The sequence below is a fragment of the Lottia gigantea genome (genome assembly GCF_000327385.1).
Source record: "Lottia gigantea unplaced genomic scaffold LOTGIsca_2, whole genome shotgun sequence".
In the NCBI taxonomy this organism is placed as follows: domain Eukaryota; kingdom Metazoa; phylum Mollusca; class Gastropoda; family Lottiidae; genus Lottia; species Lottia gigantea.
This window is the reverse complement of record NW_008708400.1, coordinates 6,111,349-6,169,591: the sequence shown is the minus strand read 5'-3', so window position 1 is coordinate 6,169,591 and position 58,243 is coordinate 6,111,349. Positions and strand designations below refer to the sequence as shown.

General features: G+C 31.0%; 1 protein-coding gene across 1 annotated transcript; it reads right to left on the bottom strand.

Annotated features, from left to right (window-relative positions):
- Window positions 1-4,861: 4,861 nt before the first annotated feature.
- On the bottom strand, window positions 4,862-18,214 carry LOTGIDRAFT_104050 (hypothetical protein; the record flags this gene model as incomplete). The annotated part of the gene is made up of 14 exons (XM_009053522.1): window positions 4,862-5,002; window positions 6,638-6,766; window positions 7,458-7,545; window positions 8,091-8,164; window positions 8,356-8,409; window positions 9,242-9,267; window positions 9,697-9,796; window positions 10,197-10,270; window positions 10,723-10,811; window positions 15,375-15,396; window positions 15,587-15,748; window positions 15,979-16,030; window positions 16,919-16,972; window positions 18,053-18,214. Coding segments are annotated over 14 exons (1,227 nt in total), but the record flags the coding sequence as incomplete, so codon positions are not given.
- Between the last annotated feature and the right edge of the window lie 40,029 nt (window positions 18,215-58,243).

The window sequence follows — 58,243 nt, the reverse complement described above, 5'->3', positions numbered from 1 at the left end:
ATACTGAACATTATTCACGCTTCATTCATCTAACTTGAGGAAGTAGGAAGTTTAAAGACTGGATATTTACATCGGTGTGATCAATATTTAAGGCTACAATGCTTTCTTTAGTCAGGCGAAGGGAGCCGCTGTGGCTGTGAGTTAGACGCTTGCTCGCTAACCTGAAGGTCCAGGGTTCAAGGAAGGACATGCTACAGACTGTGCACATTAAAGATCCCTCAACAGTTGGAAATCGAAAAAGAGCAGGCTAATGCTGCTGTCCTGACAAAATATCCCTCATTGCTGTCTTCATTAGCCCACATGGTGCAGAAAAGTAGGACGTAAAACTCCATTCATTTCATTTTTTTTTAGTCAGGAGAACAAATTGAGTATACTGAAAAAAGACTACAATAATTCTGGATTCCTAATGGGGTACTTTAACTAAATGTTAAAATCATTGCTATGGTACTCCAGGATACAATAACAACTTTACAGTTGCTACAATAGTTCAGTTAATTAAAAAAAGATGGGCTACAATATTTAAGGACCCTAATAGAAGGGCTAAAATCATCAATAGATGCCAAATATTGGTTCAGTTCATTCTACAAGATGGGCTACAATATTCGTATACTACAATGTTTCACAAAAATATGAAGCCTTAATGGGCTACAAGGTTCCAGGATTAGCCTACATATATCAAACTATACAAATGTCTTCATAATCTATTTAAAGGACATGATTTCTGGCTCTTATTGAAATTACACATCGGAATTCAGTTAAGATTCAATCAAGCCTAGTTTGAGATACTTCTTTGATACATGTAAATTTCATCTTCAATTGCCTACTTGACAAACTGAAGAGTTCTTGACAAATTTGTAGTGTAGCAGATAAAAAATTTAATCAATGGAACATACAGGATAGATGCTGGAAATAGAAACATGGAATCGATGTATAAAAAAGGAATGGAGTTTTACATCCTATTTTTCTGCACTATATGAGAGATTGATGTATAAGGTTGCCCTGGAAGCTAGTCTTTTTAAAGTATTCTGTTTTTACTCATGTGTCCATGTCCAAAAAGGCCTTAGAGAATCTGAACTTCGATGGGATAAGCAAAATGACTGGATATCTGCTTCCATCTGATGCCTCTCTGCAATTGAATTTATCAATTTTGCCATCGTATCGCATAAATGGTTTCGTCAAGGTTGAATGACGAAAGGGGACATGGTTTGGACAGGATGCAATTTTGCATCCCTTTTGGTGAGTCCACTTAGCTCAGTGGGCATGAACATCCATCTGAAACCTCTCTGCAAATGAATTTTGTTAATTTATTGAATCTTTATGAGAGTATCAGAGAGTACTATACAGGAAAATGTCCAGATGTGATATGATATAAGTCCTTTAAAGTTAGGAAAAGTTTATTTGTATAAGAACAATACATTGTATATCAAATAGTCTTAATATTTTCTTAAACTCTTAACAATTCTTTTTAATATGAAAGGAAAAAGGTAAATATTAATATTATGTTCTACTCGATCCATACTAGCCTGTTGACATTTCTACAAATAGATAGCAAAGTTCAAGACAGATTGGCTACCTTGTCAGTCATACTTTTGTTGTGATTTATCCAATACTCAATTTGAAACTGTCATTTTAGGGACTGTGAATTATTAATCACTAACAGCTGTGTATGCACAGTAGCTAATTCAGGTCTAACGCAAGAAATTTAAAGAATCTTTCTAGCTTTTTTATACGCATCTATTTGCATCATTCTAATTTTCTTTCAGATATCTGTACTCATCAATATGCTAATAGACATGCATAACCCTGTGACATTACAGTGGCAAAAGCTGCCTTATAAGATTTAATGGTCTTCGTGAAAGTTAAGAGAACCTTTTAACAATCCCTTTTAGTGCAAATATTTGGAATTAAATAGTTAATATTCTATAAATATCTATGGAAATAATTTTGAGAAATAAGGTCCTGGAATACAAATCATCCTTAAGTTCAATCATATTATATATTTGTATGGGTATCATATACTTAGAAATTGAATATAATTTTAAAATTTGAAAGATAAACTTGTGATTGATTATAATTAAGTAAGCATAAAATACTGGACAACTGTGAGTGAAAATGGAGGTGACCATGTGAAACGGTCAGTGATGGGAGTGTAAAAATAGTTTATTTACAGTCATTTCAGGTATAAAAAGTACAAATATTGCATGGTGTTAAGGTGCAAGAATATTTCAACACCTCGTATAGTCGTATAGTCTGAAACTTGCTGACTCTTACCCAGGCCCTGTTTAACAAAAACTCTCAAGATAAGAAATTGTGTGAAATATAACATTGAAATACCAAACAAGATTTATAGTAAGATTTCTCTGTGAAACAGGACCTAGGACCCTAACCTGTTAATAATAACTATTAGAGGTCAGATGTAGAGTTATCAAATTCCAGACTATTCCTGGTGAAAATAAAGAAAAAGTTGTAGTCTGACGCCTTTTATATACATATTAAATCTGGAATGCTTCAATTATCAACAGCTTAAAATGGCAAAGACAAGGATTTTTAGACAAGATTTGAAAGGAATTTAGACAAAAAACTGTATTCCACGTTAAGGTAACAAACCACCCAATTCAAGACATACTTCATTACTGCCTATAACAACTTAATAACAGTTGTGTTTAATGCATAATATTTTAGGGGTGGGTTTTATAAAGGTATGGCTTGAATACAATTCAAAGAACTATTATTCGTGGGGTATCTACTTAAGTAGATTTTTTGGTTCTAAGGACTTATTCACATAAACCTGAATGATTTTAGTGCTCCAGTCATCTAAATTTTCAACAAATTTAGTTTGATTATGCAATAGGATTTCAGTATGTCTTAAAATTTGGAATTTATAAAAAAACAGACCTCTGTTATTTAATTCTAATAATAATAAAATATCAAAAAGATCAAAACTTGTGCATATTTGAAAAGGTCATTAACAATTATTGTGGACGTATAAAATATATAGACAATCGAAATGGGAAGATATAATGTGATATACTATAATCTTAAACTATACTTAATATTTGAATAACAAACTTATAACTAACAAATCATACAAATAACAAAAATATTATTTTAAATAATTAACAAACTTTTAAATATTCTGACAACTTTTTGCTATACTACAGAATTTGACAGCTTTAAATTGGTAAATCATTTTATGACATAAATTTAAATTTTACTCAGATCAGATCTATTTCGGATGCTTTGCAGGATTCAAACAATTTCTTAAATTTTAAAAATTTCTAGCTGACAATGATCTTTTATAATTTTATTAGGGGGGAAATCTATAAACAAAAAAAAAGTGAAAATAAGTAGAAAACTTGGTAATTTGTCTGATAATGTATTTTTTACAGTTCATAAAACAAGGAATAAATTTTCAAATTGGCAAGCTTCAATCATGATTATATCTTGTCACTTCTAAATCAGTTGCCAGGTCTATTTAAAGGGACAGATGCACCATTCTGGGGGGGTAATCGTATAAATTCTTTAAAAATACTTCAAACTATGAATTTTAGTCACTATTTTGATGTCTTTTCTATATATCACAGAGTATCTTTAAATGACGAGTCGTCATTTTAACATTCAATTTTAGTCTGTAAACTGTGAACACTATTACTGATTGGCTAAGCTAAAAAATTCCCATTTCTGAGACTAATGTATGATTGGTCAAAAAAAAGTGGCATCTATCCCTTAAAGTGTAAAAACAAAATTGATAAAAAAATGAGGTTCTGAATGCTGAAAACTAATCTTATGACATATTGGTGGTGGTGCTTGATTGGAAAGTTCTTAACAGGTTTTTATGTTCCATTTCTGCCCTTAATCAAACAGTATAAAAGCCGATATGTCACATCCAAAATTTTCCCATCTATTTCTTTCTGCACCATTTTGGATTCTGTCTAAACCTACTTTTTTTTTCAGCACAATTTGAATGCATTCTGAACTCTGTTTCAACTTGCTTTATTGAACATTCTGTTGATTCTATAAATCCTGAACGTGCAGAACGCACCAACCGAGCAGCAGAAACAAGGGAATTAAAAAAGAAATGAACGAATTTAACCAAACCAATTCTCAAACATTACCTCCAAAAACATTCATATTAACCAATAGTATCCTATACTTCATAGGCCTACTACATCAAGACACGATAGTAGCAATGTGGAGGCAAAAAATTCACTTTTAAAACAAAGTGTGTTTTTTAAAATCATCAATCCAACTCAGCCCCGCGTCCTTGCCAGACAAGTTTAATGTTCTAGAGTTAAAATGTGCGTGAAGTGGACTGGTGGTGTGCAGGTTCGATTCACAATGTATAAAAGGTAGCTATCACAATAAAAGGATTTGTTTTGTAATAAATGCATGTATAATGTTAAGGCGGCGGCGGGTAGGGATGTAAAATTTCAAAATGGCTGCCTGACAATAATGGGGAATGTCATGAATCTTCTTGAACTGTTTTTTCAATGTGAGCATCTGCAGAAACTTTTCTGAAAAACAAAAAATACGAAATTTTTTCTTCTAAAACAATCATTACAGATAACTAACAAAGCTAACTATAAAAAAAAAGGACATTCATATTTTAGGCCCAATTTGACTTTTGAATATTTTTGAATGAGAACTCAGATTTTCATTAAGACCAACACACGGAATATTTGTGGGAACAACATAATCAAGTAGTACCATGTAAATTTGTAAATGCATCATTCTAATCATAAATGAAATTCACCATGGATTATTTCTGATTTGTTTTCATTTTCAATGTACTAATAGTTCTTGCAAATTATTGGCGCAAATTGAATCAGAAAATTCAATTCAAGTAAAAAATTTGAAATAATTACCTTTTGACAACATGATGAAATGATTCAGGAGCAGAATAAGATCGACCACTGCGTTGAAATTCTTCTTTTGTCATATTTTCTTTATCTCGATATGGATTTCTAAATGAACGTTGTTTTAACACACTCTTCACAAAAATCTGAAAAATATTAGAAACAAAATTTTCAAATGATTTAATAAACTGTCTTGTTCTAGTATCACTAATTAAATTAGAAATCAATGCTATAATTGACAACATATAATCAAAAATACATAATATATACAAGGATATTTTCAAATCTTTAAAGAACAATTTTAAATTAGCTGAGTGCTTCTTCCACTGAGGGAAAAAGCTGGGTTTAAACCAGCTTAAAGCTAGTTTTCCTGTATTTTTTCTGAGCAAATTGCCGAAACCTCTCTTTTAGCATTTTATGGGGGGCTGGCTTTTTTAGTCAGTGGAAACGCAAAAGCCAGATTTAATTCTTTTGGCAATAGGGTGCGTACTGGTGACTTATAGTTAACATCCAATTAAACAGTAGTCTTGTACTCCGCGAGTTGTCAATAATGTGCGACTTTGTGATCGAGTCTAAGCATGGCACATTGGGCAATTAAGCTCGCTTTAAGCTAGCTTGGACCAACTTTTCTTTACAATTCTCAGTGGAAATGTGGTTTTTAGTTTCAACAGCAACTATAAAATAAGCTTTCATTCATCCACTAAGAAATATATTATTATATTAAAGCAACAATTACACTTTTCAAAGTGAATATATAAAGTAATGCGAAGCCAAACTCTGGAAATTACTACTGGTAAAATTAAAAAGGCAGAGAAATTAATAATCAGCATTAAAAAAAACCCACAAAATTAGGTGTCCATTGAAATTTCAATTGTTAATCATTGTAGTATTCTGAATCAAATTCAATTATAATTTTAAGTGTAGAATAAGGCTAAGCATTCCCTTTCAAAGTGAAAAGTAAAGTCAATCAAAATAAAGTGCTTTATCTGTGAAGAAATTTATGACATAACAAGACCACATAAAAATGGTATAGTCCCTTAAAGTGCTTTACCAGTTGACACAAAATGATTAGAGCTACCTGTATCAATTTTTAGAATAAATTCTAAGAACAGATTGTCAACAATCAAAAATAAGGTTATTCTCCCAATTGAGATTTTATTTGATCGTAAACCAACCCAAAGATGGCATTTTATTCTAAATATTGATAATGATAGGTGAAGCTGGTAAAATGAAATATAGATGACTGTAATCTCTTACATCTGATAAGAAAACATGCTTAGAAAAGATCATTACTGTGAAAAAATACAAATTGATATCAAATTTAAACTAAATGGAATCATAATCACAAAATTGACAATAAAATTTGATATATAAGTCGTTTATAAGATGCTAAAAAATAATGCAAAGTGCACATTCCAAATGTAAAATATTATCATTCTCACAATGGTGTTTTACCTTGATAAAATGTTAAATATATCTTCCAATTTGCTAACAGAAATAATATATAGTTTGTATATATTGAATATGAGTAATTGGAATTAATTTTCATGGTTTAGGATCCAAAGTACTTTAAATGTTTAAAAATATCAGCAATATCACAAGAATGGACAAACTTTAATTTTGCTTCAAAAAGTCCCATAGCCTAAACTTCATTTTTGATCAGATTTTGTCACTTTCATATATCTAGGAAGATATCAACAATAAATTTATAAAGTTAGATTAATTTGACTGCAAGATATTTTGTGATCCTTTACTGTCCAAAATAATCAACTCATACTCACAAGTGTATCAAGTTTAGGCACATGTTTAACTACATTCATTATTTCTTCTTCAGTTACAGTGATCAATTCGCAATTTTCTTCTTCTGATGGTAGTGTTATCTCTCCATTGTTGGTTACCCATGGATGTTTCTGCAACAAAAGAGTTTAAATTGCAAGGCGGTGTTTTTCTAGTCTAATAAAATATTTGACTATTTTTTGCCAACAAATGTACAGGCAGTACAAAGGACAGGCTTAAAGGAAGGCCCGTAATAGAGGGCTGTATTTTGCATATATAGTTAAAGTGTGTTATTGTATGATACCCTATAAACTATATTTCAGTAGAAACCAAATAAACTCAGATCAAACTAGATTGATAAGATTTATATCAACTGTAACTGAAGCCTCTTAAATACATTAGTATAGATTCTCATTAATGGTTTTCAGTGCCACAGATATTTTTGAATGATCAGACACAAATGGACAAATATTCATGAAAAATAATCAAGTTTCTGTTCATTCTGAACAATATAAATGACATGACTAAATATGTCTTATTGATGAATACATACCGGTACATTAAACATTAAAATTGTTTTAAACAGACAAAAACATTCCCACAAAACATCAAAATCAAAAATAAAGACAAGTAATTTTGTGCTTCATTGACACATTTATTTAAAACAGACCTAAAATGGCTTCATTTCCAGGATTATATGTAAATTATGCATAGTTTGAAATGAGATCTGTTTCCACGTTAAGAATGATACAGAAATAACCTGTAAGAAATTAGAAATACGAGCTGATCAAGGTAATTCTAAACAATATATATAACAACAATTACCTTTATTTCTGGTAATGTGATCCGTGTTAAGGGATTTTTATCCAACATTCTTAAAATTAGTTTCTTTACAGAATCTGATACATTGACACTGTAAAAAAATAAAAACATTTATTATAAAATATTAGCCTATATCACACTCCAAATTCTCTTCCATGTTGTTGACAAGCGTTTCAGAGACAAGTACAGATATAATGACAAAACTGGGTTAAGAGCTGAAGTAGATTTTTACGATATTTGAAATAAGGATATTTGAAATAAGGATATTTGAAATAAGGATATTTGAAATAAGGATATTTGAAATAAGGATATTTGAAATAAGGATATTTGAAATAAGGATATTTGAAATAAGGATATTTGAAATAAGGATATTTGAAATAAGGATATTTGAAATAATGATATTTGAAATAATGATATTTGAAATAAGGACATAAGCTTAATATGTGAATATATGCAAATGTTATAGGGATGCAAAAGCAAAGTTGGCCACATCAAAATGAAATAAATTCCTTCAAATGACAGAAACATGATGTGTATGTATATGTATTGGAAGATAGTAATATTTAAAGGTAATATACTGGTTATAATAAAAGGAAATATAAAAAAAAAAAAACAATAAATTGAATAGTTACTTACTCATCAGGGAATTTGACTGGATCTTTAAGAATTTTTTTATGAAGACCAAGAATATATTCTTCTTTAAAAGGCACCTAAAAATACAGGTATGAAATTTCTAAACATAATTATAGTGATCATACCTAACTAGTAACCATTTTAACTGGGATTTAAAAAAGTGCCTTTAGATAAGGAATATCCCTGTCTCTGAACATATTGTGATTAAAGAAGATTAATCATTTGGAAGAAATTTAGATGTTTTGATAAAAAAAATTATAGTACTTACATTAGCAAATAAAAAACAATATAAAGTTATCCCTAAAGCCCAAATATCTAAGGCCTGAAATATATAAAATATGTTAAACATAAGAAATAACAAACACAGGGCAATTTTCTTATAGACCACTTGTTTGATTTGATTGTGCACTAACATATACAGTGACAGGGCCCTTGACAGCAAGACTGCAAACAATATGGCTCTAGCATGCACCAAGATATTATTATTAAATCTGACTTGGTCAGGCTTTGTATAGAACCAGGCCCCAGCTGTTACTATTAGATCCACATTAATACATATAAGGCTTAAGGCATTGTGTCAATTATACTAAACAATGTAACTTGCTTTTGGGATTGTCATTAATTTGACCAAGTGTGAGACCAATATAAACATGTACTCAGAAAGTTGGGTACATCCTAAAATCTTGACAGATGTCTTGGTAATACTATTATAAACTATAATAGGATTGTGAGATATAAACTCTCTATTCAATCCTCTTATAGTACAGTAAACTGTTACTAGATAGATCTGAGGTGTCACATTTCAGTGGAATCAGTGGAGGTGACTTTCAAAGCTCCCTTTAACCTTAATTTCAGCACTCCTGTTCTACACCAAATCAGACTGCATAGTCAAAATTAGATATGTTTACTTCCAGATTATTACATCAGGATGTCAGAAAAGGAAATTATAGATTTCCATCTTTCGAGGGTCATTAATGTGCACAGTAGGTTTGAAAAACGAAAGGTTTATCTGAGCCCATTCATGGCTTTAATTCTGGACCTTTAGGTTAGCGCGAAACTATTTAACTTACTGAGCAGCTGCGGGCCCCCCCTATCAATTGAGGAAGACAAAATGTGAACTATATAAGGTTATAGAAAATCAATGGAATATTTACCTTGCCACCATATTTTTCTCTATCCTCTATAAAGAAAATAAGGAATAATTGTATTATTGCATGTTGTAATGGCTATTAATCATGATACTGGTAATCATGTTAGACTTGCATTATACTTTAATACATTTGAATTCTATTGATTTATACCTTCAATAAATCCCAAATCATTCTGTTTCATGTCTAGAACTATACTAAACTTTATGCTTGTCCTAGCCAATTTGAATCTATTTTCAGTCATATTCAATGGAATCTCCACATTATTCAACTTGGTTTTTTTTGTCAATAAGTCATGTTACTTTACTTTTTATGAAAATTAGTATGTTTTTTTCAAATTTTTTTAACAAAATGTTTTATTATTTTCAAGATCAAGGAATGAGAATATCAAAAACTTCTTGTTATGACTGAAATTTATCACACATCAAGTCTATCATCTAATAAAAACCAATAGTATTTACCTCTAAGAGTTTCTGGTGCCATAAAAGCTGGAGTACCAACTGTATTAGAAAGAAAGGCATCACCTCCACTAAATTCATTACTAACTCCAAAATCAGCAATCTGCAATATAAAATAGCAAGAATAAATGTAAAAATTTCCACTTAGTCATATTTCAGCACTAGTAGGATTGTGTAGGATTGAGGGACTACTATGGATGGCCATCTTTTAACATATTTCATTTATCTCATCAAAATTGGAAAGTAAGACAGGTGAAATGACAATTTTGAGTGAAATGACAATTTTTGCATTCATATTGTAATGTTGTCATGTTGACGTATAAACACTATTCTAACTATTATACAATGAAATATTACTGGTAAATCCATACTATAGAGTTTAACCAAGACAAAACATGTACATAAAGAATCATCCAATGAAATCATTAAAACAGCACATTCAACCATTATGTACTGTAACACTGGAAGATCCTAGCTAAAGAGACTAATAAATCAAGACTAACCTTTATATGGCCATCATCAGCCAGAAGTAAATTAGACGGTTTTATATCACGATGAATGATTTTTTGATGATGTACTGGAATGAAAATTATATTCTCATTTATGGCCTACTTAAAGAATCATAAAACATAACATAACAAGAAAATCTTCAATCAATATCATGCTCGGAACTTCACTGAGTCTCCAATATCCAAAAGTTATCTTTGAAGATACAACTCATAAACTGAAATGAATATGAGTTTTTACATCGAGCACCTTAAAGCTATCATGCTTTTGTAAAATTCAAAATTAATTTCGAAAAAAATAAGCCAATGTGGGGCAGGCAGATCAATGACTGCAGTAATATTTTTTTAAAGAATTAATTAATATGTCATTTCGAAGCACAATAATCGTCACATTTGAAATACATGGGGGATTAACTTCTAAGAGTAGTTTTATGCTTCAGTTTTTAGCCCATAAGGTGCAGAACAGTAGGAAGAAAAATTCCAGTCAATTCCTCTCAATTCAATAAATCTAAAGTCTACTTACAATATTCCAAACCAAGTACAACATCTCGGAAGTAGTTTCCTGATTGTTCTTCAGAGAAAGCTTGGGTTGTTCCTACCATCATTACAGCACTGAAAATAAACAATAACCAAATATTTACACTGTTAAAATAGTGCTCAATATAACAATTGTAGAGCGATATAGAAATACCACTGTTAAAATAGTGCTCAATACATCAATTGTAGAGCGATATAGAATACCACTGTTAAAATAGTACTCAATACATCAACTGTAGAGCTATATAGAAATACCACTGTTAAAATAGTACCCAATACATCAACTGTAGAGCTATATAGAAATACCACTGTTAAAATAGTGCTCAATACATCAACTGGGGAGCGATATAGAAATACCACTGTTAAAATAGTGCTCAATACATCAACTGTGGAGCGATATAGAAAGACCACTGTTAAAATAGTTCTCAATACAACAATTGTAAAGTGACATAGAAATACCACTGTTATAATAGTGCTCAATATAACAATTGTAGAGAGATATAGAAATACCACTGTTAAAATAGTACTCAATATATCAATTGTAGAGCGATATAGAAATACCACTGTTAAAATAGTGCTCAATACATCAATTGTAGAGCGATATAGAAATACCACTGTCAAAATAGTGCTCAATACATCAATTGTAGAGCGATATAGAAATACCACTGTTAAAATAGTACTCAATACATCAATTGTAGAGCGATATAGAAATACCACTGTTAAAATAGTGCTCAATATACCAATTGTAGAGCGATATAGAAATACCACTGTTAAAATAGTACTCAATATAACAATTGTAGAGCGATATAGAAATACCACTGTTAAAATAGTGCTCAATACATCAATTGTAGAGCGATATAGAAATATCACTGTTAAAATAGTGCTCAATATATCAATTGTAGAGCGATATAGAAATACCACTGTCAAAATAGTGCTCAATATATCAATTGTAGAGCGATATAGAAATATTAAAATGGAACTGAAAACAATACAAATTTTGCATGATGGGATCCATTCAAGTCAAATGTATTTATGATAGCAATAATCCCTGCAGCATTACAGAAACCACAGAATAGAGATGAGAAATCAGATTATAGGTGTATCTCATTCACAGCCTATATTTCTGCACCTAATTGGGCAGATGGAGTGTTAGCCAACTTTTTCCAACTGTCAAGAGATCTCAAAAGTGCTCAGCCTGTAGCTGGTTTATTGTCCCATCCAGACGAAGCTTTTGCCGCATAAACATTAGAAGTCAACCAATAAGAGATTTTAATAACAGTATATTTATAGACATAGGATGTTTTTTTCATATTATCTCAATTTACCACTTCCTTAATGCTTCATGTTCAACACTTGGATCTAGTTCAATCAGCTCATTAGCCTGGTTTCACAATAGTTATCTATGTATATTACTGGTAGAGATGGTCAATCACCTATAAACCACAGATCCAGCATGTATCAATGGTTAATTGGCTAACATTAAAGGACTTCAGCTGTCAGCCTCAAAGCACTTTGTGAAAGATGGTCAATGTCATTTTATAGTCTGGAATGGAAAGCCTTTTCCTGAATTCTGTTGTCTGCTTTAAAGAACAGTTTTCAGATAATGGTTTAATACCTGATGAAATGAGGCACCAGTCAGAGACTTTACAGAGCAATTCATTCCATTGACAAAACAATTCACAAAAAAGAACAAAAAAAAAAACTCCACTTTTTACAAGGCTAACAACTTAAGTACACAATAATCCTAGCTGTCTACCAGCTGGTCCTTGGCCAAAACTCTTGGCATTGATCACTTGGTTGACTGGAATTATGAATTATGACGACTTTCTTGCTCTGACTGAGATTGGAATCCACAGCTATTATTTGATCCATGTAACCAAGCTCTTACCAACTATACTTTAGAACCTAAAAAATAGGCTAATAAGCCTAATTAGCTCAGTACTGTTGTAATCCTTCTGATAAAGACATCCTATTTCATAATTATAGTTTGGTCTATTATAATGAATGTATAACTGTATATGTATTCTAAACAGTTACAGCTACTGTGTTATTTACCTATCAATTATATGCCCTCCCTCAATCAGTACTGGTCAGTAATTACAGGTACATCAGATCAATGACCCTTGATATATCATTATAAAATATATTGAAAATCACTGTTATACTATTTTAATTAGCAAGTATTTAAGTGAGGTATCAAAAATTTATAGAAAGAGGTCGGCTACATTTTTTAGAGAGTATTTGTGATGAATCTAATAGTCTAGTCAGTCATTGACCTTTAGAATCAATGATATTTGATATTTCATAATAATATTTATTGAAAGATGTGTATTACACTATTCATCAAGTAATGAAGCAAAGTCAAAAACATTTTGGAGTCTTACATATACAACTGAAATTATTAATGAAATCAATCAAAATAGTTTTCCTCAACCTCCAAAACTGAAGAAGTGACAAACAATGCTATGGTCATGGCAATTAGCAAATATTACAACTATAAGTAACTAAGTACAGAATTTCATAACCACCTGTTTCCAGATAAAAACAATTTACACTTGTAATTGAGAAAAACTGATTTATTCCAGAAAAACAAGCTTATTAGTCCTAGTCTGAAACTATTCACGCAACTCTCTATGAATGAAAGTAGAAATAGTATGGTAGTCCAATGAGTTGACTATGTGGTCTCGATACGAGTCTTGAGTAACAACATGAAAGGAACCAACAGTATTTCTTACAATGAAAACAACAAGGTTCTAAAGGATTCTGACTACCAACTGGTCCTTTGCCTTACTCCTTAAACTCTAACCAAGATTAGAACGCAAGACCACCATTCGTTTGTTGTATACAAGCAAATGAGGTCAAGATGCTCTCAGACTCTAACTGAGCTACAGTCAAACATTTGAATCAAATACAAAGTAAACTAGAATCCTGCATTGACTGGTTGATTCATGTTCTCCATTGATTAAATTTATCTAATACAACTAAAACTTCTCCAGAAAATAGTTCCAAACAGTGATCTAAGAATGGACATGCAGAAATACCAAATAGAATATCAGCATATCAAATTTCACAATCAATAAAGTTCAGTTGCCACGTTCTGGTCTCCATTTTGCAAAAATAACTAACAATTCATTTACATCCTAAGTTCGTAATTTCTCCTAGTAAATTTCCATGTCTAATATTTCTCATATGGCCTTCAATTTCAGATAATTTACTTTGAGAATTCAGAGGCACTTTTATGTAAAATGAATATGAAATAATACTAGTCAATAACTCCCTTTTTTGCCAACTGGATTTCAGGTCAAATATTCTTAAATGTTCTTTTACAGAGACACAGGAAATACATTTATATAAATTGAATATGAAAGACTTAAATACAAGGACAAATGTTCTTAATTGAGGACCTGGATCCAGGACAAAATGTCCTTAATAGAGGACTTGGATCCAGGACAAGTATTTTCAATTGATGACTTGGATCCAGAACAAAATGTTCTTAATTGAGGACTTGGATCCAGGACAAATGTTCTTAACTGAGGACTTGGATCCACGACAAATGTTCTTAATTGAGGACTTGGATCCACGACAAATGTTCTTAAGCACTCTTTTACAGAGACACAGGAAATACATTTATGTAAATTGAATATGCAAGATAATAATGGTGTTAAGCCAATTATTGTAAGAGAAATCATGTTTGATTGAATAAAAGATTAGATTAGCTTGAAATACAGTACAGACATTGATCTGTTATTAAATCAAAGACTATTATCTCCAGCAATAGTAAATACATGTCAAATACATCTAATACCCTCATCTCTTCATTATACATGTAGATTTCAATGATGGCTGTCCAGATTGTCACAATTGATTTATCTCTTCTAGATCTTGATTTGATTTAAAGGGATGTAGTAATCTAAAAAAATGTACTTTTCCAAATAATAACGCTTCTTTGCCTGACAATTGACAATTGAAGAACCTTACTTTGTGAAGTTAGAATTCTCACTAACTGACTAACTTTAATAAGTATATATAAAAATCCATTCAATTGATCTAAGCTGTAATTGAGTGTCCCAATGTAACGTCAACAGTTCTATAACTGATAAGACTTATGAATATGAGGTATGAATTCAATAGCCAGATTCCCTCTAGTAATTTATAAGGTGTCTATAAAGTGTCAACCTGTAGTAATATTTACATAGTGTCTACAATATGATTTTATCAATAATAACCCGTCTGGTCATGTCATGAATTAAACATGTACAATTGTTAGTAATATCAACATCATTCACGCTGTGTTTAACAGATCAGTCTTAACACTGTTTTTCAGCTTACCAGCCTTACCTAAAACAGGAGCAAGGATTTAGCAACTATCAAACTATACAGTACAGAACCATCAAATTGATCCTAATAATACTACAATTACTGAGTCTGCGATATCAATGAGCTGGAGAAATGGAACTAAAACTGTCATAGTCCTCTACCAACACCATCAAGGAGCAGAAGATATGATAACATGTTTCATTATGTCTGGGGTCAGTACAACATCATTGGCTAGAGTAAGAACATCCATGACCTTAAAAGAGGAGGATAATAGCTTCTTAGGAGCTGATGTGTGGACACTTTAACAAAAATTCAACTTACCCTTTTTCAACAAGCTCAAAAGCTGTAAAGACAAACATACATCATTTAAATGTTATTCTGAAGAAGATTTTACAGCAATGAGCAACTCTGGATAATAATGATTCAAATATCAGTTTCACTCCTAAAATTTATTTGAAGCAGTTGTTGCTAGATTATGTTCTCATGATGATATAAAGACATGAAAATGAAATTATTCCAGTGAAATGACCTACCCATATAAAGATTATCTTCTTCTGGGTCATCTAAGACTTCTATTAACTTCACCACATTGGGATGGTCTAACTTCTTTAATATAGCTATTTCTCTATATACACGTTCTAGAGGGTTTGGTGGCAAGTGACCTTTTTTACCTTCTCTTACAGGTAATGGACGCTCTGTAAGAAGAAAACGATTAATTCAACTAGATGACAAGGGCTGATCTTATACTGTCATGGTATGTTTCAGATATCAAATCTTCACCAGGAGCAAAAAGTTCAGACTTTTAATAACGAAGTCATCTATGACAGAAACTGGCAATGGCAATGACATATTTTGAAACTTTGGATCAAATATGACTAGCAAATAAGGATTAGTTATGCATTTGTTTATGATGTCAAAAACTTACTAAAAAATCCAGCTTTCTTCATAAGCTTTTTCTTGGACAAGATTTTCATTGCCTGTAACATATATAGCACAATAAATTTGATATAAATAGAATATTACAATGGAATCATATATATTTCAGTGTAGACACTAATATATTAAAATAACAATCTCCTGGTCTTCTATAAATATTAATATATAAATCAACAACATTTTCAACAAATAAAATAGAACAAAGAAGAAATGAAATGAATGGTGTTTTACATCCTACTTTTCTGCACCTTGTTGGCTAATGAAGACGGGCAACGCCATGCAGGGTGCCATGAGGGAAATTTTGCCAGGACAGTGGAATTAGCCTGCTCTTTTTCGATTTCCATGCCTTGACCAATGTCAAACAAAGAGTTCTCTAATAAACAATATGGAACATTATATAGCCTAAGAATAGTGAGGGTTTTTTTTTCGGCTTCTATTGTCAAAAAAACCAGGTCCCAAATGATTTATAAATATATAAAAGATAAATAATAAACAACATAGCTGATAAATAAATAATAAAAGATACATAATAATTGAGGTGAAGATAATCTGGGGTAATTAAAGTAGAGATTAATTAAGACTTGTATTAATTATGAATAATGTAATTAAAATGAACTGGTTTGACGACCTCTAACATGCAAACATCTCGTAGGAAAATGACAAAAAAAAATATTAACAAGGGATATTAACACAGCATTCTAAATTACATTGTAACAAAAAACAGGCCTCAGTAAAAATATATCTTAACTTCTACAGCATCATAAATAATTGAATTTGATAGAATAGAATAACTGTAATGGTTTTATGAAGAGATTGAAATCCAGTTTCCATGGAGGAAATCCAACTTTGAGTTCGCTTACTTTCATAAAAGGTGCTAATAATATCTAAGACATCTTTTTACAATTCTAAAACAAGAAGTGTCAACTTACATAATGTATTTCATCTTCTTCACTATAAGCTAATTTCACAATTCCATAGGAACCCTGGAACAATAACAAGGTTTCCTTAATACATAACCTTCTTAGGCTTTTGACAATATCAAGATAGCTTATACAATCATAGTTCATTGGGTACCATTTCTCAATTGTTGGTTTTTAACATATTATCAGAGTGAAAATTAAATTCTATCACCTGATCAAGATAATTATCAGTGAAGTATATCAGTGTAATCATTTTATAACACTGTAATGTGGTACATATATCAATATATAACTAATCTACTGTCTTCAAACATTAGTTGGTAAATCAAATTTTACAGATTATTAATATGAGATTTTAAATAGCAGCTTTAAAATACAAATAGTACTGATAGTCTAAAAATCAGTAAAAGAATATTTATTGACAAATTCAATTTGCAAAGTGATGTCACTTTGCATGGAAAGTCTAGTGACCTTGAATGAATCACTTTTCCTCTTTTCTATCAGCTGGGAAAAAATGATTGTCAAGTGGTTTGGCCATGGACCAGCTTGTAGAAAGGATACCCATGAAGTTGTTATCCATGTAAAATGTTATTGTCTAATTATTGACAAGACCTGGCCACGACCCTGATTCTTTCAGTAAAGAACTGTCAATATTGACAAGGTTTCCCTAACAAGATATGAAGAGCATGTAAACAGGTGCCATTGGGGTCGTAGAAATCATTAATCAAATCTATTTTCTATGGAATCTGTTTATCAAATGGACCTTGGAATCATACCTAATGAACACATTTAACAGAATTTCTCATAAACTGTGAATTTATATCTTTAAGAATAGACAAATTACAAATTTTGATCTAAAGTATCAATATTGGACACAGAAATTGGACAAATCTTAGAAAAAAAAGGTTGATGATGGATTTTTAAATTATATTCATGTTTAATTTACTCAGATATATTTTATACCCTTTTTTGTCCATAAGTGCAAGAAAATTTGAATAAAATCATTTTCCACAATTATGTATATCATGGAAGTTTATAGGTATAATATATTGAAGATATCCATTTGACATTTTCGTGAATAATACAAAATATTTCACATCTACATCACACTCATGTCCAAATTGTTAAAAAGATTAAACTTACCTTTCCTATTTCATCTTTTAATTTATACTGATTTAACTGTGTATATCCATCTCCATCTGAAACTGAAACACGATGGGTCTCCATTGTTGGTTGTCTTCGTAACCTTGGTGAACCAGTCGGTGATCCGTAAGGCGAATATGGCAAATGAGGAAAAATAGGTCTTTTAGCATTTGAAGTTGTTAATTTGTCTTCAGAGTGACTGTAAACAACTTTGGGTGCACGTTTAACGTTTATCACACTTGAAGAAGTATAGTCAACATTTGGCTCGTAGGGACTTGTACAGTCTGAGCTTAAAATTTCAGATGAACCAGAGGGAGAGTTTTCAGATATACAATGGTTTGTAAAATCTAGAATTGTTGGAACGTTTAAGTGCCCTGTGGAGTCAACACATGCTATGCTATGTCTTCTGAAGGATTCTAAAGGATCCTCACAAAATACACTGCAATCACTTTCTGGCTCACTAATAGTGGAACTACGGCCGGAGTCACTGGTTATATTAGAACTTTTACGTTGTAGCGGATTCTTTTTCTGTACACACACATCGCCATTTTGTAAACTCGATTTTTGATGAATTTTCACATTTTCTTTTCCTGTTTTAACCTCTATAATCTGATTGATGACAGTAGTTTCATAACGTTCATCTGTAGCTTGGTGTTGCAACACAATATTTTTCTGGTTTTCATTTAAATCCGAAACTTTCTGATCTGGTTTTTCGATCATTTCTTCTACGATATCCTGGCCACGATCAAAGTGACAATTCCTGCAAAAAAAAATTAATAACCTTCAAAATATTGTCTGATGAAACATGGAATAAAAAGAAAAGATGAGAGAAGTATATTTTTTCAATAATTCAGGAAACATGTGGTGTTGTCTTTGTAAGGGAGATATTGCCTGGGGATATACAGATATCATCAATATATCACAGACATGATAATATCACTAGTAGGTTTTTCACACCTTCTTTAATTAACTTAAACTGGTTAGCACATTATTATCAATCTGTTTACTGGACATATCAAACAACTGATAGTACCACTATGAATTATACTCATTTATCAAACATGAATTCAATATCTGTTTATCCTACATTTCAAACACCAATATCAAAGTGATAACACCACCTTCAATTATACTTTACAGTTAAAAACATGTATCCCACATGATTTTAAAACATGTTTATCTGACACATCAATATTAATATTAAAGTGAGAGTAATTTTCTGAATTAAACTTTACAGGTTCAATATGTTTATACAACATATCAAACACACTGATATCTAATGAATACCAACAACAGGAATCATACTTTGAGATAAAAATCTGGACCTAAACACCAATATAAAATAGATAGTACCACTAAAATGTTCCGCTGATCTGTGCCACCTAATGTAATGAAAATTTTGAAAAACATACAACAGACACGACCATCAAAACAAAAAGATGAATTTAAGCTTGCATTGTGTTTAAGGTTGTAGGTTTATTGCTACATTGGCTACCATTGATATTGATAAGTTCATAATTTGTACCACATAGTTTAAACTTATTCTCTGAAATCTCAGCACTGGAATGTCAAAATACCTAAGAGATTTTCAACTCCTTTTCACTAGCATCAAGGATAATGTGATGTGTCCTTTAAAGCTAAAAAAAAATTGTGGAATAAATGGAAAGGTCTAAAAAAATAATATGTAAAGTTTTTGAAAACTAAATATTTTTCAGGAAAGAGAAAGGATTAATGTAATATTTTTAAAGGCTTGTCATATCAATTTGTGTTTTGATAGATCACTCAACGAGATGATTCACAAGATTCTATCTTAGCCATTTTTTGCTAACACCTTAAATGACAAGTCTTAATAGCTATAACACACTTATTATTTTCTGTTGTATATTGAATAGTAAATGTTTTTGATAATAAAAGCACATGTTGAATTTGAGTTTCTATGTAAGTGGCAAGTAAAATCTGACTCGCTCTTCAGAACACCTTGTGGCAAGTCGATATGGCAACTCTTTCACAGAATCTACATCCAGTTGGCTTATTCTCGAAATATGATAAAATCCTCATTCTAAATGATACACTATTCTAATGATTGATTTTAGTGATTGACTAATCAAATAACTAGAAAACTATAATCATCAAGTCAAGTCTCAAACATATATGATACATCTCCAGCTACCCTTTTTCATTTCAAAATTATACAGCATAGAGTGAGAGTGCCCTTAGTCAATCCTAATTTTATTTGTCTGTAATGCACAATAATAGTTCAATAATTCATAACTTAACACAATTCTACTGTTAGTAGTAATCTATTTCACACTGTTTACAAATTCCAATTACTTGAAAGTGTGACTTTCAATTATACCTTCACACATAGCTTGAGTGATTTAACACTCTACTTTCACACTGTTAACATGTTTCATTTTGAATTCTCTTATAAATGACAGTACAGTACTCAGGATCTGATCTTAATGCTCATCGATAATGTATGGTCTAAATTTGTACCCTTTTGTAATACAGATAATTTATCTGAAAATGACAATCTCAGTCAAATCATGAGGTAATAGTAAACTACCAATCCCTTACCACAGAGTGTTAGTTGATAGTGATCGTTTGTTCCTCACAAGAAGAAAGATTTTTAGATCCTTAGTCACTGTTTACCAACAGTCTCAGCTGTTTCCACAAATTGATTTCTTAATCTTCAATGTATAACATATCCTTTCTTAAACATTTGAGAAGGACAAAACAGACATGTATTTGTCCAAATCCATCAATCCAAATGTAGATATTGCCAGATTTTAAGCAAAACATTCAAATAAAAATAGAAAGCATCAAGTTAGTAAATGCCAAATATAGAATTGTTACATAAAAAATTGATAAACAACTTCTATGAGAGAAGACAGTCGTTAACAACTTGGGAATTCCCCTAAGCATCAGAAAAATATTTTCCAGGAATAAAAAAACAAATCAAAAGCACTAACATGAATTTCTTACCAGATTTTAAAGACAGAGCACCAAATTGATCTTCGCTTAGAACAGTTCATATCTTAATGTTTCCAAGATCAGTTAGGACAGAGAGAAACCTGTTGTATTCCAACTAACATTATGAGAAATCTTATAAGATCTCCCTATATATTCTTTTCATTGGTTTCCGTAAATCAACATCATCATTAGTGAATGACGAAGATCATTACAAAAGATGCGATATTAATTGTAAATATAGATACATAATGACATTTCAACTCACACCAGCAAATTATATAGATGACATTTCAATTAATATTATTTATATACCAATTAGAAAAGGTCATATTGCTATTTTCTCTTGTCATTCCTTATATGGGCACACCTACTAATTCTATTTTAGTCTATTCCAGTAGGCCAGTCGGTCAGCGCACTGGGCTACTCCTACTATGTACTTCTTATATGACATAAGTATACGTCAGAGCATTGTATCACGAATACAGATTTTGACATTTTCTCATTAACCTAAGCCCACTACACTTTGTTTTGTGGGAGTGGCAATGCGATTAGTGCTATTTGAATCTAGTGATTGGCGGAAATCAGTATTTTACGTAGGCCATTTTGATTGGACAATATTTCACAGTATCTATGAATACGTAATTGCTCTCACCACAGTCTCCCGGAAGCATGACATAAATGGGGGCCTGGTTTGGAAACGATGACGTCAGAGCAGCCAAAGGTTCATAACGTCATTTTGTTTTGTTTTTTTTTAATACTGATTCTCTCCCTTGACAAGATTTAGGTCAACTGGAAGCAACCAATGGAACAAAAATTCTGTCCCTTTTAGGCACCCATGTGATTAAAAAGTTATCAAATATCATCAAGATACCAAGTTGAACAAAGTTAGAATCAAATCGATGATGTCGACATATTTAATTCATCAGACCAGGAGACAGAAACACCCATATCCAATGAGATTTTTATTCCAATTCCACATTATAGGACCCTTGAGACTTCTTACATTTCACAAGTTTCCATATACTATATTAAAACAAGACTTTCACAAAGTGTGAATTCATTATTTAAAGATTCTCAAAATACTGTGAATTCCACAAGACTTCAGAATAGTTTATTACCGAACTATTACCGTAGAGGATTTGTTTCACTTTAAATTCACTCCAAGGTATCTTGAATTTTATATTTACAGTTAACAGGAATTACATTTTAAACAATAAGACATCTGCTCAATGGTTTAATGTCCAATCGAGGTAATCATTCGCTCCTAAAGTTGGTCAATTACCTTTCACAAGTTGAAACTCTTGTTGACAAAAGATTTATTAGCATTTATCGCTCAAAGACAAGATTTAATTTCCTTTACAGAAGAGTTTGATTTGACTACTGGTTGATTAAGGTTGATGGTGGCGACACCAAGATGGTATACGTTACAATTACTGTCTTCATTACCCCCTTCGAAGACAAATTTATCCAGTCATAATTGGGCAATTATGATGGAACTGGGTTCACTTATAGTGTTAATCAAATTGATGAAGTTGAACTTCCTGTTTAGGAAGAACTTGTCGACAATATCATTTCACCTACCCTTTAATACACCATGGTCTTAAAAATCAGAAAGAAATGGCCAAGGCTTGATCTAAAAAATTCAGAAAAAAGTTTAAATGGTGCAATTACATTTCAGAAAACCTTTCTTTACCTAATACACGATGAACCAAGGCATCTGGGCTAACTTGTTTACAATAACAGTTCATCAAATCTGATGACAAACCAAAGAATTGCCTAACAAATCCAAAAACATTTTTAATGTATCAACAATCCAGAAGAATTGTTTTAAATGTATTAAAAATTCAGTTTTATATGTATGAACAATACAGAAATAATGCTAATTAATTTGTTTACAGGTGACAGTTCACCATACTACCTTCAATACACAACAACCCAGAAAATGGTGTAACCAATCCAGAAATGTTTTAAATGTCTCAACACTCCAGAAATAATGTTAACATAAATTTTATAAACCACAAAGCATGCCATGTTCTCAAAAATTAGAAATGAGGTTCAATTTTCCTTGTTTTTCTTTTTTTGTTTTAAAATACCTGTTAACAAAAGAAATAACCTTGTGAGGTTTGAACATGTTTCAGATAAATCATCAAGATACTTGATCTGGTAATAAGAGATAAATTTCCTAGAAATCGAATGTTTCTTCTCAATCAGCAAACAAAGTAAAAACTTGTTTTTGATGGTTATTTCAAAATTTTAACAGGAAACCACTTTTGTCTCAAGATCTTTTTATTGTAAAATAATTAAAGATTATTGTTAAGATTTTAGTATTGAAGTTCGAAGTGACTGGTAAAGTTCAATCAACATCTCCTTTTGATATTTAATAACATTGCTAATTTGAGAGCTGAAAATTGTCCGTTAACATGTTTAATTAAATGACTGAGAGTCTGAAAGGGTCGTGTTGACAGGTCCTACAAGAAACAGACTAATACCTTACTTATGGTGACTTGAAATGAAACATACGGAGAAAGTTAACCTTTCTTCCCTGAACCAACCAGACACCTTAATAAAATAATACTAAGAATTACTTGAAACATATCAATTCAGTTAAATATCTACAAGATTTCTTAACATACAACCTTGTCAAACTGATCTTTTAACATGAAAGAAACGTCTAATGTTACTTAAAATTTCAAGTTTCCCGCCATCTGATACAGTCAACCTAACAGTGAGTATCAGAACTGTAAGAGCAGACCGAGAGTTTGTTGTTCTAGTAACAGAACAGGATTGAGTTTTTAATCTCTTCATATTTCAGTCTTAATACATTGCCTAAGTTGTTTGATTCTTCTCATTCAGTATGTCAAATCATTGTCAAGAAACCTCACTTTCAAGATGATCGCCAACTTACCATGATACCATTTCGGTTCAATGTAGTTCATGAATATTGAAAAACACAGGTAAGTTGGTAAATTGATGCTAATATTCAGCAAAATTCTCTTCATTGTACACTTCACAGTGTTGTCTATCAATTATTGCAAAAATGCAGGATGAATTCTATTGCCTTCTTTAAATGAGATCAGTTCTGTTATCCCCCTATAAAATTGTTTCTTGAGAGGCAGAATTAATTTGCAAGAAAAGGGTATTTTTGGGGTACTGTTACCATTGACATTTTACTTAAATATCACAAGGAGTCTGAAGAGGATATAATTTGAATGGCCAATTAATTCAAATATTCAGCTCTTTCTAATCTTTCTGTGTAATTAAATTAAATCAACCTACACAAAAATCAACTTTAATTTTATGGAGTTGGCAAGTATATTCACCAAATCTCCAGAGAAAGTCTCCATTTTCAAACAGGATCAAATTCCACCTGCTCAGAGTCAGGGAAACAAAAGATCTTCCACAGGGATGTGGGAGTGAAAGTCTGACACAAACCTACACAAACCATAGTTTTTTTATCACTTCAATACAACAGTTATTTTTCATTTCCCTTAAAGGGTTAAATAAAAATTATCTTTGGAAGCGTTTCAGAAACATCCTGTTTGCTGTCTGTGGTTTCTGTGATTTAGACAAACACAACCGGCTAATAATATTCCTATCAAAATAAAGCATCTGGTCTGGTTTTTGTGGAAAAAAGGTTAAATGTATCAACCAGACAGTTGTATCTCTATAGGGGCGATGGGCATGGCCACAAAGAAATATGGCTGGTCATGCTTTGCATAAAAAATGTTTTTACCCCCTTTCAGAAGAATAAAACAAGCTTAATTTGTTTTCTTCTAAAATATATTCACTCATACTGCAACTTGGTGCTCCTCTGCAATTGAATAATAGCCATTTCCAAGAGTTTCCAAGAGAATTTAAATATCTATATTCTCACTATGTCACTAATTGCGAAGGGCCTTATGTGATACAAGCATATTTTGCGATTCGTGACATCAAACACTTACTTCTTGTGGAATTGCAGGAGCCACGTCTGATTGAAAATTGGAATGGTGTCCCTGATACACATAAACAATTTATAAAATCTTGTATATAATTATGTTTGTCTGTTAAGTTTGTATATGAGACAAATATTGTGTCTAGTTCAATGTATTCTATCCAAGTTTAAGTGATGGAATATAGAATTATTATTCATATAACATCTAAATATTGTGTAGGTGCCTGTCATGATTCCTGCTAAATCATCCTGTATTTATGATAGAGTAGAGAGACTTGTAGATTGCTTAATAACTGAAAAGTATTATACACTCTCAAAATATTGGTATTAACCATGAACAGCATTCAAAGTATATGATTATCTATTAATACTGGTACTACAATAAACAATTGTCAAACTTCCTGGAAAATACTCCTAATTTACCTAGTGTAGATGGACTAAGAAGGATTACAGATTGATCTTAAAGATTTATAGATTTTTACAATTTTTTCAGTGTCTAATATCCCTGTTTAAATGAATAGAGAAATATTGACACCTTCTTGATGAGTCAATGCTATAGTTTCAAATCATTCTGATGTCTGCTCCAACAAAACCTCTTCAACTTGACCTGACTTCAATAGTTTTCTTCTTAACAAGCCTCATAAATATATTGTGCACAATAACTATCAATATTATGTAAGTAATTCAATAAACAATTGTGACAATTTGTTACCTGAACTGATTTCAACCAGTTTTAAATCCAAGTGACACAATCAATTCTTTAAAAATAAAGAGTTTAAAATCAGTAATAGCCTTGAGAAAGAATAAGCACTTTCTGAAGCTGACAGACAATTATCAAAACAGTTTTTTCTACAATAAATTTAACAATTTGGTTTGAAAAAAGACTCCCTCAACCAATCAGTATGCCATTCAACTTCAACATGAATGAGAAGTTTCCATGGTTTTTCTAATTTCCACTCCTGCTTCTGGCAACCAATTATAAACTTGTTTTCAAATCAAACTAATAAAGACTCAAGTGGGAGTTTGGCGTTTTAATTCACTTTGGATTAAGTGACGGAAATTTATTAACAATCCTAAATAATATATTACTTCCTTCATTGTCAGTTTTTGTTATTCTTAACTGTCATTTGTTCCCAGTTATTAATGTACGAATATATTTCATTGGCCTTAAAAAAATACAAATTTATTAAAGATTATCACTTGTTCTACGTCATTTCCATAATATTGTCATATTAAATTGACAGCTGAACTCCAATAAATAAAGGATACTACTCAAGAATAACACAACTTGCTAACTGTGGACTCAAAACTATCTTAGCGCTAGGATGTCCTAGGTTCTTATCTTCTAACATTGATTTTTGCACATCCTGGCTCTACGAGAATAAGTGGCCAGGTGTTCTGAAAGTATAGTCATGACCTGCCATGCTTATGACCCTGCTGAAGATGGTCTGGCGCTAGTGATCAGCATCAGCTTGCATGTTTGATATGAGGCAGATTTCCAAAAAGTGGAAATATTTAAAACGTTTAAATCATTGATGCCTATTTGGAATAATATGATTTGGTCTCGTTTTAAATATATAAATTGAATTTAGGCTACACAAAATGACAAATATGATAAAGATTTGTATTGGCATAATAGTTGGCACGTAAAACTCCCTTCATTTCATTTATTTATATTCCTATTTCTATATTAGAACTATATCATTTGATGTTTTCAATGGCAAATTAAATAAAGGTTAAAAAATTATCATTATTATTGATAAAAATTAGTTTTGAAATAATAGTGCACATAGATGCATATAAAACTATATTTCTTTTTTTTTTAAAGGCATTTAACAAAAAATAATTTTTACAAAATTGTAAGTATTGACCAGTATTGTACTGTTTGTAAGACTGATAGAAATAGGCATAGGTGGTATGGTTGTATGCTAAATGCAATGGTATATATCTTGTGCTTCTTTAAAATGATTTGTATTGACATAATGTTGAGTATATAATCTGAGACAGCCTTGGGCATTGTTTTATCATAAGCCTTATATACATCATAGTCTTGTTTAATCTGTTAATGATGTTAATGATATTAATCATAACTTAATAAGCTTTCCTTTCAAAAATGACATTCAAGGTATCTTCCCATTTAGATATTGGAACACAGAATTTTAAAGTTCATTTATTACAGAAATTAAAGAAAAAAGTAGTGAGCTCATCTCATGCTTCTAAAGTGAGTGCATGAAACCTGCAAAAATTATGCCTTTTGAGATATGAGCCACCAACATGAAAAAATGTTAAGTCAATATCTGTAAAAATATTAGCAACAAGGAATAGTCTATCAAGGTGAATCAATCATTCGAGAATAACACATATCATTTCTGGTTGCAAGTAACATATCACTTGCAAAGAACTTATCACTTGCAAAGAACTTATCACTTGCAAAGAACATATCACTTGCAAAGAACATATTACTTGCAAAGAACATATCACTTGCAAAGAACTTATCACTTGCAAAGAACATCTCACTTGCAAAGAACATCTCACTTGCAAAGAACATATCACTTGCAAAGAACATATCACTGTAAATTTACTCTGCATTGCATTTTATAATATTACATAAATAATGAGAAAGCTCTTGCAAGTTGAAATTTTGCAAAAGACCAGCAACTAGGGAGTGAAATTTCTACACTTGCAATTTGAAAGACATAAGTTAGCCAATAAGAACAAATGTAACATTTCCATCAATTATTTCTACCAATTTAATAATTACACCCTGCAAGGTATACTTTAAATTACAACAATAAAACAAAAATTAGTTGTAATCAAGTATAATCGTGTAAAGTTAAATTCAAATCATAAGTACCTTGATTGGCGAAGTCCAGCCATTCCTAATATATGACCATCTTCCTAATGAGTTTTTGATACATGAAATCCTACAGGTGATCTGATTGTGGCTAAGAAATTCATAAAATTAGGTAAAGTATTTAGCTGGTGGCAAGAATGGTATAAACTATTTAGAAATGAGTCCACGTTATAGTACGACCATCTGCTAGAATCAAATAAACAATACCACTTCACAAGCTAGACTGATCTATCCAATACAAACCAATAAATAATTAAATAATAGCCCAGTCATTCCATCTCTCACTTCATCTTAATATCTCCCTACTTTATTTCTCAGTTATATCTCACTAACAATTACTATATACTTAATACAATAATTAATTCAAATTAACATCATCAAATCATGAAAACACCAAGAAAGCCATTTTCATGGTTACAAATTACTGAATATATGCGTGTATAGTGCACTGTTTTTTTTTATATGCTAAGAAGAACTTGTCAAACTGGGGGTGATCATTATAGAAAAATAATTTAAAAGAGTTTGCTTGGGTTTCCCCAGTCAATTATACATGGATGTATTTGGTAACCACTGTAACTCAAGTATGAAACTAAAATCCAGAAGAACAATTGTTAAAAAAATAATGTATCTTTATTGCACTTTATTCAGACAATTAACAGCAATAATTTGTTTACCCCATGTTACAAATTAGTATTCTCTAACGACTATAAATCAAGTGAAAAACTAAACTCCAGAAACCTACTTGCTAACCAAATAATCTTTATTCCACTTCAAAAACAATCTATGTAAATTACCAACTATAAAAACTATTGAAACGTTGAAAACTTTCATTGTTACATATAACCATAGATAAAATTTTCAAGATAAAAAACTCCAAAAAAGGATGAACTGGTTCTTAACCTTAAACAAATCTTATAGCAATTAACTCTGCAGCTTTCATTGTTACAAATTGATATATCATATGACCAACCTTTTGTACTAAAAGCAAACCTTGAAGAAATCCAGAGGAAGAACTTGTCATTTCTCAAACTAACCCACTCATTAATATAAATTGGAAAACCAGATACACATTAGCAAGCAAAAGACCATAAAAACAACAATTTTCATCGTTATAAATTAGCGTATGGTATGACTACTTAACTAATTTTGTATTCATAAAATCAAACACAAAAAATCGGTTAAAAATTTATGCAATGGCAATTATAAATAAGTTTAATATATCACCAGTATTTCCTCCCTTAAAATAATACACAAAAGCAAAAGATGTTACATGGAAGAACCTGTAAATAAACGATCAAAAATGTCCGAACTCAACATTGTTCATTGATATAACTAGATATTGTAAAAGAAATCATATTTTACAGTACAGAGATGTCATATAACATATCTGTTTGCAACAATCAAAGTTGATGTAATTGTAGAATGTGTGGTCAATAGATGTTTGTGTCTCTTCATTGATGCCTACTCAAGTTAAATACAGAGGCCAAATGTAATATTAATATGTAAATTGATGTGATTATAAACAGAATATCCTATTCATGTTCAATATCAAATAGTTTTTATATTTTAATAATATGTTCTAACTATCAATAACCAACAATGTAATATCAAATAGAACTCTGATGTTATTGATATCCTATATTATATTTGAATATAATCGCAATGTGTCGCAACAACGAATCTCCTTTTAAGAAAAAATCAGACACTCATTTATCATGAGTGTAATTTCATCCATTTTCATGATTTTTTTCTGAAGCAATTTTTCGAAAACTTAGTTAAATAGATACTTGTAGAATAGTACAATCTAATCTGAACAATTATAGTTGATTGAACTTTCACAAGGCTTTGGGACATTGTGGAATATCTGGTGCAGTCTTGATGAAAGTTCTCAAAAACAAGCAACCAAAAAACTAAACTTGCCCTAAAACATGGCAATATCCCAGTTGTATATTACCTCCGAGGAATGGGTAGAATAACATTTGTTAGGCTAGGGTTAAACCATTTAAGTTCATTTTCAAAAACTAAAACAGTCCAGTTCTCCAGCTTTTAAACTTCTCAGACTACTTGAGTTTATCAGCAGTCGACACCTTAATGATTTTCTTATAAAAATTCTAGAATGGAAGATTCAATTTCAAATATCATTACTTTTCAAACGGAAAGAACCCACACTGGAAAGAGATTAGATAATCCCTCAGAAACGGACGATTCAATTCATAATCATTTCCCCAGTTATGTCAATCTCCTTTAAAAATTTAAATTCTTCACATAATTTAATCAACAAATGTGTTTTCCATTGTTCCCTTGTTTTAAGCCATTTATTTGATAAATTACATCGATTCAAGTCAGACTGCAACATAAAACTTATTTCACTCTCATCAATCCATATTACTTCAATGTATATAATCAAATTTCACAAGTTTGAATCAGGATTTCGCAAATATAGGACCAGCTGGTAGAAAGGATTCTTGTTAATCCAAGTTGTTTTTCTTATAAAAAATGGTTGTTTCTTCTCTCTAGAAGTTTAAATTCAATAAAAGATGAAGAAAAACACACATTACATAGGAGAGGTGTAGTTGAATTACGAGAGTATTCGATAAAAGTATTAAACCATTACTCAAGTCCTAGCCATTACCTCCATCAATGTGGAATCTCAAGGTCAAACACAAGATAAGTTATTAAAAGTCACTTTGACTTTAAGTTGATCAAAGGACGGATTGTTATAAGTAAGGCGATTACAGATTATTATTAATCTCAAGGTTAGAATTTCTGATGCCATGTCTGGTGCTTTTAACATTTGTTCACTCTCCATCCATAGGTGGAGATATACTTTTGTTTTTTCTGGTTCCCCATTTTGATGCAGTTAAGAGGCTGACTGGAAAAATCTGGTACCTGGTTATTCTTGTAATACAATAAGCCAAGGCGATGTGTATTGCAAGATCCCCTCTGACCTGCATAAATGATAAGGAAACCTGGTTGAAAAATTTGATAATATCATTTTAACCTATGCCAAGATTGAACCCTGGACATTCATGTTATCGAGTAAGGGTCTACTTAACTCACTGAACCATTGCTACACTATGGGATGACTAAATTATTCTGATTAATGTAAGAAGGCTGACAATAATGAGAAGTATATTGTACATCTGGTATGACACACATATTAATATCCCTGAAACTAATGTCATTTAGGTTTGATTTCCGATATGTTGACAGCTGCAAATGGAAAGAAACATTTACTTAATTAATTATTAAATATTGATAAGTTGATTCTTCAGGTGAAGGACAAATGAAATATGTCAGTCATCTGAACTCATTAAATAGCAATAGTACCGAGAATCTTAGTGCTTTAATGTCTGGAACAAAGACACTGCAAAATTCTTAATGAAATATAGTCTCTTCAGAAAGAAATGAATGGTGTTTAATGTACTACTTTTCTGCACCTAATAATGAGTTAATGTAGACGGGCAAAACCATGCATTGTGCACTGAGGGAAACTCTACCTGGATAGTAATATTAGTGATGATTTCCAACTGTCAAGGGATCTTTAACCTATCAGAGTGACTAGAGGATTTTTCCATATTCCCTGTCTGCCCCATCAAACTGCGTCACAGAAACAAAATTAATACGAAATAATAACTTCATTCAAAAACAACTTGCAATTTAAGTAAGAAAATTTCATATAGATTAACATTGGAAGAAAGTGATGAGGATTTTTATGAAACAGACCAGGGACCAGATCAATTCAGATCAGATCAATTCAATCATTTTTCAATGCTTGTAGCATTAGTCAGAAGGACTGTGTATTAACTGACTATCTTAACCTGGTCAAGTGACATTAGATATTGGTTAATCCCCAAAAATCCAAAAACATTTGGTTGACTTGAGATACCACTCACTGAAGCATTAACCAATAAAATATCGCGACAGTGACTGTGACCAGCTTAAGATTGCCAAAGCTTCAATTTGGACACTAAGATCATTCTAGACATTTGCCTATTACATTTTGCTCAACTGAAGTCAGCATGCAGTATAAAGATGGGTTCTTAAGACATTCATGTGCAGCAGTCAACTTTTCACATTATGAAATTTACATTAGTTTATGGGTATTAACTCATGATAAGAAACAAGACATTGACCGATAACATCTTGCCATAGACAGTCATGTCTAAAAGTACATTTCCCATCACAGAATCAACCGAATGTTCCATCAAATTGACATGGAACTGTCATTCTTTAATATAATCTACTTATCATACTTTTGTCAAACACCGAGCATAATTGAACATGACAGAATTTGACACTTAATGTTTTCATTTGATCGGATCATTAGACCACTATGATAAACATAACAATTCTATTGACAGATAAAGCATCAGATCAATATATCTCCAGTATTTATTGATATTTTTACCATATCTCTCAATACATAACCTTTTTTACTAAAGAGTTTTATATTGGATGTTTGATATAACATGAAAAGCAAATATTTATGCAAGTATTCACAGATCTAAAGATATTAATTTTGAAAAAATTGATTATCATCTTTCTTGTTCATTTCAAAGACTTAATTCTGAGGTTATAAAGAATCTGCTTAAAAACACATTGCAACTTATTTCATACAGAGTGAAAGCCAATCACTTAACAAACAGCATTTACTTTCATTTTCAACTCATCGGTGACACATGGTTTAGACTTCCATTGTTAAACTTTATTTAATAGGAAGATTTAAGAATATGACCAATTTTGCCTTGACATGTACTCCATGTGAAAATGTTGTTTGTCTGACTGTAGTATCCAGATCCAAGTGTAGACAATAATACTAATATCAAGCATGAGATTTTCTTGATGCAGATGATTAATGCCGAGGGCAACAAAAAAAATCACTAATCTGATAAGAACACTTTGCTGGATTGAGTTTTTTCTGAAATGCCAATTACAGCTCGGCAGTTGACTTCTGATTTATAAGATAATAACACTATTACTTCAGGTCTATATCCTACACCATGTGACTTCATTAACGGCCAGAAAATGACCAGAAGACGTCGTATGTAAAGTCAGTTACCTTGACAAAATGACACAGTGCTGTCATTGTTAATACATACCACGGACTAAAACACGTCCTAGAGCTTAACGCAGAAATTATGACTTACAAATAGTCATTAACGAACATTAGCAAGATCTTAACTTAGTCTCTGTAATAATTCTAACTTGCGGCAAGTTTCTTCTGGCAAGTGATTTTGACCTAGTATAGCAGCAAACAGGATGTCATCTTTAGAAATCTTTGTCTTTTCTGATCAATACATCTTATGAAATATTGTTCTATTATTTCAAATGTCATCCACATTTTCCGATGTAAGATGGTGGCAGTCACCTTTTGTTTGCATTTCCTACAATTTCTTCACAATGTTATTTCACTTTCATCCACTGGTATTCCCCATGCACCTGCCTTGAAATGTCAACACCTGTTCTCATTCCATTGAAAGAAAGAAAAAATCTGTGACAAAATCACACAAATTTTTAATATTCATTGCTCGTGAAATCATTGTCCTAAGACAAGCCAAAAGTAAAAAAAAAATCATTGTTGCAGCATTGTGCTTCCATCTGTTGCCAACTTGCACTAAAATGCCATTTTGGATTATCACAAAACTAATATTAGGAGAACATGATTGTATTGTAGCTTTGCACAAATGCTATGAGTGAAAAAGGGCAAACCAAAATACTCCTCTGAACACTGCACATTCTGAAACTTAAACAACTTCAACTGTTTATATCCTTACAAGCACCATTTTCATTTCTAATTTTAAGTTAAGAATCATTCTGCTTCATATTATAGGTAGCAAGCTCATAAAAGCATACCTCCTTGAATACAATAGTCACCGACTACTCATCATAACTTAGCTGATAATTTTACCTGAAAAACATCAGGTTTTAATTTTCTTTCAAAGGCTTCTATCATTTTTTATAATAAATTATAGTTTGCTTTCAGACAAGGAAACCAACCCATGTTTAGAGCTTAATTAATTAATGTCAGTCATATCATATTTCAGTAATAAAAATTCTTCTGTATGATTTCATTTGTTAATATTAAAGAAAACATAGAAAGTCACACATCTCAGTGTGGTTAATCTAAAATTGATTAGGTTTATCAACTCTGCATTCTGTGTAAAAGTGCACCTAGTTTATTACTTCTTTTGGCATATTATTCGATTTTCATAAAAAATGTGACTTATTTATAATTCTGATAAAGATTGATCATATTGAACAAATGTTCAAATTATCCAGAATTCAAATAACTCTTTGACAAGTTAGAGTGAAAAAACCAGAGAAATGAGATCATTGAGCTTGTCATACCATACTCCATCATAAGCTTTGCTAAAATCAGTAAACAAAACCCTCGATGTTTGCTGTATGGACCAAAACAATATATACAAAATTTACTTCTTGGGACATTGACATTCATTCTCAAAAATATTTGTTTTCACAAAAAGTACATCATACCAAATCAATTTCAAAATACCAAACCAATTTGATATGATTATATAAAAAGTTTTGCTACAACTGAGCCAGATTTAAGGTGTTGGTTTGTTACAAAATTTGTATAATATCTACAATTTAGGACAAGATAACCTCATCTTCTATAAAAACATAGTCACAAAACCTCATTAAATATAAATAAAGAGGTATATAATTATTTAAACATCAGTTTTTGTTTCCCCCATGTAGACATGGATATTGACAATTTCCTGTATACAAGGAAACATAACATTAAAATCAAATTTATTATCACAACTAGAAATAGAGTTCTATTCCCCACAATCTTATATTCGCAATATATCTAGAAAATTTATGGAGCTACTTTTAAGTCATGGACAAATTCAAACTATAGTTTCTTTTTTTATGGATCAAGACAAAAATTAATTTTATTTTTGAAGAAAATTTTGAAGATGCAGATGCCACTCTTGTTATTATTCTCCAACCACAATGAGCGAAGATTTAATTTTCCAAATAATTATTTTACATTGCATGTTAGCCTAACAAGAATGTCTACAGATCCATAGAAATATATGGTTTTGGAATTATACAAATTTCTATAAAACAAATACATTTCCTTCCAAGAAATTTCAGGTGATAAGGATCCAACTTTTGGACTGAAAAAAATCTTTTTATATGAAGAGTGCAGTTCACATGAAAAGTACCTAATGAAAAGTCATAATATTCTATCAGAAACTAATAAACTGCTATCATACAGTGCAACTACATAACTCCAATATACTATAATCAATTTCAATAAGTCCATAGAGCTAATAATGTTAATAGTATATTTGATGTTAATAATTTGTTATTGATTGTAATTCAAGGCTAATATAATGATCAACGTATTTATTTACTATGATGTTCACTTGGATAAATATAAAGGATATATCTGATGTTGATGTATTGAGCACTATTTTAACAGTGGCATTTTTATATTGCTCTACAATTGATGTATTGAGCACTATTTTAACAGTGTTAATTCTGTATCGCTCTACAATTGATGTATTGAGCACTATTTCAACAGTGGCATTTTTATATTGCTCTACAATTGATGTATTGAGCACTATTTTAACAGTGTTAATTCTGTATCGCTCTACAATTGATGTATTGAGCACTATTTTAACAGTGGCATTTTTATATTGCTCTACAATTGATGTATTGAGCACTATTTTAACAGTGGCATTTTTATATTGCTCTACAATTGATGTATTGAGCACTATTTTAACAGTGGCATTTTTATATTGCTCTACAATTGATGTATTGAGCACTATTTAACAGTGGCATTTTTATATTGCTCTACAATTGATGTATTGAGCACTATTTTAACAGTGGTATTTCTATATTGCTCTACAATTGATATATTGAGCACTATTTTAACAGTGGTATTGGTATTTCTATATCGCTCTACAATTGATGAATTGAGCATTATTATAACAGTGGTATTTCTATATCTCTTTACAATTGATGTGTTGAGCACTATTTTAACAGAGGTATTTCTATATCGCTCTACAATTGATGTATTGAGCACTATTTTAACAGTGGTATTTCAATATTGCTCTACAATTGATGTATTGAGGACTATTTTAACAGTGGTATTTCTATATCGCTCTACAATTGATGTATTGAGCACTATTTTAACAGTGACATTTCTATATCGCTCTACAATTGATGTGTTGAGCACTATTTTAACAGTGGTATTTCTATATCGCTCTACAATTGATGTATTGAGCACTATTTTAACAGTGACATTTCTATATCGCTCTACAATTGATGTATTGAGCACTATTTTAACAGTGGTATTTCTATATCGCTCTACAATTGATGTATTGAGCACTATTTTAACAGTGACATTTCTATATCGCTCTACAATTGATGTGTTGAGCACTATTTAACAGTGGTATTGGTATTTCTATATCGCTCTACAATTGATGAATTGAGCACTATTTTAACAGTGGTATTTCAATATTGCTCTACAATTGATGTATTGAGGACTATTTTAACAGTGGTATTTCTATATCGCTCTACAATTGATGTATTGAGCACTATTTTAACAGTGGTATTTCTATATCGCTCTACAATTGATTAATTGAGCACTATTTTAACAGTGGTATTTCTATATGGCTCTACAATTAATGTATTAAGCACTATCTTAACAGTGGTATTTTTATATAGATCTTCAATTGATGTATTGAGTACTATTTTATCAGTGAAAATATTTTGTTATTATAATCAACCATAATTGACATATATCATAGTAAAATATCAACTGATACATGTAATTTAAATCTCTCAATTAACTAACATATATAATTACATTACAGGTAGTCACTAATAAATATACTATGATGATAACATCATTGTCTGAATTTATATATACAGCAAAGTTATCAATGGAACTTCGTAACTGAAATCTTGAAGTCCCATTTGCAATGACAACCTTTAAAATTTAAAACCAAATCAACATGAGCTAGAAAATTCAAAGGTCAACTGTTATATTGAATTGCCTTTTGAGAAAATAATTAAAGAATTAGTCTCATAATATTGTGACATTTCCCGTTTAGAATAAAAACCTTTAAAAAACTAATAAAAAAATTCAAAGGCAATCACCTGTTAAAATGAATTGCCTTTTTACAATTAGGTAACAGAAGTGATTGCAGGCACAGAAACAACCTTACACCATACAACATTAGACTTTAAGCTGTTAAATAAAATATTTTAAAACCATTATGTAACAGAAATCGGATACAATAAACAGCAAAGATAAATAAAACAGAACTTACCTACATATACCACAGCTTATTTTGGATAAAAAAGTCTTTTGTTTACTGACACTTATCATATTGTCGTTGTTCCACTTTCAAACAGTAAACTAAATAATATGACCTATACACACAATATCAATAAAGCTCATCTCCTAATCGAAGGTTTTTAAACTAAATAAATAATAAGATAGAGTGAATGAAACATGGTAACTAGAAAACATTGAGTATTGTGAAACAGCAGCAATATATAAGTTGTGTGTATACTGTTATACTACACGACACAATGACAATCAGAACATGTCACGACTCCACCTGGTTTCTACCAACATCCAATGGTAGCTTCCTTATCACTACAATTAGTCCACTGACAAATTACCCTTAATGAGCAACACAATAAGTCAGGTAGACATGAGAAGTCAGACATGGAACTTTGACAAAATCGAAAAAGCGTAGGCTAACTTTGCTGTTCTTGCAAAATTTGTCTCTGAATGACGTTAAGATTATTGAACTTAGTATAATGCTCATTACTGCTCTAACGTAAGCATTCAACAGGACTCGCCTCTAGTCTCTATCTACACTGATGATATTATCACTTGGGTCATCATGTAATTAGTAAGATATTAGCCATTTAGCTGATTACTTCGTAATGTTAAAAAGTTCACAAGACAATTATATTTAATCAATCCAATTATCGCTTAGATCATCTAAATTTTATATTATTTATTTAGTCTTAAGATTAAAATTGTGATTATTTCTAAAACAAGATTTAGCATTTACAAAGTTTATATAAATAAATTGGTACGTGCATTTTAAGTTGTCTGGAAGGATTTTTTTACCTTGATAAATAGATATACACAGGCTTTAGTAATTTATGAACTTATCTTAGTTGATATTTAAACAGCTGAACAAAGAGGTTATTGGATTGAAGCTAATATGCACTTAATTATTGTGATATGGTTGTCATGCATCAAGTATTATTCTTGAAAACTTTTATGCTACAAATTTGGTTTACAAACATCAAGTGTAATTTTAGTGTTACAAACTTGGTTGAGAAACAAACAGTGTTAAAAATTTGGTTTACAAACATTTAGTGCAGACTTTAGTGTTTACAAACTAGGTTTACAAACATCAAGTGTAGACTTTAGTGAATTTGAATTTGGTTTATAAACATTAAGCATTAACTGTAGTGTTACAAAATGGTTTACAAACGTCAAGTGTAATTTTAGTGTTACAAACAATAAATGTAAACTTTAATTTCATACACTGGCTTCAAAAGACTGAATTGTAGCCTTACATTTGTAAATTAGATACTATCTATTTAAATTGTTACAATAACCTAATATAGTGTTAAAATAGTGCTCAGTACATCAATTGTAGACCGATAAATAAATACCACTGTTAAAATAGTGCTCAATACATCAATTGTAGAGCTATATAGAAATACCACTGTTACAATAGTGCTCAATACATCAATTGTAGACCGATATAGAAATACCACTGTTAAAATAGTGCTCAATACAACAATTGTTGAGCGATATAGAAATACCACTGTTAAAATAGTTCTCAATACATCAATTGTAAAGCGATATAGAAATACCACTGTTAAAATAGTGCTCAATACATCAATCGTAGAGCGATATAGAAATACCACTGTTAAAATAGTGCTCAATACATCAATCGTAGAGCTATATAGAAATATCACTGTTTAAATAGTGCTCAATACATCAATTGTAAAGCGATATAGAAATACTGAAACAGATCCTGAAACATATTGTTAGTCTAAGTTTGATATAACTTGAAATTTAATCTTTTACCCACATTTGAATGGACATTTGATGATCACATTAGACTGGGTGTAAATGATAGAAACCAGTGTTTAGATTTAAAACAAATTACATTTATGTTTCAAAGTTTATATTCTTTTAATCCAATTGATCTTTGATCACTGAGCCAAACAATGATAAAATTTCAAAATAGATAAAGATGAAATTTAATCTTATAATGGACATCCGGACTAAGTCTATGATTTAAACAATATTTTTTATGCAAAAATTTATTTATGCAAAAATTAACATATAAATTACGTAAAAAAGTTTATATTTCTTTATGCAAATTGATACTTGAAAAAAGATAAACTTGAAAATTAATCTTACACCTAAAATAGAAAGGAAATTTGATGATCATAATGTATTGGGACTATCTGATAGAAACCATAATATAAATCAAAAAAAAATATAAAATATGGTAATGATAATAAATTAGTTTAGTCTCAATTTCAAACACAATTGATTTTCAATCAGAGTTGTCTGAATATTTCAATTATTCAAACTTCCTTCTTATTAATGTTAACAACCCAGTGGTCCGAGTGCTATGGGGGGAAATGTTATATCAGTTAGATGTTGGTACATGTGTAATCCAATATTTGGTCAATTTATCAACCCTGTCCTACCAAATTGGAATATTGTATATATTGTTACTGTCTAGCATTTTCAGACATACCTTACGGGAGTAACTGTTTATCATTTTTCTGTGTTTGCGTGTATGAGGACCATGATGTATAGCATCATTCCAATTTTCTATCAGATGTCTGTAATTATAGAAATTATGACATAAATTTCGTAATAGATGCTAATAACATCTAAGGGTAGTTGTGATATTCAGTTGTAAATAGTTTAAGAAAATTTGAATGTTCCATAGATGTCTTGAGTAAAAATTTGAATTGTGCAAATCCATGTGTCAATGTTACACATGGCAAGGCTAGGAAACCTCTTTATAATACCCATAAATCTTGTTCATTTTCCACAAATAAGCCTGTTTCTGATCAAAGAAAGACCAGATCAGATTAAAAATACACTCCTGAAATAATACATTTTTGTTCTATTGTAAAAAATATCTTATACAATTATGCACAGTGAATCAATTTTCTTCTTCGGGGACTATCAAATTTCAAATGTATTCGAATAATTTAGCTTCTTTGTCTACCAGAAATTGAATATATTAACACTTCATTTAGAAGTCATGTTGTCTATTGTAGATGTTGAAAATAAGTCTGGTGTGAAAATAATATATTTTACATATTATTGAGCATCTAATGTTGAAATTTTGATCTGAATTTACAGCAGTCAAACTAAATTGTAAAAGAATTCACTTTTAATTTGTGGAATTCTAACGGTTGGTTGGTAGATGACAAGTTAACGTTCGCTTCCAGTGGATGCTGATATCGCAAACTAGGTAGTTGTTGGTTGTCGTATTAGTTGGTAGTTGGATTGGTTCAAATTGGATGATTCCGTGTTGTTGGTTGATGATGTTGATTCTTTGTTAGATGTGGCTTGAGTTACTCGATCTCCTTCTTTCTTCCAAACTCGTTCTGATTATGGTATTTCTTGTTGATTGGTAGTCGTTGGTGAAATTCTAATCTGAACTCATCATGTTTATAGGTTTATATATAATGAGTAAATATATAATGTTATTTTATATTAACTCTGTAGATGTATTTATAATAACTCTAGTTACTTACCAATACCTAACCTTCATTGTTCTATACCACTCAACACTAATAGATTTTACAACAACTTCAATTCATTGTTCAAATAATATTATTCATTGCTTTTCAATTGACAACAACTCTATTTCCAATGTGTTACCAATTCTACCTGGTGATTGAACAATGGTCTAATGACCCATTGAACAAGAATTATATTCTTTGAATGACATTCTTAATAAAACTTTTATTGTTAATTGATATAAAACCTATTTTAAGTTTGTTTCTAATTATCATGATTTAAAAAAAAAACATACGTTTCACATGCATATTGCCCATAGAGCAAGGTCAAGTAGCACAAGGCTAAAAATTATTACTTTATCATTGTTTTTTCTGGTACAGAAATATGTCCCTTTTACATTTATGTATAATGTATAAAACAGAGGATAAATTATATCAACTGAGCCAAGTCATGTTCTTTAACAATATCTCGAATATTTTCAAAAACATAGGTGTAAAATGGTGCAACTGCTGTTGGTCAATTATACATAATTTGAAAATAATCACAATTGCCAAGTACCATGTCAAATCATAGCACATATTAAGAATATTGGCAAATGATTCATCACTTAGGATTTGAGCCTGTGATGCACCACTTGTAGTGTTGGGGCATCAACAAACAAGTTTGAATACTGTAGTGGTGTCTGAATTGTGAACTCATTCTAAAATAGTACTTCTGAAATAATTGTTGAGACCAAACACATATCACAACCACATTTACAAGTTGTAAATTGAGAAAAAGGCTTCAAAAGAAAGTTAAAAATGAAGACTGAGAACTTCAATTGAGACTTAACAATTGTTATTGAAAACGATATTAAAACTTCAAAAATACATGAATCTTAAAAAGGGAATGTGCGTCATGTGTGTTATTCTAAACATTAAAAGGTGTTCCAATTTTTACATAGTGTGTCTTTAAAGTTTATAATAAGGACTGACAACGAACAAAAAGTGCTCCCATTTCAGACAGTGTGTCATGAGAACTGTCAACAATATATTATGTCGCGTGTTTTATTTTATAAACAAACTAAAAGTGCTCTCATAAGTGCAAGTGTGCCTTTAAAGTTTAACAACGTCTTAAGACAATGTTACGTCTGTTATTTATAAACAAACAAAACATGCTCCCATTTCAGAAAGTATGACTTTAAAGATTGTCATGAAAACTGTCAACAATATATTATCTGTCATGTGTGTTATTCTAAAAATGGCAAGGAAAATGTACTCTCATAAATGCAAGTATGCCTTTAAAGTTTACAATATGTCAACAATATGTTGTTTGTATTTTAAAAACAAAAAAGTGCTCTCATTTTTGGAAGTGTGACTTTATAGTTTATGAGAACTGTCAACAATATGTCTGTCATGCGTGTTATTAATAAACAATAAAAAGTGCTCTAATTTTCAAAAAGTATGACCTTAAAGATTGTCATTAGAACTTACTGTCAACAATAATATGTCATGTGCAACACATAAACAAAAAATAGCGACTCTCATTTTCAGAAAGTGTGACTTCATAGTTTGTTATGAGAACTGTCAACAATATGTCATGTTTTGTTATTGAGAACAAGACAGATCTCTTTCTTGGTAAAATGATTGTTGTAAAACAAAGAAAGTTTGTTATTGTGTCAGCCAGTTTATAATGACATTGTCAACTTCTTTGTTTTTAGAGCGTTCAAGTGTATAATGAAGCCATTTCTTGGTAATTTCTGGTGGAAAATGGAAGTATAATAGTGTTACAATGCTAGAGGTAATAGAACGTAATAGAAACCCTAGGCATCGAGGTGCCAAAGAGCTGAACCTGAGGCACTAATTAGTTACATGCTCAAAAGGAGTGAATATTTCCTTACTCAAGGTTATCTAATCCAATTAGTGGAGTTTCCACATGGTTTCATTTGATGCTAAAATAAACCCTAGGTTAAAGGTTTGCCTTTAGATGTAATGAAATTAGAGCAAGGAAAATTAACGTAGAGCAACTTGACTGGAAGTAAATCTATCTGTAGCCTTAATGGATTTTTAGACGATGCAACACTTACTGTTGTAACACAGATATGAATATAATATATATGAATGACACAAGCTCGCTTAAAAGGAACCATGTGTAGAATAAAAGGTAACACAGACTAACAGGGCCAAAACTAGGATCTGAGGCCATTTTAAAAGGGTAGCAAGGCTAAAACTACACGAATGGGAACTGCCAAAAGTAACCAACTTTTACATATATTTATACTTTGAATAGATCAAACAAAATTACTTTTTTATTTATTCACTTTTTTTTTAGTAGAATTTGCCACAAGGCATTTGCTTATATGAGTTACAGCCCTGGCTAACTAAATGGTATGGATATCAAAACCATACAAAACAGTTGATAGTACAGTGTTAAGACCATTGACTGAACGATAGATCACTGTTAAAAACCAAATGTAAAATCCGAGCTCATAAATTTGTCTTATCCCCAACATGTCTCCTATGATGTTCTATGTCAATGCAAAGTAAAAGGAAGAACTTGTTATAAAAGACATTCAACATTAAAATAACCATACTAAGACCTCCAATAAATGGACATTTCCTCAATTCTAGTGATTTATTGCTAAAATGATACAGCCCAGAAGTTTCTGACAAAAGGCTTATTTCTAGTTGGCAGTGCAAGAGCTCAATCTGTTGCTTTTTGGATTGTCATCTGTTAGGAGATTAGGTGCCATGGAATGAAAAGGTATCAAAAATTTCTGATGCCATAGCTAGTGCTTTTGAGAATCAAATTGTTAACTTTCTCACGGCTATGACTGACAAGCAGCTTGACAATCCACCATACATGTGTAATCTACCGATGTTGTCTGGTTTCTACCATCCACCACTCTACTGACGGGAGACTCAATTCTACCAACTTTTTGTTTATGCACTGACAAAAATTTTCACGAGATCTAGTTTTCAATGTCCAAATTCTCTACCATAAATCAACAAAATATCTATCATTACTTGTATCATGATTGTTGGTAGCATGCGTTAATCTCATCACGTAATAATTTTATCTGCTAAATATATTCTTAATTTTTTTTTTTTTAATACAATATTTTCATTCAGTCGTCAATCACAATTTTGCAGATTTGAAATGGGATCTGAAAACAAGCTACCAGGTATATATTGATATTTGAGTTATATTGTTAATGTTCTGTTCTATATGTCGTAGAAGATGCATGGAGGAGTTAATGTCTGTTTCAAACAATGCAAATTCTGATCAATTATAAAGACTTATAAAGACAGATGCCACATAATTAAATAAAAATTGGAACTGACCTGATCTCCCCTATTTTAGGGGGACGTCTAGGTGGACGTGTTGTATATTGATGTACTTTATTACCAGTTGTACATATATTACTTGCTCCTGAAATATACAAAATATAATACTATATAAATACAATGATACAGATGTTCAGAATTTTGGCACCAATACTTCAGCTGAAAACAAAAATTGCAAAATGTATCCCCAATTTAAAATCCAATTGTATCGAGAATGTAATGTACATTTGCCAACGATATAAAATTATCAATTGACTTAAATTACAAGAAAATACTGTTTATAAGACATATAGAAAAAGTATACAAGGTTATTCTTTTGGCAGAGATAAAATTCAATGTATAATTTGATAAGGGGAGACATTTCAATTTTGAAAAATTTGAAAAATTCAACGGTAAGCTATGAAAACTATAACCTATTAGCTTAACTGAACAATTCCCGTTTCTGAGACCAATTTACACTTAACCTCCAAAAAAGCTGAACCATATTCTTTAATATTCGTTTCAAAACACTACCAATTGCGTAAAATGTATTTCAACAGGAGTGAACAAGCCTAATCATAACTGAACTATATTGCCTACCTTGCAATCTCCTCATTCTTCAGAAACAATGTTAATAATAACTATTCTCCAAGGACAATATTTATTATATTTGGCTAGATTTATCTCCCATAAAATATGAGGTACTTAAAACACTTCAGGCACTTAAAACTTAACAATAATGGCAACATCTTCAGCTATAAAAACATCACATTGTACCAGTACGTAATATTTCATCATAAACTTGCAAATATTTTTTAAAAAAACTTTCATAGCTATCGTAAATCTTTCTTTATTACTCTATCTAAACTATGTATATTTCATCATAAAGGGATATAGTATAGTCATGTTTGGAAAAATGGAGTATCCCTCATACTGAGAAATTCTTAGTTTTTGTGAATTTGGTGAGTCAGCCAATCTGTAAATTCACTTCCCCACAATATTTCAAATGTTGTATGACAACAATAAGCCATTGAATACAGATAAACAAAATAAAAAATAAGATCGTAAAATCTAGGAAATTATCATGCAAAAAAAAAAAAATGGAAACTACAAATTAACGTCTCCTCAAAAATGTTTCCGAATACAAATCCAAAAAATTCGGTGCCCATGAAATAAATAATTTATTAATAAATTGTATATAATGTTTCTGACACTAAATCAGATGATAATGTCAAAAAAATGACAGTCAGCAATTATCAGTTGAAGTCCTTTTTTTTTCAAACAACATATTTTAGTTACTGAGGTTAATTTCATCACTATCTAGGACTATCTAGAATAGATTTTATCTTTATTTATATATTTATATAGGTCAGTAGTTTATACTATAATCCAGGCTTTCTCTTTTTAAATTCACATAACCTTTAAAGGGATGTGGTCATTTAGTTTTCTAAGAATTTACTTTACCAGCAAGTAATGTTCTATTTCAGCTTTCTATAGTCACTTATCAGAATGCATATCAGAATTGAGGTTCTTCACAATTAAATAAAATGTATTATATAAATATAAACACCTATTGATAACAATCCACATATTCCTTTCTACTTTCAAAAAGATTTTCAATATTTCAATCCAAATTATAATTTTTAACAGTCTATGGACAACAATTGTTTATCTCCACACCATGTTTTATCTCTCATTTTACGCATTTTCAAAAAGACATAGCACATATCAACTGTCAATCTTTATTATTCATACAAACAAACATATAAAAATATTGAATATCATTATGTAGTATATAGTAACTTACATAACTAACTAGTCTATAGAGATAGTGAACAGTGAATTATAACTCTATTTTAATATATTATATAGATATTAACAATAGATTAACAATAGATTAACAGATTAACCCTAATACTATCTTTACCTATATCCTATTTATAGAATTTCTTTTTGTACCCCTGTCATTAACCTTTTAGATCAAAAAATAAAAAAATAAACAAACATTATATATCATACTATTTGTATATAGAGTGCACTTAAAGGAATTATATATGTATGTATAATTTGTAATTTTTGAATACATATTGTTTAAAAAAACAAAATATAGTCGTCTTATAATTTTCATCTCCAGAATGACCTGTATCACTTTCTAAAGTGAATATCTGATGCAAAAAGACAATATGAAACAAATATCGATCAGCTTATAACAAGAATATTTAAAAGACAATATACCTGTTGATATTTAAATCATTTGAATCATTTTTTTACAACATTATTATAATTCAACACACTTCATATTTGAATAATTAAAGTCATAATGAAATAAACCCTTTACCAGCAGCCTCATCGTTAAGGTGGGGTGCGAGGGGACTGGGACCCTGCAAGTGAGAATTAAGCCCTAGCAAAGCCTTCTTCAGTTCAGCAGAGATTGATTTATTTACAGTGTATTTGTACAAAATCAAAAAGATATAGATTTTGATGCGTTTTTGGCAGCTCTAAATAGTCAGAAGTGAGTTTTCTTGGCCATTAATTCTTCAAATTTTAGGAGTACAAAATCTGAGCCCCAGCACCAATTCATTCCTGACGACGGGGCTGTTTACTAGTAGTCAATTCTAGCAATAGCACCAAACCTTTCCAAGTGTTATTCAAACTAATATAAACCTACATCAATAGTCAATACTTACAATGGTATCAAACCTTCACCATCTGTGAATAACAGTAACTTACTGAAAAAAATCTTTATAACATAAAGCCATCATAAATGTTACCTATCCTACTCCAATAAAACACATTCTTCCTTTACTAACCAAACTGTCCTAGTAATAACAGTAATACATTGCTCAATTCAACCCTTTATTTCGTAACTCAGACAAACTTTCCATACATTACCCAATCAAAGAATAAACAAATACATACCTATCCAAACTGACACAATTTATAAAGGTAGATATGAAATTATTCTAAAACTACCTTGGATCAGTCATAGAATATAATATTTTCCAGGCTTATTAATTTGTATGTATTTGCCAGTCACATTGAAGCTCCAAAATGTTTGATCATAACTCAGGTATGGATTGAGGCCATTTTTCACATATTCATGACTACAATTTGCATCAACAACATCCTTACATTATCCATCTTTAAAAAAATATACAATAACTGAACCATATGTATACAATGTAACAGATGATTGTTCTGTATTGATGTGGTATTTTATGTTGATCCTAAAGGACTGTTGTTCTCTAAATTTTTTATTTGAATTCTATTTGAAATGTGTATCATATTTTCTTTCAGTATTCAGAATTGACCAACAATAAGAAAATCATGTTCGGACTATTGATTTTATAAGAAAGGGAACTGACATTGATATCCTTTCCCCAAAATACCAGCCTAATTCCTTTGAAAATGTCTGAATAAGTTTCAAAATATAACTATAAAGAGATATATTGGTTTACATATCTGCTTTACCAGTTGATAAGAGTTCATCTATTCCAGCTATCCAGATTAAAGATCTGGTTCTCTTACAATTAAATATTGTCAATTTAGACTTTGGTCACTCCCAAGGTAATATCTACCTTTACACATACTTTATAAAGCTGAAATTGAGCTCTATCAGATGGTACAAAAATATTCAGATGGCAGTATCCCTTTAAATGTTTATGCCTGAATTAGTTCATAATCATTTACATTATGAAATCAATTTGAGATATAAAAAATTAAACTACAGCAGTTGATTCAACATGACATGATGATTTATAATGGAAATCATTGTCATTGTATTGAGTTATAAACCGTGAAATATATATATATATATATATATATACACCGGAAATTAATATTGACAATAATCATAAGGTAATACATTGATTTAAATTAGGTCACTATGTCATTATGTACTTAATCCATTGATCTCATGCAGAGCATTAATTATGATCTATTTGCATTGATTAAAAAATAGGTCACTCATTTCTTAATTTTTGTGTATCAGGGTCATTAAAAAAGATAGCTTGCCAGGCAGTGTAACATACGCCCACTACCATCTGTCAGAATTGATAACAAAGTCTTTAGTGGCCTAGAAATGACCGTTCATTCAATCATCAAATTCAAACATGTACAAGGTCTTATCAACGTACACACAACAGCAATAACTCTGAAACCGTTCATTCTGGACATTAGATCTCATCAGTATCTACATGCATACCAAGTTTCATCAAGATCGGATGAAAACTGTCTCTATCGTGCCTACAAGACAAATTTGACGCATTTTTACTAAGTCAAGGGCAATAACTCTGAAACCATTCATCCGGTTATTACCAATATTGAACTTGACTGAGATTTCATCAATATATACATGAATACCAAGTTTCTCTATGACTGTAGCCTCTGTCATGTCTGAAAAAAATTGGACAAACATGGACGACGGTAATATACGTGGGCATATAAAAAGTATTTAAAACAAGGATTACTCTGGCCATGGAGAATACTAATATAAATAATGTTTAATACATGATACATGATGATGCAATGAACACTGGCACTGGCAGACAGGTCTTATTCACAATTCCTGATTATACGCATTTTTAAGCCAATAATGATGCTTTAATGATTAAAAGCTAGGTTTCTAATTGTTACCTTATTGTATCTGTATAAGTAGGCCATCACGATTTTCAGATTTTACTTAAACAGCTTAATTTTTATTGCTCATAAAATAAAATGCCATGTGCTTTTAAAATCCTACTCAACAACTACTGCTTAATCGTAAATGGAGGTTAAATCTAAGAGGTTAAAATTTAAGAGGTTTAATCAAAGAGCATAAGCATCATAAAAGTCTCTTGGACAATGTATTTTCAACTTGTATGATCCATAGTCTATATAACTAACTATTTAATGTAGATGGTTAACCATGATGTTCATTGCTAACAAGAAAGAGCACATGCTTTCACACTTGATGGTATATTACAATAAGTCAACTCTGCATTCTTTAAGGAGATTCCATATTTAATATACAAATAATCTTAAAATAAAATGTTTTTTAAGGGTTCACATTTAAGAAGTTGTAAAGAGATTTCGAAAAATTTTAAAAGTGTATTGTAGACACTGATAGCATCCATTTGCACCATTCCAATTTTCAATCAGATGTGTGTTTTTCCTGCAATTCCACTGAAACTAAGTGGAAACTAGAATGATGCAAATTAATGCTATTGGTCTCCATGATACACATATAAATATATACAATCCCCTTAAGCATGCATGTGTCACAAAAGCAAAATAATTATGAACAGTTTCTGCATTAACCTGCAAAGTTTTACATATTTACATGAAAATCAGATAAATTGAAGTGTAGTCTAACCAATAACTAGCAGTTGTAGACCTAAATAATAAAGTTATCACAAATACTAGTAGATGTTACCCTGTTTAGACTCTAGAAACTTTCATACACATAAACAAACCTGGAGGCAAGCGTTATTTTGAAAGTATTTCCGTCAAATTTCTCTTTCCACAAAATAAACAAAATTTTCATAAGAACAAAATGGTGGATAGGCTCAAGTTTGCCAGTTCCAAAGAGAATCAGATACACAACAACATGGCTTCAGGCTACTGATATTTCATTCATCTATAGTATGGTATTTGATAACCTTTATGGATTTTTCTGACCTTACAAATATTGTCATTGGCCAAAGTGAAAGACTGACAACATTTTTGCCTGCAGATACACAAATTCTTTAGACCTCCAAAAACATCAACAAAAGGCATGACATAGTCTGCCTGGTTACATCAGGAAAATGGTGTTTGTTAGTTATATTTTGAATTGGCGTATGAAATATTTGGTGATCTCCAATTATTTCAGATGACACAGCTGCAATGGGTGCAGCTGATAATCTGGGACGGACAGCAATATTCCAGTTACCCTAGGTAAGAATAATCCAGATATTTACATAAAAAGACCCAGCTTCTCTCATTATTTAAGGCAACCCAGCTATAATAGGTACAACTCAGTCTAATTCAAATTTATCTTTCGTTTCATTTTTTTATTAGTTTTTATTTTTAGAATACCCACTTCAGACCTGGCTCTTGAACATTGGTCAAAATAAACCGTAATCTGATGACATCTTCTTTAACCAATCAAATTCCTTCGATCTCTTGAAAAACGCCATCGCTGGAGATTGGTTAAAGCAGGTTCAACTGATAATCTGGGCAAAACCACCATATTCCAGTTGAGATGACCCAGATAATTTTGGAAAGACCACAATATCCAATCTTCTCAGTCAGATAAGGTGAGTAACAAGAATCCATGAAAGATCATAGCCAAAAGTCTAAACCATGGACCAGATGGTAGACAGAATCCAAGAAGACAAATTTCTGGTCCTCTTATCATACAAAATGATAACTTGAATTGTTTTATTGAACATAACTGGCTTATCTTTATGTTTTTGAAAAAGTTCTGTAGACTAATTAGGCCGTAGTGGTTGAAAACAGAAAAACAAACACGCCTCCATTGAATTGTTTTTAAAAGAAAGAAACAGAGTTTGTGATAATTAATCTAATTCTGGGCTATCCCCAGAGACAATAGACCTCGTAATATAATTAGTACTGCTTCATTTCATACAATTTCTCATTTTTCATTCTGCTCCCTAATCATATTACTAGTATCATCTAGAGACCTGCCTAATCAAATTATATCACTGATACACAACAACAATAATAACAAACATCAAACCATGAAATTAAATACAAGGTGCTCTGGGAATACAGAAGATGTCATATTAGATCATTACATTATTGCTCAAATTGTCGGAAGGAACAAATAAAATCACTTTTTGAAAAAGAAGTCTTGGGGTGGTGAATGTTGCATACTCGTTAGTGCACAAAGACTTCAATTAATATTGACATGGGAGTTTTACTCAGCCCTTCTTTGCCTTAGTTTACTATATATTAACATCACAACAGTTGTAAACACAATTTTAAGCCTATACCAGTGCCTTCAGTTGAATAGTTAAATAGTAACTCTGTTACATATACTTGGAAAACAGCTATGATCTGGCCTCACCATCATAGTGTAATCCATTGAGCATGAAACCTCACATTAAATATTGATAAAATGCTAAAATCATTTGTTACTTTATGAATGGTTGCTTTTCTTTCAGACAAGCTCGTGTGAAAATTCTCAATCAAGGTCAATTACCATCAACTATATATGTACTATTTTAGTATAAATATTTGGAAACAACAACCTAAAATTGGGTAATTTTGGGTGTTTGAGGGTAATAAATTTGCCAAATAAATTCTAAACATAAAAAGTGAAAGGGAACAGAACACAGATCAGATCTGTCTATCAGATGAGGTCACTGAAATTTTTTAAATCCTTTTCCAATTTCAGCTAATAAATAAATCACAGCTGTAAAAGACAGTTTATTGTGAAGATTCTGGGACATGACGAAGAATTAAATTAATCCTTTTCTACCAAGATATATCTTCTAAATCTCTAAACCATGATATATGCATTGTCAATTTCTTTTCTTACAAACACATGTCCTTGCAGCTGTCAATTCTTAACAGATTTTGACCAAAATTTAAAACTTTTCATCACTTTTCAATAGGAGTCAATGTCCTGGTGCTTGAAATCAATTTCAGCTATTTGCTTTACTTTTCAAGATTATCATATAATAATATAGAATGTTTCTGAACAGTGAGGACAGTCTCATATTCTACAGAACCAGTCTACAGATTTTATAGCTGATATTAACATCTTTCAGCAAGGAAATCAAGTCTTTTTGTCCATAAATATGACTTTTATTTTCTATTGAATGGTAAATGAACTTTTAAATAAATACTCCAAATTACATATATTTACATAATCTCTTTACTATGTATAGTCAAGACAAGGGCTCTTGAAGACAAAATATTAGTATAATCTTGTGGTTACTATTGTTAGAAGATTGCTATTTCAAATATACTTTAACCAGCTTGAGAAATAATAACCACAAAAAGGCAATCCAATAATAAGAGCTTACTAATAAAAACTTCATCATAAGTGTTCATTTCAAATGTCAGATTGTTATAAATATCAGAACAAATAACAAACTCGGTGAGAACAGTGAAAATATCATATGAAAACTTGGTTTGAAATTTTACAGCTGGATGCAAACTCATTGAATAGTAGTGATCATTTCCGTCATGGTGACAATGGTTTATGAAGGAAAGAGCACCTGCATTGAAAATTTACAGCTCATATTATAACTATTATAGCTGCTACCAATTACTTTATCAATTGTTATAAAAATGCAAATAGTGACCAAATTAGAAAATTAAAGATCAAACATGCAGCTGGTCATTTAAGAGCTCTAATCAGACATTTTTGGCAAATACTCCCAAACCAACTATCTTTCATACAGTTGTAGGTTTTTAACTTTTAATGCAGTATGGTGAAATTCAACATTAAGTAAATATTTTAATAAGTTTATAATATTACCTCTACTAATAAAGTTAAACTATATACAAGTCCATATTCAATACAGTTAAAATTATTCAAACATAACTCACAATTGGTTTCAAGTTCAAATTGGTTGTATATACACACCACTTGACATTCTGATTCTACAACAGTCACAGGTAAACTGTATTAAACATAGTTGAGCTAAAGTTAATTCAAGCTTAAACCATGTTTATAACACAATTCATATCAACTTTAAACACATTAAGCCTTGATATTATATTACACTATTCAGGATCAGTCCAGTTTAAAACAGTTCACCGCTAAACCTCAGTTTAAAACACTAATCATATCAACTTTTAGGGATATGTCTAGTTTAAAACAGTTCACCACTAAGCCTAAATCTATAACACTATTTAGGATAAGCTAATGACTGTAATAAGATAGAAGGCAAGTATTCACTTAACAGTATTCAATCAGCCTTGAAATTTGATTCACTGAATGATAGTCATACCTACTTCAATGAGGATTAATTGTCCTGTTTCAAGGCCCACTCACACACTACTAGTACTGTGAGAATTTGTATCAATCTGGACCTGTTTGACACAGATCTGTCAGCTTCATAGCTGTTTTACATCTTCTTCATCTTAGAAATGGAAATAACGCACTATGAATAACTATTAATAATTTCCTGCTATGAACTGTGTTTTCCCGCTTTCAATGATAAATGTTGGGCTCAGATTGACTGACAATTCATTGCATAGTAGTCATTTCTCCCAATGTCAGTTGACTCAGATGTAAATTGATAAAGGTAATCATTAGACTGTAAGCTGAAGTTAAATTTTTCAATTGTTTTCAACATACTTTATAGTTTAACAATATTTGCGAAAGATACCATAAGTTTTACTTTTTCACCATTTTTTATCTAGACCATGCAGTTCTGCAGTAATTCTGCCAAGGATAAACTGGTAGACAGGATCCTTAAAACCTGAATTATTTGTTATTTTTCAACAGACGTTCATTGATCATTGTTAGTTTTCAAAGATGAATTGTATCAAGTATCAACTAAATGTAGTTTTTTTTCAGACATTATAAATAAAATGTGACTCATTTTATATTTTACAATTCGCAATAAACTAGTCTGCCCCGGAAAAATTCTAATAACAAACAGAATGACGTAAATAGAATTTTTTTGGAGTGCCATAGTCTAGAAATTTCAGTAGAAAACACATGGCTTCTTCCATACCAAGACTTAAGCAGATGATTAGCTAACCAGTTACATCTTCACAATAACGCTCTTACAACTTCATACCTTGACTGCAGTAGTCACCTTTCTTGTATCATGAAAGTGATACCATCTGATTGCATTATACGCTAGCGAATACAACCAATCAGATGTCTCTACAGAAAGTCTGTGAACTCAAGGTCATACTAGTTACAGTCTTTCTATTGAGGGCTCTGATTAGCTGTATACGCTGGCATCCAATCCAATCAAATTGCTGCATTCTGTGATACAAGAATAGTGGTTATTGTTGTCAAGGTAGAAGTACAAACTTCTTGACATTGTGAATATGAACCAGATGCAGAAAAGCAGGACATAAAACTTCTTTTCCTTCATTTTTAAGATATCCGAAGACAGATAGAACTGAATAAGTTAGCCTTTACTCAGACCTTGGATATGACCAGGTTAGTATCATATAGGTCAGGTATTGACCAAGTACAGGCTCATAAATTTCTGTTTAATAGAACACTTGTAAAGCTAACAACTGTATGTTAGAAAAACAATTGTCAGAATAAATAGATGTCTTTCATATTGTATTGATTTCTCTTCAATAATTTTCTATTCTTTAAAGTCACGATATATAACACTCAGAGTATATTCCTATGTGTTCATGCAAACACCATACCGCCATTTTGGTTTATCAAGTATTGTCACGGACATCCATCCTTCTTCCATGTTATCATTAATAGAATTGAATTGAAATAGAATACCGAAACAAGAGATTTGGCAGTGGTGTAGCGAGGATAACCAAGTGCATCCCTTCGTTGACAGGATGGCCTGCCCTGGATAATTTTCTTATGTGGGAAGCCAAAGAATACATCTCCCCAAAGACGGGGGAGGGGCCACATATCCCAAAAAGCACTTCCTAAATATGCCACTAGTTTTTGCTATAGACTTACTATACTACATAACCTTGATATAAAGACGGCAAAAGTATATGGTCCAATTTAATCAAGCTGTAGGATATACCTTCTATTCATTAGGATTTGATCACACTTTCGATGAAAAATTGCATTTCCCTCCCCTAGTTTATTTAATACATATGGCATTGCCCCCATGTTTGATATGGTGTAGTGCAATCAAATACATGTTTACACTAGTGAATATAAATGATATGTAGTGAGTTTAAAGTTCATCAATATGTGTATTCATATTTTATATCATAATAATTATCCTAACAATATCTGCTGCTTGTTATTAGACTATAGACGACACTGTCTAATAAACACAATTATCCAAAATTCTTCAGGCATGGTAATGTTTAATCCTCGTTAAAATGTTTTTAAAATCATCACAATTAAATGATAGAGAAATAGATCAATAGAGCAGGAAACCTTACTGCTTTGTATCCTGTCATATGTGTTCTGTCTATATGTGTCAAGTACCATCATTGTAGGTGGTAGGAGGGGCTAAAAATGACCTTCACTTTTATTTTTTTTTCGTTCTTGGGCTCGCTAACCAAAAAATCTTACAACTAATCACAAGTTCGAAATTTTTATCTAGAATTTTTTGAGCGGAAGGTGTAAAATACTACTGTCATTGATATTCTGCTCAGAATATCTTATAAATTTCACATTCAGGATCAAATGAGTTATGAACAAACACGAGAATGACAATATTGATATTTTAATTGTAATAAGTCACAATTATGACCATAATATTCAGACTAGTGACAAGGCTTTCAATGAATTGTGTTATATAATTATTATAACATCCAAGCCCACGCAACACAAAATATCAACAAAAACTTTTTTCAAACTCATTGTTTAAATGAATCTGTTTATTGTAGTCTAGTCTATTAGTTTTATATCAGAAAATCAATTCTATTAGACAACAGATTGGTACTTGTGTATCGACTGATAGTAAATCATATAAAATTATACTTTAACTACTCTTAGAAGATATCTGAATATCTATTAGAAGATATCTAGACTGGAGCTTGCTTAATAACAGAACATGTTGTTTGCAATAAGTTTTAATACTCTCCACACATTATCAGTGGCATGGAATACATGTTTCCTGAGACATTTTAAAGCTAATTGGTTTTTTTTAGTCAATCAAATAATTACTTGACCATTTTGGACTAGCATTTGGTATTATGGAATAACAAAAAAGGCCAGCTGAAAGATACTTTTTGCAGTGAAAATACGGACATGAAAGCTGTTCTCAAGGGTATTCGTTACTTATAAAAGTGATAGTGACGTCATAATACCCCTAGTGGAAGAATAAGAACCACAGACATCTGACTGAAAATTGGAATGGTGCAAATTGAAGGTATCAGTGTCACGGATACGTATAAAATGTTTAGAAAACCTCTTTACTATCCCTTTACTAGAATTTCAAGCACCAGCAACATCTAAATTGGAATGGTGCAAATCAATGCAATTAGTGTCTCCAAAACACATAAAGAGTTAAGAAAACCTCTTTACAATTCCTTTAAAGGGACAGGCGTTCATTTTGGTCTTCAGAGTCCCCAGGGTTTAATCAGAGTTTACTAATTGGATTTTGTAGTATAGTGAATGTTTCTTGATGGTTCAATGATAAAGGGACAGGTTTGCCATTTTTGAGGATTGATTTTAGTCATGAATAAGTAAGCTTATATGTAAATAGTCTTCAGAAGGGCTAGAAATGTACATAAATCGCATAAATTTTGAAGAAATTATGCAAACCTGTCCCTTTAAGCGACAATTAACCATAAAAGCTAGACAATATGGTGTAATCTGTCTACTATCTAGACAGGAAGAATAGAAAATAGAAATCATGTTGTTGTCAAGCTACAATATAAACAAAATCCTGTTCTTATCATCTCTATTACCAGTTATGATTGCTGATAGGCAATATATTACAAAAAGTTCAATATCCTGATTTACAACGACAAAACCCATGACAATTCTTCCACCTGCTCATCCAATTTGATGAAACATTGTTTTCTCATGAAAACTTTCACATTGGGAAAAATGTAATTGTAGAAACAGCAGTCAGAGTTATTAATGATATAAGAACTCCCTAGCTGATATCAGAGGCAATTGCAAGCATATTACCAACCCATGAGTGCCCAAAGTTCTAATCTTCTGAAAGGTAACCAAATTTAAAACCTTGGTTTTAGTGCTTTTGAGACTATATTTGCCATTTTACATTCAGATTTCATAGATATTATGTCCGTAACATTTAATCCTCTAGAAGAAAATCAAATCTGAAGCATTTTTGAAACTTCTAAGACTTCCTTCTACTTTTAATAAACTTTAGCTGGAGTAAGGTAAATGGAAGGGTATTGCAATCTAAAATAACTTTGAGGTACAATCTTAAAATAAAAATCTGAATACATGAAAAATCAAAAATTCCCTTCTACTTTCATTCAAAAATGATAATAAAAGTCATACCTTGAACTTGAGTTAGAAAATGGGAAAAGTTTTGCTATCTGAAATATCTTGTGATTGAAACATGGAAACTAAATGAGCTGTCCATTTTATCCATTAATGTCTGACTGGCTGAGTAGGATATTGATCGTGTAAAATATTACTCTGGACATTGAGAAATGTTTAAAAAATCCATAATCAGGTTATGTGAAGTGATAATGATTGACAGTACATTGATGAACTTTACATTTCAAACCAAATACTGAGTAATCAACCTTTCATGTTGTTTCCAATATAAAAAACATTGTCAATATAAAAACAGCTTCCAAATAAACATGTTTTAATTCTCTACAGTTAATTAGGTTTTTAAGTTAAAGGGACTTTGAATGAAATGAGGATAGTGGAAATAACTTCTGAAATGTTTCGGATGTACACAATAAAACCCTCTTAAGCTTCCAAATCTATGTGTATTTTGTCTTTGATCTTGCTTAGAACTTTATCATTAGTTAGTTGCCATTACCACCTCAATAAAGACACATCTTTTAAGAGGTCAAATAAGCATGGTCCTTCAAATAAAAAGAAATTTCCTTCAAGCGATCAATTAACATTGAATCCATCAAGAAATGACCACTTTACTGCGAATTTTAACACACAAGCCTTAACAATAGTGAACACTGTGTTAAACCTGTGTTGAATATCGACTTGTTACCTTTCAACCACATTAATCACCTTATCCTTTTCTAAATTATCTATACAAGTTTAACTATAAGCGCTAGAAGCGTTCATTCACTGACTATTCCCTTGAGTACTTCTCAATCTTAAAGCTCTAACCTCTAGTATCATGAGACCAACATTTACATTGATACCACAAACTTCATTACTGGAACAAAAAGTTAATTAATTAAATATAATGAAATGTTAATGAGAAGGGTTGATATTTTTATCCTAGTCTATTCCCAAATCATGTATCAAGAAAACAACTGACATCAATAATCACCCAAATGAAACAACATCGTTTAGCAGTTGCCCACACACTGTATTATATTACCTGATGTTTTATAAATCAAGAAGACAACTAGTTGCTGCAATTAACAGAGGAGGAGAAAAAGTGGAGTTTTTTTTAATACCTGAAAATATCTAAAGTTTCTCTTTTTCCATTACACTGCACGAAAACAGCTTATGATCTCCTATAAGAGCTCATGTCTGGATCTGTTTGTATCACAATTATTTTATTAAAAAGACAACTTTTTGCTG